This window comes from Coregonus clupeaformis, chromosome 11 (genome assembly GCF_020615455.1).
Source record: "Coregonus clupeaformis isolate EN_2021a chromosome 11, ASM2061545v1, whole genome shotgun sequence".
In the NCBI taxonomy this organism is placed as follows: domain Eukaryota; kingdom Metazoa; phylum Chordata; class Actinopteri; order Salmoniformes; family Salmonidae; genus Coregonus; species Coregonus clupeaformis.
Genome location: NC_059202.1, coordinates 8,715,174 through 8,787,262, shown reverse-complemented (window position 1 = coordinate 8,787,262; position 72,089 = coordinate 8,715,174). Strand labels below are relative to the sequence as shown.

The following is a 72,089-nucleotide window of genomic DNA, read 5'->3' as shown; positions in this document are numbered from 1 at the left end:
TTGTGCACCTACATTTTTCAACTTAAGCGCACTTGGGCTCCTAGTAATAAAATATCCTCTGCTGGTGATTTGCAGGAAGTGCAATGAAAAGGAGGGCTATGATTGCCTACTATACCAATTTCTCTACATAAAATGGGCCATAACTTTAAAACTATCACACTCTGGATAGGGTTTTTAACTACATCAATTTCTTCAGTTTAACAATCAACGTGTCTGTCCTCTGTCTGTCAGGTGTACGTGGCCCAGGTGCTGGAACTTATCGAGATGTCTCCGGTGAACTCTGACCTCCAGATGGCTGCCCTCCGGCTGCTGACCAACCTGTCTGTCACAGACGACCACCACCAGCTACTCAGGGGGTCCATCACCCTCCTCCTCTCTCTGCTCGTTGTTAGCAACCAAGTGTTACAGGTACAGTAGGAGCCATTTATGGAGTGTTGTATAGCTTGTGTATATTGGAACTCAACTCAAATGTGATTCAGTGTAAATCCCAGTTATGATTGAAGAATGTATTCCTACTTTTTCTTTACAGATCCAAGTTTTAAAAGTGCTTGTGAATTTATCCTCCAATCCTGATATGATGGATGACATAGTGCAAGCTCAAGTAAGACTGACATACATTTATAGCCAAATCAGCAAAACAGACACGCATGGTCATCAACTTTGATAGGGCCTCGTATTACTATGATTGTTAATTTAGCCTACATTTAAGCTTGAACTATCTAGTCCTGTTGGCTCAGTTCAGCACCTGGGTCTTTGGGTGTGAACATATTATACCTAGTTTCATAAGCCAGACTCATAGTCTTCCTTTAGTATTCCCCTGTGACATTATTTTTTAGAGCTCTAAACTTGACTTGAGCTGTGTTGTTGCTCTCTGTGTCCTTCCCAGGCTCCAGCCTCTGTGGTGTTACTGTTTGATGTGCGGACCAGCTCGGCAGTTCTCTTGCGGCTACTGATGTTTGCAGGGAACATGAAGGCCTGGAGGCCTTCTGCCCAGGTGGCGGAGGCCCTGAGGAGGAGACAGGATTGCCTGTACCGGGTCCTGCTGGACGAGTCCTCCCAGCTCCAAAGCAAATTGATCCAGCTGCTCTCTCATCCTGATGGGGAGGTCCAAGCCCAGGTGGCCCGTGTCCTCTTGTAGACCCCCATACCGAACCTCAAATCTCGACACAACCTCTCTTACCTACAATATTAATTTAACCTCCAACTCCAACCTAATTTTCCTAACCTCGACTCCTTTAACCTCCAGCTCCCCCAATCTTCCTAATCCCAAATCCTCCTTAATCATGCCACCAAACGTACATCCTACCTTCAAACCTCCAATGTAATGTACACCCCAACCAGACTTAATCAATCTGCCCAGGCCTGCCCGTGCCTTCAAACACCACCCAGCCCTTCATCCCTTCTGCCAATTACCACCCAATCTCTGTCCTACATCTCCACTCCAAACCTCAACCCAACCATCATAAACCTCCACCTCAGTAAAATCCCCTCCAGCCATTGGAAATCTATCCAATTCTCCATCGATCAGTGATCATAAAGGAAGGAGGCGAGGGGGAGAGGAAGCCATTTAATAGTATTGAGACTCGGCCCACCTCTCCCTCCCCTCCCACTCCTCCTTCACTCAGGCTGGAATTTTAGGCTGGATTTAAAGACGCAGTGCTCCACTTCCACAGTGTCTTTCTCTCTCATGAGAACATGTCCACTTTCTCTCAAGGCATCCTGTTCCAGGCGAAGCCCCTTAACCTAAACCCACTGCCAAAACCTTTCAATCAAAGAGACTGTGTCAGTAATATGCCCTCCAACACCTCACCCAACTACTAACTGCCCCTGCGTGGTGTACTGCGCATATGTAATGGGGTGGTTTGGTGAACCACACTCGCATGATGCGTAAACTTGCCTGAGAGCTGAAGACTTGCAATTGCTTCCCGACCTAATAACTAGGCTTTAGCAGAGTGGTCTAACACATCTTGTGGAGGAGACAAACTGGCTTGCCAATCGTTACTGTATGTTGAGGTTACACACAATTTGAATGCCTTGTTGACACCAGTACAGGGATACACAGCTCCAGTCTTTGAGTGTCACAGTGGGTTGGAAGTCTTGCCCTCTTAAACTGTCAATCAGTAACTGATTTACACCTGGGAATCAAAGGTCAAGTTAGGTATATCTGAAATGTGTGCACTAGCAGCTTAACGCTTTCAAGCGGAAGTGGTACTCCCTGCATACTGATTAAATAAATAATAGGCTGAAACATTTCCCGAATTGAATTGTTAGTTTAAAGCACTGAGATAAGAAAGATGACAACCAGCTCGTCTCAGGTTTCCTATAAAATCATGCAGCTGGCGAATTAGACTGAGCCAGGTCAGACCTGAGAGGACTGGAGTTATGGACCCCTGATGCTAGTGTGTCACACCGTAGATAGTTTACAGAGGAGCGAGGGAGACTACTGTCACTGATCTCCTGTTTGTATGACTCAATAAATGTCAATGGGGTTTTCCCTGATCCAACGACGTTCACATCATCCAAATGGGATTTTTAAGCATTGATCTCATAAGACATGAGCTGAGGCTGATTTGAAGTATAGGCTACACTGTACAAGGGTTCTCCAACTCCCAACACCTAATTCAGGTAACCGTGGCCAGATTGAAGACCATGATTGGTTCAGTGTTTCCCCTGCCCATTGTATTGACTGGGTGTGTCTCAACAATTGTAGTGCCACAAGGCCTGGATGTTGCTTTGGGGGCCTTTGCGCCCCACCTGGAAAGTAATCTAGGGGGAAGACTGGATAAATATATATTTTTTAGATAGGTGTGTAAGTGCTGGGCTGGAACAAAAGCCTGCACATCCAGAATCTCTCTGGGACTGGAGTTGGAGACCTCTCACTGGTCTGGTCTGTACAAATGCTGCGCAATTCTGATGTCGAGACTCCTTGTCAGACCCGAAACCATCTCTCCTCCCAGGCTTTTGTGTTTTAGAGCAGAGATGGGAAGATGGATGCGTATTATTAATCGGTACCAACGGTAGCATCCCCTTGTGTAAAGCTTATCTACTACAGTTATTCAGGAAATATTTATTTTTGATTATTAAATTGTTTGTCTTGCGTCAACCCAGTTTTGGGCTTCTCAATGTATAGATTTGTTTTGTTTGCTTTACATTTGTGAGTAAATATGTTTTGTTATTTTAAAGGTGACTCTCCAACTCTCCATGCCTCATTTGAGCTTGTTATAAATGAAAAGTTGAGGTTCCTCTATTATTTTGCAGTAAAATATGCTGTGCATTCTCCATGGGGGACTATGCCCTCTAGTGTTGAAGCTGGTAAATGGTTCAAAGCCAGCATATTATTATGGCCCTGCCTGGGTTTCTCTGACCAAGAGGGAGGGGAAAGGTTTGTGAATGTCCCCCAACAAAGCAAAAGTGTAGTCACGTTTTCATGCTAATAAAACTCTTTCGACAAACAAAAGCAGTGAGATCGCACATATTGATTGTATTGTCAAAGTCAGACCATGTAGACCAGGAGCATAACACAGTTGATTTAAGCAGAAAGACATGGGTCAATCACAGTGGAGGCTCCTCCGAGGAGGAAGGGGAGGACCATCCTCCTCAGTGAATTTAATAAAAATAGTAAGACATTAAAGTTATCTTTTTTAGATGAAACTAAATATAAATATATTGTCATTCAAATAATTGATTAAAACACTGTTTGCAATGAAGGTCTACAGTAGCCTCAACAGCACTCTGTAGGGTAGCACCATGGTGTAAATGGAGGACAACTAGTTTCCTTCCCCTTCTAGGTACATTGACTTCAATACAAAACCTAAGAGGCTAATGGTTCTCACCCCCTTCCATAGACTTACACAGTAATTATGAGAACTTCCGGAGGACACCCTCCAACCTATCAGAGCTCTTGCAGCATGAACTGACATGTTGTCCACCCAATCAAAGGATCAGAGAATTAATCTAGTACTGAAAGCATAAGCTACAGCTGGCTATCTAGCACTGCAGTGCATAAAATGTGGTGAGTAGTTGACTCAGAAAGACAATAGTAAAATAGTTTTGAACAACTTGATTTCTTTAAAAATGAAGGAGAAGCGAGAGAGAGAGCTAGCAATATCCCCCCCTTTCAATTAACTAGCGAATGCAGCTAGCTAGTTTAGCCTACTCAAACACCTGGCTAAAACAGAGAGGGATGCTAACTGCCTATGGCTATCCAACACTGGAACTCTTCCAAGTCAAGGTAAGCTTTTGGTTTTATTAATTTATTGCCACCGGGGCCTGCCGGTGTAACTGCTAAACTGCTTGCTGACTGTACACTGTACTGCATGCAGTGGTGGAAAACGTACCCAATTGTCATGCTTGAGTAAAAGTAAAGCTACCTTAATAGAAAATAACTCAAGTAAAAGTGAAAGTCACCTTGTAAAATACTACATTAGTAAAAGTCTAAAAGTATTGGTTTTAAATATACTTAAGTATCAAAAGTAAAAGTTTAAAACATTTCAAATTCCTTATTTTAAGCAAGCCAGACGGCACAATTTTCTTGTTTTTATTTATTTACGGATAGCCAGGGGCACACTCCAACACTCAGACATAATTTACAAATGAAGCATTTACTATATGTTTAGTGAGTCTGCCAGATCAAAGTGCGTGAATTTGACCATTTCCTGTCCTGCTCAGTATTCAAAACGTAACGAGTACTTTTGGGTGACTGGGAAAATGTATGGAGTAAAAAGTACATTATTTTCTTTAGGATTGTAGTGAAGTAAAAGTTGTAAAAAATATAAATAGTAAAGTACAGATACCTGAAAAAAAACTACTTAAGTAGTACTTTAAAGTATTTTTACTTAAGTACTTTACACCACTGACTGCATGATTGTAGCGGGTTTACTAACGTGTTAGGTGTAGTAACTATGTTGACTATGAAGTTAGCTAGTATGGTGACAACGATGTAGGCTTTGTGTAGCGGTTATGATATGAAGGTTTGGCTTGGAAAGGTTTTTTCACAGACAGCTGATGTGTTGTGCACTGAAGTCCACAAGCGAGAGACCGAACTAACACAACCCTCTTAGATCTATACATGTGCCTATAGGGGTTCTGAGGTGATTTGGGATTGGACTGCACTCATTACCCTCTCCTTCATGGGGGCCATAGATGTCGGATCCACAAAGGTGAACATCTTGAGGACGAAGCACTTGTAGTGGGAGAAGAAGCCTCCGGGAAGGATATAGGGGGTGTCCAAAGGGATGGGCACGGTCAAGTAACGGTCATCCTGGTAGGGACACCTGGGGAGAGATGAACACTGAGAGAGAGAGTCATGGTGAGGAGCACCAGAGACCAGCTAGGACAGAACCTGGGGGGAAATTGATTAATCAGAGTACCATATTGTTCACAATTGCTGAATTTAGAAGTTATTTCAAATACATGTTTTTAATTTTGAACATACACTCCCCTACGTATTTATTTGGACTGTGAAGCTAAAAGTTTAAATTTGGCTATATTGTCCAGCATTTTGGATTTGAGATCAAGTGTTTTATATGAGGCGACAGTACAGAACGTCACCTTTTATTTGAGGGTATTTCCATATCTGTTTTACCGTTTAGAAATGAATGCACTTTATGTATCTAGTCCTCCCATTTGAAGGTGTCATAAGTATTTGGACAAATTCACTTATAGTGTATTACATTTAGGCAAAAGTTTAGTATTTGGTCCCATATTCCTAGCACGCAATGTCTTGTGACTCTACAAACTTGTTGGATGCATTTGCAGTTTGTTTTGTCTGTGTTTCGGATTACGTATATCTTTCCTTGACCCGACAGCTTGGGTAATGGGATGGCTGGTTGAGTGGGGCCAACTCCTGAGGCACTCACATGGCCTTCACCGATATAAGAATGGCAAAGGATATGGCCATTTTGTGATACTTTGCTTGGCTGATGGATATTGGCGGTTTGTTCATTGTAGACTGTTAGAGTCATAACTGTTAGAGTCACCTCAATTAGCTCCAAAAGAGGAGTCAACATCATTAATGTCATTTCCAAAGCCACAGGGTTTGTAAGCCACATCTTTTGCCCCTTGTTTAACAGGGACTTTGACATGCTGCTCTGAGACAATGTTCAGGAATTTTTGCCCTTTAGATGGGATGGTGAGTGGGCTGATTCTCTTGAGTATTTACATAGCCTTCACTGCTCTGAGGAAAACCTCCAGTTGAGGTAAAGTCTTAGCCACTGGATACAGGGTGCTAGACACTGGGTCTGGAGGTCACATTTGGTTTCTTGCTGATGGAGACTTTCAACTATTGCGTAGAGAAGGGAGAAGTCTCCTTTGATCCAAGGGCTGGTTACTAGTGGGCTTGGGAAATAAGATGAATTGACTAGAGAAGCCTTGTCTATCTAGGCCAGAAGAGCTGGATGCGGCAGTTCTTGGTACACTGGAGACATAGACAGATTGTGTTGGTGGGCATTGGGGACTGTGTCATTACGGCATCAAAGCCAGTTTGAGACACTTTGAACGGCTGCTTGACGTTAGGGACTTGTTCACTCTGGGCCTCAAAGCTGCTATAAGCACCACCATCATTTCCAAAAGTTGAGCCATCATTAGAAGGACTTCCATAGCTCTTTGAAACAGATTCCCCCTGCAGGGACTTCATTAGAATGATATAAGGGAACAGAATCAGGGCTTTTACTGCCATAACCACTGGGAGAGGCTGAACCTTGGGTAGAGATGAGTCTATCAAGGACAGATGCACTGGGGCTTTGGAGAGGCTTATTGGGCTGTAGGTTGACGGTGGCAACCCATTCATTCTGGTTGTATCCAGTACTGACTGGATCTTTCAAACCCAGGGTTGAAATGTAGCTATTTTGGTCAGGCCTTTGCTCAATAGGGACATACAGTGCATTCGGAAAGTATTCAGACCCCTTGACTTTCTCCACATTTTGTGACGTTACAGCCTTATTCTAAAATTGATTAAAAAAAAAAATAATCCTCATCAATCTACACACAATACCCCATAATGACAAAGCAAAAACAGGTGTATACATTTTTTCAAAAAAAAAAAACTGAAATATCACATTTACATACAGTGAGGGAAAAAAGTATTTGATTCCCTGCTGATTTTGTATGTTTGCCCACTGACAAAGAAATTATCAGTCTATAATTTTAATGGTAGATTTGAACAATGAGAGACAGAATAACAACAAAAAAATACAGAAAAACGCATGTAAAAAATGTAATAAATTGATTTGCTTTTTAATGAGGGAAATAAGTATTTGAACCCCTCTCAATCAGAACGATTTCTGGCTCCCAGGTGTCTTTTATACAGGTAACGAGCTGAGATCAGGAGCACACTCTTAAAGGGAGTGCTCCTAATCTCAGCTTGTTACCTGTATAAAAGACACCTGTCCACAGAAGCAATCAATCAATCAGATTTCAAACTCTCCACCATGGCCAAGACCAAAGAGCTCTCCAAGGATGTCAGGGACAAGATTGTAGACCTACACAAGGCTGGAATGGGCTACAAGACCATCGCCAAGCAGCTTGGTGAGAAGGTGACAACAGTTGGTGCGATTATTTGCAAATGGTAGAAACACAAAATAACTGTCAATCTCCCTCGGCCTGGGGCTCCATGCAAGTTCTCACCTCGTGGAGTTGCAATGATCATGAGAACAGTGAGGAATCAGCCCAGAACTACACGGGAGGATCTTGTCAATGATCTCAAGGCAACTGGGACCATAGTCACCAAGAAAAAAATTGGTAACACACTACGCCGTGAAGGACTGAAATCCTGCAGCGCCTGCAAGGTCTCCCTGCTCAAGAAAGCACATATACAGGGCCGTCTGAAGTTTGCCAATGAACATCTGAATGATTCAGAGGAGAACTGGGTGAAAGTGTTGTGGTCAGATGAGACCAAAATGGAGCTCTTTGGCATCAACTCAACTCGCCGTGTTTGGAGGAGGAGGAATGCTGCCTATGACCCCAAGAACAACATCCCCACCGTCAAACTTTGGGGGTGTTTTTCTGCTAAGGGGACAGGACAACTTCACCGCATCAAAGGGACGATGGACGGGGCCGTGTACCGTCAAATCTTGGGTGAGAACCTCCTTCCCTCAGCCAAGGCATTGAAAATGGGTTGTGGATGGGTATTCCAGTATGACAATGACCCAAAACACACGGCCAAGGCAACAAAGGAGTGGCTCAAGAAGAAGCACATTAAGGTCCTGGAGTGGCCTAGCCAGTCTCCAGACATTAATCCCATAGAAAATCTGTGGAAGGAGCTGAAGGTTCGAGTTGCCAAATGTCAGCCCCAAAACCTTAATGACTTGGAGAAGATCTGCAAAGAGGAGATGTGTGCAAACCTGAGATGTGTGCAAACCTGGTGGCCAACTACAAGAAACGTCTGACCTCTGTGATTGCCAACAAGGGTTTTGCCACCAAGTACTAAGTCATGTTTTGCAGAGGGGTCAAATACTTATTTCCCTCATTAAAATGCAAATCAATTTATAACATTTTTGACATATGTTTTCCTGGATTTTTTTGTTGTTATTCTGTCTCTCACTGTTCAGATAGACCTACCTTTAAAATTATAGACTGATCATTTCTTTGTCAGTGGGAAAACGTACAAAATCAGCAGGGGATCAAATACTTTTTTCCCTCACTGTAATTATTCAGACCCTTTACTCAGTACTTTGTTGACACACCTTTGGCAGCGATTACAGACTCGAGTCTTCTTGGGTATGACACTACAAGCTTGGCACACCTGTATTTGGAGAGTTTCTCCCATTCTTCTCTGCAGATCCTCTCAAGCTCTGTCAGGTTGGATGGGGAGCGTTGCTGCACAGCTATTTTCAGGTCTCTCCAGAGCTGTTCGATCGGGTTCAAGTCCGCGCTCTGGCTGGGCCATTCAAGGACATTCAAAGACTTGTCCTGAAGCCACTTCTGCGCTGTCTTGGCTGTGTGCTTAGTTGTCCTGTTGGAAGGTGAACCTTCGCCCCAGTCTGAGGTCCTGCGCGCTCTGGAGCAGGTTTTCATCAAGGATCTCTCTGTACTGTTCATCTTTGCCTCGATCCTGACTAGTCTCCCAGTCCCTGCTGCTGAAAAACATCCCCACAGCATGATGCTGCCACCACCATGCTTCACTGTAGGGATGGTGGCAGGTTTCCTCCAGACGTGACGCTTGGCATTCAGGCCAAAGAGTTCAATCTTGGTTTCATCAGACCAGAGAATCTTACTTCTCATGGTCTGAGAGTCTTTGGGTGCCTTTTGGCAAACTCCAAGCTGGCTGTCACGTGCCTTTTAATGAGGAGTGGCTTCTGTCTGACCACTCTACCATAAAGGCCTGATTGGTGGAGTGCTGCAGAGATGGTTGTCCTTCTGGAATGTTTTCCCATCTCCACAGAGGAACTCTGGAGCTCTGTCAGAGTGACCATTGGGTTCTTGGTCACCTTCCTGACCAAGGCCCTTCTCCCCCGATTGCTCAGTTTGGCCGGGCAGCCAGCTCTAGGAAGAGTCTTGGTGGTTCCAAACTTCTTCCATTTAAGAATGATGGAGGCCACTGTGTTCTTGGTGACCTTCAATGCTGCAGATGTTTTTTGGTACCCTTCCCCAGATCTGTGCTTCGACACAATCCTGTCTTGGAGCTCTACAGACAACTCCTTCGACCTCATGGCTTGGTTTTTGCTCTGACATGCACGGTCAACTGTGGGACCTTATATAGACAGGTGTGTGCCTTTCCAAATCATGTCCAATCAATTGAACAGTGGTGGAAAAAGTACCCAATTGTCATACTTGAGTAAAAGTAAAGTTACCTTTAATAGAAAATGACTCAAGTAACCCAGTAAAATACTACTTGAGTAAAAGTCTAAAAGTATTTGGGTTTAAATATACTTAAGTATCAACTAAAAGTATAAATCATTTCAAATTCCTTATATTAAGCAAACCAGACGGCACCATTTTGTTATTTTTTTTAAATATACGAATAGCCAGGGGCACACAGCCAGGGGCACGCTGTTTAGTGAGTGCGCCAGATCAGAGGCATTAGGGATGACGAGGGATGTTCTCTTAATAAGTGTGTAAATTGGACCATTTTCCTGTCCTGCTAAGCATTCGAAATTTAACGAGTACTTTTGGGTGTCAGGGAAAACTTTATGGAGTAAAAAGTACATTGTTTTCTTCAGGAATGTAGTGAAGTAAAAGTTGTCAAATATAAATAGTAAAGTACAGATACCAAAAAAAACTACTGAAGCAGTACTTTAAAGTATTTTTACTTTACATTTACATCATTTAGCAGATGCTCTTATCCAGAGCGACTTACAAATTGGTGCATTCAACTTATGATAGCCAGTGGGACAACCACCTTCTTTTTTTTTTTATGGGGGGTGGGGGAAGAAGGATTACTTTATACTATTCCAGGTATTCCTTAAAGAGGTAGGGTTTCAAGTGTCTCCGGAAGGTGGTCAGTGACTCAGCTGTCCTGGCGTCGTGGGGGAGCTTGTTCCACCATTGGGTTGCCAGAACAGCGAATAGCTTTGACTGGGCTGAGCGGGAACTGTGCTTCCGTAGAGGTAGGGGAGTTAGCAGGCCAGAGGTGGATGAACGTAGTGCCCTCATTTGGGTGTAGGGTCTGATCAGAGCCTGAAGGTAAGGAGGTGCCGTTCCCCTCACAGCTCCGTAGGCAAGCACCATGGTCTTGTAGTAGATGTGAGCCTCAACTGGAAGCCAGTGGAATGTGCGGAGGAGCGGGGTGACATGAGAGAACTTGGGAAGGTTGAACACCAGATGGGCTGCATACGTTCTGGATAAGTTGAAAGGGTTTAATGGCACACGCAGGGAGCCCAGCCAACAGCGAGTTGCAGTAATCCAGACGGGGGATTACAAGTGCCTGGATTAGGACCAGTGCCGCTTTCTGTGTAAGGTAGGGTCGTACTCTGCGAATGTTGTAGAGCATGAACCTGCAGGATCGGGTCACCACTTTGATGTTAGCGGAGAACGACAGGGTGTTGTCCAGGGTCACGCCAAGGTTCTTTGCACTCTGGGAGGAGGACACAATGGAGTTGTCAACCGTGATGGCGAGATCATGGAGCGGGCAGTCCTTCCCCGGGAGGAAGAGCAGCTCCGTCTTGCCGAGGTTCAGCTTGAGGTGGTGATCCGACATCCACACTGATATGTCTGCCAGACACGCAGAGATGCGATTCGCCACCTGGTTATCAGAAGGGGGAAAGGAGAAAATTAATTGTGTGTCGTCTGTGTAGCAATGATAGGAGAGGCCATATGAGGATATGACAGAGCCAAGTGACTTGGTGTATAGAGAGAACAGGAGAGGGCCTAGAACTGAGCCCTGGGGTACACCAGTGGTAAGAGCACGTGGTGCAGAGACAGATTCTCGCCACGCCACCTGGTAGGAGCGACCTGTCAGGTAGGACGCAATCCAAGAGTGAGCAGCGCCAGAGATGCCCAACTCGGAGAGGGTGGAGAGGAGGATCTGATGGTTCACAGTATCAAAGGCAGCGGATAGGTCTAGAAGGATACACCACTGCAATTGAACAGGTGGACTCCAATCAAGTTGTAGAAACATCTCAAGGATGATCAATGGACACAGGATGCACCTGAGCTCAATTTCGAGTATCATAGAAAATGATCTGAATACTTATGTAAATAAGGTATTTCTGTTTTTTATTTCGAATACATTTGCAAAAATGTCAAAAAACCTGTTTTTGCTTTGTCATTATAGGGTATTGTGAGGGGGAAAATAATGTAATCAATTTTAGAATAAGGCTGTAACGTAACAAAGTGGAAAAAGTCAAGGGGTCTGAATACTTTATGAATGCACTGTAGGTGTGTCTGTGACGTCAATACAGCACGGCTTGGAACGCTGCTCATCCAATCAGCATCCAGGACCCAAACAACAAGTTTTATAATAGACCAATAAAAAAAAGAGTTCCAAACCTCTCTGCCAATAACAGCTAGTTTTCTGTTTTTCCCTCCCCACTCAGACCACTCCCAGACAGTCCTAGCAAAGTTCTTACTTGAGAAACACTCTTTGCTACGAAGCTTTTTTGTTTGTTTTTAATTAAAATGAATAAAATAATCACAGTAAGGTATTTAATTGTTACCCAGAAATGATTTGTTATTAAGATAAAAACGTCTGCATTGGACCTTTTAACCCTCATACTACCAACATATGTTACATACATGTATTACTAATGGATCATTTTGACGCCAAGAAAAAACAATTGGAAAAAGAAACAATCATAGCAAAATATCAACCGAATTCTTATCAAAACATCATTAGACATGTAAATAATGTTATCTGAAATAAAATATACAAACCCAAACAGACTGTTATTTTAACAAAATTCCACAATTTGCATATTCTGTCAAACGAAAATATGTATTTTTCCCTTAATGTGCATATTTTTCCCAAAGTACAATCCACATTTAGCACTAAAGCTGATTTACCATCATTTGATTGTAGTATCATTTAGTTTTTAGAATTTTGTTGTAAATATAAATGTTGGCATATTTATGTAGTAAAAGTGCCATTTAAAATGTGAAATATACTTTTATTGACAAAAAGTGATTCATCAATTTATCCTTAAAGACATTTACCAAAAATATGGCTTAGTTTTCTTTATTTACTTACCCCACAGCCAGCATTAGCACCGCTGCTAGTGAAACAATGGGAGTGGTAGGGCCTATGGCAGGATGCTTCAAAAAGCATGCTCCGGGTACCCTGTATAGGCCCGACGATGAGGTCGAGTACAAGGCCTCGGCCACCTTGCCTCGATTTGACCCTCTCTCTCCTATGCCTACGACTACACTTGCAGCTGGAGGCAGAAGAGAGAGCACAAATCCGAAAGGATGAGCTACATCTCAAAGTTGGAGATGCGCCGACTGGAGTTAGAAGCAGAAAAGGACATTAAGATAAGGCAGATGGACTTCGAAATGCGCAAATTGGAATTAGAGGCGGAGACTGCGAGGCTGGCCGCTGTCCCTGCCGTTCCCACTAGTGTGTTTTACACCCCAGGATCTGCCTCTACCTTTGACATTAGCTGGCATATTGCTTTAGTTCCACAATTCCGTGAGTCTGAGATTGACTCTTACTTTTGTGCCTTTGAACGCATAGCAGTGGCTTTGAATTGGCCTAGGGATGTGTGGCCACTGTTACTTCAGTGTAAATTGTCCGGTAAAGCGCAGGAGGTGATGGGTACTCTCTCTCTCGCTGATAGTCTTAATTAAGACATTGTTAAGGCTACTGTGCTCCGTGGGTATGAGATTGTGCCGGAGGCTTATAGACAAAAGTTTAGAAAGCACTCCAAATCCTCTATAAAAACTTTTGTCGAATTCACTAGAGAGAAGGAATCTCTCTTTGACAAATAGTGTTCAGCAAGTAAAATCAATGACTTTGAAGGTCTTCGTGAATTAATGTTATTGGAAGAATTTAAAAACAGCCTCCCAGAGCGGTTGGTTGTATACATTAACGAACAGAAAGTGTTAAAGTTATCTGAAGCCGCGGTGCTGGCAGATGAATTTGTGTTAACACATAAAACAGTGTTTCCCACACGCCGTAGTGAGAATAGACCGGTTGTATCCTCTCCTGTCTACACTTCCCACCGTTACTCAGGAAGTACCCGGCTGACTCCAAAGGAGGAACGCGCATGTTTTTACTGTCATAAAGTCGGACACGTAATTTTCGGGATGTATGTCTCTAAAACGCAAGTCACCAACTTCAACCCCTACACCCCATAAAGGTGTGGGTTTGATTAAGGTAAACTCTAAGAGCTCTGTAAAAGAGAGTCCTGGGGTTGTACTAAGTCGTCCCGATCCAACCAACAACCCGTTCATATTTAAAGGCTTTGTTTCACTGACAGGTGATTCTGGAGAACAAAAGCCAGTTTTGATATTGAGAGATACTGGTGCAGCTCAGTCTGTAATTCTCTCAAGTGTTCTGCCCTGGTCAGAGGAGTCTTATTGTGGCTCTAGTGTATTATTAAGGGGGATCGAAATGGGTTGTGTGCCTGTTCCGTTACATACTGTCCATTTGACTTCTGAGCTAGTGAGTGGATGTCTCAGAATTGGTGTACAGTCCGAGCTTCCCGTAAATGGGGTTGCTCTAATCATGGGTAACGATCTAGCAGGAGGCAAAGTTTTGCCTGTGTTAGAAGTATTAGACAAGCCTGATGCTCAGTCAAGTGCTGATGTTTTGGCCACTACGTTTCCCGAAGCATTTCCAGCGTGTGCCATTACGCATGCACAGTCGCGTCTCTTAGGTACCATGGTAGACTTAGCTGACTCTGTGCTCGCACCTATGTTGAATGGGGAAGATATCCAGTGTTCTACTCCTGTGTTCCCAGTGAGTTCTGATTATGATGATGGTAATAAAGACAAGACAATGGCTTCCTCAGTGGACTGTTTAAGGTTGCCAGTTACTCGGGAGAAGCTGATAGCTGCCCAGAAAGGATGTGGGCTTGGCCAAATGTTTTTCCTCCATGTTACCTTTGAGTGAGGCAAAAAGGAAAGGTGTGACGTATTTCCTTGAGAAGGGTCTTTTGATGAGAAAATGGACTCCCCGTGCTGACCTAGAAAATGATTGGAGTTCCGTTTTCCAGATTGTAGTTCCTGCCACATTTCAGACTAAGGTGTTGTCCCTAGCTCATGATATTCCCTGGTCTGGTCATCTAGGGGTGACTAAAACCTACGATCGAATCCTCCGTAATTTCTTCTGGCCGGGAATGAAACGGGATGTGGCTCGCTATTGCCGTACATGTAGTACGTGCCAAGTGGTGGGGAAGCCTAACCAGGTAATTTCCCCGGCTCCTCTCTGCCCGATTCCGGTCATGGGAGAGCCGTTTGAGAAAGTAATAATCGATTGTGTTGGTCCATTACCCAGGACTAAGTTGGGTAATCAATTCATGTTAACAATCATGTGCACTGCTACAAGGTACCCAGAGGCGATTCCTATGCGTAAAATCACAAGGCAATTGTGAAGGTGCTGATTATGTATTTCTCTACCTTTTTGGTTTTCCAAAAATCGTACAGATGGATCAAGGCACTAATTTTACATCGAGATTGTTTGGAAGTGTGTTGAAGTCCTTGTCAGTGTCCCATCAGATGTCTAGCGCTTACCCCCCGGAGAGTCAGGGTGTGCTGGAACGTTGGCATCAGACGCTAAAAGCCATGTTGCGTAAATAATGTATGGACACAGAAAAAGATTGGGATGAGGGGGTGCCGTACGTGCTGTTTGCTATTCGGGAGACCGTACAAGAGTCTCTTGGGTTTAGCCCAGCTGAGCTAATCTTTGGTCACACCTTGAGAGGGCCTCAAGGTACTGAAAGAACAAATTATGGCTGATGATTCTGTTGGGTCCTCTACTAATGTACTAGACTATGTTAGTCATGTCCGGGAGCGGTTGCATGACGCATGTGCTGTAGCCAGAGAAAATCTGTCTTCCACACAAAATAAAATGAAACGTCACTTTGATGTAAAAACTGTGTCTCATTCTTTTCAACCAGGTGACCAAGTCTTGGTGTTGTTGCCGGTATCCGGCTCGTGTCTCTCATCCAGTTTCTCTGGCCCATATGTGGTGGAGCGAAAACTCAGTGATACTGATTATGTTATCAAAACGCCAGACCGTAGACGCCCATTTCGGGTATGTCACATTAACATGATTAAAGCCTATCATGTTAGAGTTGGTATCGAATCCCCCATTACCAGTGAAAATCCTGTTGTGTCCTCTGTTGCTTCTGTGAGCATGGTTACTCACCCTGGAGTCAGCATAAATGATGAGGTCGGTTTGGTGATGCGGAATACTCCTGAGCAGTGTGCTCGTTTGTGTAATTCGGAGATGGTAGCGTCTCTCCCAACCCATTTGTTGCACTTGAATGATCAGCAGAGGGCTGATATTGAATTACTAATCACTGACTTTCCGAGTCTCTTTAAGGATGTTCCCAGTCGTACAAATGTGTTGAAACATGATATAAATGTAGGTGATGCCTCTCCAATCAAACAGCACCCTTATCGTGTGAATTCAACCAAGTGATGAAGAAAGAGGTAACTTATTTAGTGGAAAATGAGATGGCAATCCCCAGTGGCAGTCCTTGGAGTTCCCCCTGTCTGCTGATTCCAAAGCCTGATGGGACTCAGGTTTTGCACTGACTACAGAAAAGTGAATAATGTTACTATACCTGACTCATTCCCTTTACCTCGCATGGACGACTGTATAGACACCATTGGATCGGCTGCATATGTTACTAAGCTTGACTTGTTAAAAGGTTATTGGCAGGTGCCTTTAACCCCTCGTGCCTCTGAGGTGTCTGCTTTTGTAACCCCTGACAGTTTCTGCCAGTACACGGTAATGGCTTTTGGAATGAGGAACGCCCCAACCACGTTTCAACGTTTGGTAAATATTGTATTGGCTGATGTTCCTGATTGTACCGCATATCTTGATGACCTGGTTGTTCATTCGACTACCTGGCTTGATCACATGAGCACATTGAGGACTGTGTTTGCACGCTTGGCCAGCGCTTCTTTGACCCTTAACTTAGCCAAATGTGAGTTTGGAAAGGCTGCTGTTACATATTTGGGTAAAGAGGTGGGGCGGGGTCAGGTTCGTACAGTAACAGCTAAAGTGGACGCTATCACCCGGTTTCCTGCCCCTGCCACTCGACGGGAATTACGCAGATTCTTATGCATGACGGGTTATTATCGTACATTTTGTAGGAATTTCTCAACTGTTGTAGCCCCAATGACTAGGTTACTCAGTACTTCAGTGTCCTTTGAGTGGACTGCTGAATGTCAATCTGCTTTTGACTCTGTAAAAGCACTATTGTGTACTTCTCCTGTTCTTTCTGCCCCTGATTTCCAGAAACCATTTAAGTTGGAGGTGAATGCCAGTTCAGTGGGTGCAGGTGCTGTACTATTACAGGAACACGATGGTCTAGATCACCCAGTTTGTTACTTCTCTCACAAATTCAACAGCTGTCAGTCACGTTATTCCACTATCGAACAGAGACACTGGCGCTGTTGTTTGCCTTACAATTTTTTGAGGTTTATGTTGGCTCCAGTGTGTTGCCAGTTGTGGTATACACAGACTACAACCCTTTAACTTTTTTGAGCCGCATGTACAACCACAACCAACGTCTTATGCGTTATACAGGGTTATAATTTTAGAAATTCAGCATATAAAGGGTGCAGAAAACGTGGTTGGGGATGCTCTGTCCCGTGCCTAGTTCAGAGAAAAAAAGAAAATAATAGAATGGGGCCAACTGCCGATAAACCCCACCAAAGAAGTAATCACTCTCTTTCATTCAGCCCAGATGGAACCTCAGAGCTGTTACTGACATTACGCACAGGAGGTTGGTGGCACCTTAATTGGGGAGGACGGGCTCGTGGTAATGACTGGAGCGCAATGGGGGGGATGGTATCAAACACATGGTTTGATGCCATTCCATTCACTCCGTTCCAGCCATTATTATGATCTGTCTTCCCCTCAGCAGCCTCCACTTCATTACCATCATCTGTTACACTGTCTGAGGCCTACAAAGATCATCATTTATTCAATAGGGTATACCTTCTCCCTCATGTTCTTACAGACACTCCATTCCGGCAAATCCCATCTACCCACCTACAGACTTTAAGCAATTTTTTTTCAACATTTCGAAAAACGTAATTCCACTGACATTATTGTGAATTGTGTGTGTGTTGGCCAGTGGCCAAAACATTTAAATGTTCTCAATTTTTTAAATTCAGGCTTTAACACAACAAAATGTGGAAAAGGTCAAGGGGTGTGAATAGTTTCTGAAGGCACTGTAAAAATTTATTGACAAATGCAATGTTCCGGTCAAAATGATCTCTGATAAGCCTTTGACCAGAGTTGAAGGTCTTTGTGACCATAACATTGAATTTGTGCAGGACTACACTCAACAAGTTTTCAAAAAAATATAAAATAATAGACACGTATCTATATCATAGTCTATCTATTAATAATATAGCTATCAATATACAGTGCGGCCAAATACAGTGGGGAAAAAAGTATTTAGTCAGCCACCAATTGTGCAAGTTCTCCCACTTAAGATGAGAGAGGCCTGTAATTTTCATCATAGGTACACGTCAACTATGACAGACAAATTGAGAAAAAAATCCAGAAAATCACATTGTAGGATTTTTTAATGAATTTATTTGCAAATTATGGTGGAAAATAAGTATTTGGTCACCTACAAACAAGCAAGATTTCTGGCTCTCACAGACCTGTAACTTCTTCTTTAAGAGGCTCCTCTGTCCTCCACTCGTTACCTGTATTAATGGCACCTGTTTGAACTTGTTATCAGTATAAAAGACACCTGTCCACAACCTCAAACAGTCACACTCCAAACTCCACTATGGCCAAGACCAAAGGGCTGTCAAAGGACACCAGAAACAAAATTGTAGACCTGCACCAGGCTGGGAAGACTGAATGTGCAATAGGTAAGCAGCTTGGTTTGAAGAAATCAACTGTGGGAGCAATTATTAGGAAATGGAAGACATACAAGACCACTGATAATCTCCCTCGATCTGGGGCTCCATGCAAGATCTCACCCCGTGGGGTCAAAATGATCACAAGAACGGAGAGCAAAAATCCCAGAACCACACGGGGGGACCTAGTGAATGACCTGCAGAGAGCTGGGACCAAAGTAACAAAGCCTACCATCAGAAACACACTACGCCGCCAGGGACTCAAATCCTGCAGTGCCAGACGTGTCCCCCTGCTTAGGCCAGTACATGTCCAGGCCCGTCTGAAGTTTCCTAGAGTGCATTTGGATGATCCAGAAGAGGATTGGGAGAATGTCATATGGTCAGATGAAACCAAAATATAACTTTTTTGGTAAAAACTCAACTCGTCGTGTTTGGAGGACAAAGAATGCTGAGTTGCATCCAAAGAACACCACTGTGAAGCATGGGGGTGGAAACATCATGCTTTGGGGCTGTTTTTCTGCAAAGGGACCAGGGACGACTGATCTGTGTAAAGGAAAGAATGAATGGGGCCATGTATCGTGAGATATTTGAGTGAAAACCTCCTTCCATCAGCAAGGGCATTGAAGATGAAACGTGGCTGGGTCTTTCAGCATGACAATGATCCCAAACACACCGCCCGGGCAACGAAGGAGTGGCTTCGTAAGAAGCATTTCAAGGTCCTGGAGTGGCCTAGCCAGTCTCCAGATCTCAACCCCATAGAAAATCTTTGGAGGGAGTTGAAAGTCCGTGTTGCCCAGCGACAGCCCCAAAACATCACTGCTCTAGAGGAGATCTGCTTGGAGGAATGGGCCACAATACCAGCAACAGTGTGTGAAAATCTTGTGAAGACTTACAGAAAACGTTTGACCTGTGTCATTGCCAACAAAGGGTATATAACAAAGTATTGAGAAACTTTTGTTATTGACCAAATACTTATTTTCCACCATAATTTGCAAATAAATTCATTAAAAATCCTACAATGTGATTTTCTGGATTTTTTAAAATAATTTTGTCTGTCATAGTTGACGTGTACCTATGATGAAAATTACAGGCCTCTCTCATCTTTTTAAGTAGAGAACTTTCACAATTGGGGCGACTATTGAGTGGCGAGTGGTCTAAGGCACTGTCGGTGTGCTGTGACTAGAGATCCTGGTTCGAATAGCTCTGTCGGCCGGTGGGGAGACCCATGGGGCGGCGCGCAATTGGCCCAGCGTCGTCCAGGGTAGGAGGGAATGGCGGAGGGATGTAGCTGTTGATAGGCATGGTGAGTGGTGAACGGGGGATAAAAATGTAAGTCGCTCTGGATAAGAGCGTCTGTAAATAGAAATGTAAATGTAAATGACTAAATACTTTTTTCCCCCACTGTATATTGGCAGCCTTGCACCTTTCTTAAATAATTCCCTATTTCTTCTAGAATACGTGAAAAATAAATGAAATAAAAAGTTTAGTTTCTACGCGATTTTATTAGATTGTCAACATTGCAGAACCACCAGAAAATGCTTATTGTAGCCATCAATGAGCTTGCTGCACCTTTCTATTAGCAATTTGGCCAACTCTTCAGCTGCAAACTGCTCCAATTCTTCAATGTTTGAGTGGTGCCTTCCACCAACTGCTGTTTTCAGATCTCGCCATAGGTTTTTGTTGGGATTCAGATCTGGACTCATCGCTGGCTCTTCCAGGACAGTCCAGTGTTTATTCTTGAACCATTCCTGGTTGCTTTTTGTTGTGTGTTTAGGTTGTTGTCCTGCTGGAAGACCCACAACCTTTAACAGAGACCCAGTTTTGGGGCACTGGGTTGAATATTGCACTCCAAACACCTTGATAATCTTCTGATTTTATGATGTCTTGCACACGTTCAAGGCCCCCAGTAGGCCAGTACCAAAGGCAGCAAAACAACCCCACAGCATTATCAAACCTCCCCCATGTTTCCTTGTAGGGAGGGTGTTATTTTCTTTGAATGATTCATTTGGTCATCGGTAAACAGAGCTGATCTGTATTGCCAAAGAGGTCTAATTTTGTTTTATTGGTCCACATAACATTTTCCCAGGATTTAGGCTTGTTTAGTTGGGGTTTTGCAAAGTTCAATGGGGCTTTCCTGTGTCTCTTTCAGCAGTGTTGTTTACCAACAACCAAATGAAGCATTCATAGAAAATAACACCCTTCCTACAATAAAACATGGGGGAGGTACGATAATGCTGTGGGGTTGCTTTGCTGCCTCTTGTACTGGGGGCCTTGAAAGTGTGCAAGATTTACAATCCAATAACAATGTTGACAATCCAGTAACAATGTGTGGAATGTTTTTTTCCAATTTTAACTTATTTTGGAAGAAAAATGAAATTATTTAAGAAAATATATTTGGCAACCATGTCAATCTTAAATGCTCATAAGGGCTCTACAAGGTCACTCCATCCCTTCCTGTCTTGGGCTAAATTAAACACCTTTTTCTAGGTGATCCCTAGTCTGGTCTTGAACTGGTCTTGATGGTATGTGAGGGCAGGTACTGTAGTCATAATTGCTAGTCATAATTAGTTTTTACTGCCACACCTGTTTTCACTGTAACTATTGCTAGATATGTACAGTGATGATAAACTACGAAAAATTTAACAATATTTCACAGGCAAAATATTTTTATTTTTATTATTTCTCCAACCAAATTAACGTAATTATGAGACTCCTCCCTCCACCATGATATTTAGCAGGTGGTTCCACACTGATGCCATGCATTGTTTATGAATGCAATTAAGGCCTCCATTCAGCTACTGGCCTTTTTCCATGCTGGCATGGCAGTGTGCAGCAACTGCTATAGCCAACCAAATTCAAGAAAGTGTACAGTATTATATAGAGCCATTATTGCATGGAACTCTGTTCCATCTCATATTGCTCAAATGAACAGCAAACCTGGTTTAAAAAAACTGATAAAGCAACACCTCACGGCACAACGCCTCTCCCCTATTTGACCTAGATAGTTTGTGTGTATGTATTGATATGTAGGATTTATTTTTATGTAGTTCTGTCCTTGAGCTGTTCTTGTCTATTAATGTTCTGTATTATTTCATGTTTTGTGTGGACCCCAGGAAGAGTAGCTGCTGCTTTTGCAACAGTTAATGGGGATCCTAATAAAATACCTAATACAGTGGCTTGCGAAAGTATTCACCCCCCTTGGCATTTTTCCTATTTTGTTGCCTTTTTGGGGGGTTTGTATCATTTGATTTACACAACATGCCTACCACAAAAAAAACAGAACTAGAGCGTGCATAACTATTCACCCCCCCAAAGTCAATACTTTGTAGAGCCACCTTTTGCAGCAATTACAGCTGCAAGTCTCTTGGGGTATGTCTCTATAAGCTTGGCACATCTAGCCACTGGGATTTTTGCCCATTCTTCAAGGCAAAACTGCTCCAGCTCCTTCAAGTTGGATGGGTACTGCTGGTGTACAGCAATCTTTAAGTCATACCACGGATTCTCAACTGGATTGAGGTCTGGGCTTTGACTAGGCCATTCCAAGACATTTAAATGTTTCCCCTTAAACCACTCAAGTGTTTCTTTAGCAGTATGCTTAGGGTCATTGTCCTGCTGGAAGGTGAACCTTCGTCCCAGTCTCAAATCTCTGGAAGACTGAAACAGGTTACCCTCAAGAATTTCCCTGTATTTAGCGCCATCCATCATTCCTTCAATTCTGACCAATTTCCCAGTCCCTGCCGATGGAAAAACATCCCCACGAGCATGGATGCTGGGGCCACCAGCCATGCTTCACTGTGGGGATGGTGTTCTCGGGGTGATGAGAGGTGTTGGGTTTGCGCCAGACATAGCATTTTCCTTGAAGGCCAAAAAGCTACATTTTAGTCTCATCTGACCAGAGTACCTTCTTCCATATGTTTGGGGAGTCTCCCACATGGCTTTTGGCGAACACCAAACGTGTTTGCTTATTTTTTTCTTTAAGCAATGGCTTTTTTCTAGCCACTCTTCCGTAAAGCCCATCTCTGTGGAGTGTACGGCTTAAAGTGGTCCTATAGACAGATACTCCAATCTCCGCTGTGGAGCTTTGCAGCTCCTTCAGGGTTATCTTTGGTCTCTTTGTTGCCTCTCTGATTAATGCCCTCCTTGCCTGGTCTGTGAGTTTTGGTGGGCGGCCATATTCTTTCCATTTTTTAATAATGGATTTTAATGGTGCTCTGTGGGATGTTCAAAGTTGCAGATATTTTTTTTATGACCCAACCCTGATCTGTACTTCTCCACAACTTTGTCCCTGACCTGTTTGGAGAGCTCATTGGTCTTCATGGTGCCGCTTGCTTGGTGGTGCCCCTTGCTTAGTGGTGTTGCAGACTCTGGGGCCTTTCAGAACAGGTGTATATTTACTGAGATCATGTGACAGATCATGTGACACTTAAATAAAGTCCACCTGTGTGCAATCTAACAAAGTATGTGACTTCTGAAGGTAATTGGTTGCACCAGATCTTATTTAGGAGCTTCATAGCAAAGGTGGTGAATACATATGCACGCACCACTTCTCCATTATTACTTTTTTAGAATTTTTTGAAACAAGTAATTTTTTTCATTTCACTTCACCAATTTTGACAATTTTGTGTATGTCCATGACATGAAATCCAAATAAAAAGCATTTTAAATTACAGGTTGTAATGCAACAAAATAGGAAAAACACCAAGGGGGGTGAATACTTTCGCAAGCCACTGTAAGTTGCATGGACTCACTCTGTGTGCAATAAGTGTTTAACATTCTTTTTTTATGACTACCTCATTTCTGTACCCCACACATACAATTACCTGAAAGATCCCTTAGTCGAGCAGTGAATTTCCAACACAGATTCAACCACAAAGACCAGAGAGGTTTTCCAATGCCTCACAAAGGACACCTATTGGTAGATGGGTAAACATCAAAAAGTAGACATTGAATATCCCTTTGAGCATGGTGGTTATTAATTACACTTTGGATGGTGTATCAATACACCCAGTCACTACAAAGATACAGGTGTCCTTCCTAACTCAGTTGCCGGAGAGGAAGGAAACCGCTCAGGGATTTCACCATGAGGCCAATGGTGACTTTAAAACAGTTACAGAGTTTAATGGCTGTAATTGGAGAAAACTGAGGATGGATCAACAACATTGTAGTTACTCCACAATACTAACCTAATTGACAGAGTGAAAAGAAGGATGCCTGTACAGAATAAAACAATTCCAAAACATGCATCCTGTTTGCAACAAGGCCCTAAAGTAACACTGCAAAAAATGTCAAAGCAATTTACTTTTTGTCCTGAATACAAAGTGTTATGTTTGGGGCAAATACAATACAACACATTACTGAGTACCACTCTCCATTTTTTCAAGCATAGTGGTGGCTGCATCATGTTATGAGTATACTTGTAATCGTTAAGGACTGGGGAGTTTTTCAGGATAAATAATTAACGCAATGGAGCTAAGTATAGACAAAATCCTAGAGGAAAACCTGGTTCAGTCTGCTTTCCACCAGACACTGGGAGATTAATTCACCTAAACCAGCAGGACAAAAACATAACCATAAGGCCAAATCTACACTGGAGTTGCTTACCAAAAAGGTAGTGAATGTTACTGAGTGGCCGAGTTACAGTTTTGATTTAAATCTGCTTGAATATCTATGGCAAGTCCTGAAAATGATTGTCTAGCAATGATCAACAACCAATTTGATAGAGTTTAAATTTTGTTTTAAAGAATAATGGGCAAATGTTGCACAATCCAGGTGTGGAAAGTTCTTAGAGATTTACCTAGAAAGTCTCACAGCTGTAATTGCTGCCAAAGATGAGTCTGACATTTATTGACTCAGGGGGTTGACTTATGTACTAAAAAAATTAGTGTTGTATTTTTCATTAATATTGTACTAATGTTTGCAATTTAAAATCCATTTTAATCCCACTTTGTAACACAACAAAATGTGGAATAAGTAAAGGGGTGTGAATACTTTCTGAAGGCACTGTAAATGGATCAGAATCATAATTTAATGTAGTGTACATATCAAAGATAGATGGTTATTGTTGTGCGTCTCACTTGTCTCACAGTGCCAGACACCACACCATGACTAAACGGCTGGGCCTCTCACAGGCTGTCAAATGCATGCATAGGCTGTCTTTGAGACTTCCTCTGGTGAACGTTTTGGAGAAGTTTGCGGTCTCTGAGAGCACACTTGCACACAAACTCTCTCTCTCTCTCTATGATAATGTGATGCTCATCTTCAGTTCAGTATTCACACGTGAGTGGAGATTGCTGCACGTCTTCCTTTGTAAATTTGTAAAGGATGCACATGAATGCCCGATCGAGCGACCAAGAGGTAAGCATAGGCCCACTCAAACTGTATTAGAAGGAACGGAAAATTAATAGGAAACCCCCCCAGTTAATGGCTACATGCCTAGCCTACAACACAGCATACAGAGTGCAGCAATCACTACGCTTCCCACAATTCCATGTTGCCTAATCCGAACGCTCACAGAACTCTCGAGGGACCTTCACAGAATTCTCGAGCAGTCACACGACTAGGTTGAGCAAGAAGCGCGTGATGGAACCCATTACTATAACTGACTGAGACTGATCTGTCTCTCCAGCCCACACATGTCAATAGACACAGAGAGTCGACGGCGGAGATCAACCACCGACGGTCAAGGTGAGGGCGAGCCACATAGCCTATTATTGCTGTTGCTAGAGTTGTGCGATGCTAAACTTTTTTTAGGCTATGTACGCTAACACACCAGCCATATACTTAGTCTAGTCGATGTGCTTTAAAAAATATATATCAATGTCATATAATAAATAATCCTACTTCGAAATAATACCTACATGTTAATACATGCACATTAGGCTACAGTGTAATTTCAAGAAATTTAACAAAGAGAAAAGATAGGTGCATTGCCTATACTTTTTTGATAATGACTGTGTTACTACTGAATAAATCAATTATTGTCGTGGTTACTTAAATCAAAATCAGAGAATAAACCTGTGACGTATGATCACACGGAATAGGCTACAGGTTAGGCCAAATACGGCAGATGGGGTTATTGATCAGGGTTTCATTTTACCATCCAAAGGCATTGTATGCAGCCGGCAATACACTGGTATCCCCCGTGGACCGGTTCCTACCTACAACGTTCTCCATTATTTTATTTATTTTTGATTTCACCTTTATTTAACCAGGTAAACCAGTTGAGAACAAGTTCTCATTTACAACTGCGACCTGGCCAAGATAAAGCAAAGCAGTGCGATAAAAACAACAACACAGAGTTACATATGGAATAAACAAAAACAAAACGTACAGTCAATAACACAATAGAAAATCTATATACAGTGTGTGCAAATGTAGCAAGTTATGGAGATAAGGCAATAAATAGGCCATAGTGCAAAATAATTACAATTTAGTATTAACACTGGAGTGACAGATGTGCAGAAGATGATGTGCAAATAGAGATACTGGGGTGCAAATGAGCAATGTAAATAACAATATGGGGATGAGGTAGTTGGGTGGGCTAATTACAGATGGGCTGTGTACAGGTGCAGGGATCGGTAAGCTGCTCTGACAACTGATGCTTAAAGTTAGTGAGGGAGATAAGTCTCCAGCTTCAGAGATTTTTGCAGTTCGTTCCAGTCATTTGCACCACCATGCTAATGGTACTTCCTGATGTTGCGCCTAGTCCCCTGTAGCTCAATTGGTAGAGCATGGCGCTTGCAACGCCAGGGTTGTGGGTTCGTTCATCAAGAGCTGATGTTGGGCAATTAGGCCTGACTCACAGTCGGCGTTCCAATTCATCCCAAAGGTGTTCAATGGGGTTGAGATCAGGGTTCTGTGCAGGCCAGTCAAGTTCTTCCACACTGATCTCGACAAACCATTTCTTTATGGAACTCGCTTTGTGCAAGGGGGCATTGACATGCTGAAACAGGAAAGGGCCTTCCGCAAACTCTTGCCACAAAGTTGGAAGCACAGAATCGTCTAGAATGTCATTGTATGCTATAGTGTTAAGATTTCCCTTCACTGGAACTAAGGGGCCTAGCCCGAACCATGAAAAACAGCCCCAGACCATTATTTCTCCTCCACCAAACTTTACAGTTGGCACTATGCATTGGGGCAGGTAGCGTTCTCCTGGCATCCACCAAACCCAGATTCGTCTGTCGGACTGCCAGATGGTGAAGCATGATTCATCACTAAAGAGAACGCATTTCTACTGCTCCAGAGTCCAATGGTGGCGAGCTTTACACCACTCCAGCCGTGTGCGGCTGCTCATTCATGGAAACACATTTCATGAAGCTCCTGACAAACAGTTATTGTGCTGATGTTGCTTCCAGAGGCAGTTTAGAACTCGGTAGTGAGTGTTTCAACTGAGGACAGACGATTTTTACGCGCTTCAGCACTCGGCGGTCCCGTTCTGTGAGCTTGTTTGGCCTACCACTTCGCAGCTTAGCTCCTAAACGTTTCCACTTCATAATAACAGCACTTACAGTTGACTGGGGCAGCTCTAGCAGGGCAGACATTTTACAAACTGACTTGTTGGAAAGGTGGCATCCTATGACGGTGGCACGCTGAAAGTCATTGAGGTCTTCAGAAAGGCCATTCTACTGCCAGTGTTTGTCTATGGAGATTGCATGGCGGTGTGTTTGATTTTATACACCTGTCAGCAACTGGTGTGGCTGAAATAGCCTAATCCACTAATTTGAAGGGGTGTCCACATACTTTTGTGTATATATAGTGCATGTCATTGTGTGAACACACCTCAATGTACAATATGACCACACTGCTTCTTGCCTTTGTGGTGACATTTTTGGACAGATGCTATAAATTAGCCTTTAGTGTAACGTACCCTCTGCAGTGTTGCAAGATTCATTGTAAGTATTAGTCTCTCAACTAAGCTGATCTTTCCTCAGCAGGGTTCACAGCAGTAACTGTGGGACCAGGGTCTCATGTCTCTGCAGCCAAGCTACTGTAGCCTACACATTACAGGCCAGCTGACAATCACAGCACTAGCATCTGTCACTGTGTCAAGGGGCATGTATGCTGCCAGCCTCCTGTGGCAGGATTCTGTACTCTCCTATAAGAGAGACATGCTGTACACGGCTGGTAAACGAGACTAGTATGCTACAGACCTGCTTTAAACCAGAACAGGTACGACAGCAACCTGGTTAGGTTTTATTCAAGGTTACTACTCATTTTAGTCTAACACACATTGCTGTGTTTACGCAGTAGTTCTTTTTCCCCATGGACAAATAATGTCACTGAATGGTAGTGGGTACTGTAAGAACCTACTACCAGTAAGACACGTCTCACAGGTATGATCTTTCAGTGTTAAGGACAGGAAGTGCCCCTGTTTGTGGCGGGCGGCCTGCTAGTGTTAACATTGGATAACATCTGTCTGCCTCGTCTGTTTACAGGAATCAATGAATGTTTGTAACATGCAGTTGAAACTGTATGACCTTAAGGGGACATTGAGGACATTGTGGCAGAAAGATGGGGAAGTTCAAGAACATAGTCTGTTTTTGTACTGGTAAAGGGAAGTGAAACTAATCCTTCTGTATTTTACTCAAATCAAATCAAAGTTTATTGGTCACGTACACAGTTTAGCAGGTGTTACTGCATGCCTACTGTGACAATATGAGAAGCCTTGGTACAGAAGAACAAGTCAGGGGAACATTAGATCACACTTTGGCCTAAGTGCATTGCATGACTGCTTACTTGGATGAATAAAGGTTAAATAAATAAAGTGTAATGTATTGGGTCATAAAGTTTATTTGCCACCATCAAGCACATTCTGAAAATCCACGGTGGAGGGAATTGCTCATCATAACGGACCAGGCAGGCAGGCACGCCTGTGTTGTTTCCGGCAGAGTTTTGTCTCAGTGAACAAGCCCAGCTTTTGTCTGTCTGTGGCCGTCTGTCTGTGTCTGTCTGTGGGAGGAGGCAGTAATTAGAAACAACAGCTCTTGTTATGGTCAGTATACAGCGCAGACGTAGACAGAGACTTCAGACTTAGTTATGACCAGCACAAGTGTGTTATTACTGAAATCACATGCCTCTCCTCCTCTTCCAGACATGAAGTACAGGGTCATTGTCTCTGACCTCTGGTCTTAACATGTCTCTCTAGTTCCACCAGAACACCACACACTAGACCAGTGTTTATGAAACTCTTTGGGTCACGGCCAGAACCTCTTGTGCCAGTGCTTACATCTCCTCCCCTCGTCCACTCCCTGCAGATTCTCCATGGGACCGAGATCCCCAGGGGGGGCACCTCCACAGGCCACTGTGTGACCGGCTGTGTGTGGCCAGCCTGCACTCAGAGCTGAGGGATGCCTGCACCCCCTCGCCTTCCCCCTCCCTCCTCCCTGGACCAGGTGTATACACGCCAAAAAGACCATCCACACACACACGTGAGTACAAGGTCCCGTCCCATTTTGATACTATAGCACTAGGAGAAGAGAGGGCGCTAAGGGTTGAAATGGAACCGGGCCAGAGATTAACTTTTGGTTGTTATTATTAACCTCAATAGAGTTGGATTGTAACATGATTGAATAAATCTCTCCCTTCAGAACTCAGCGCCCATGCCTCTGATGATGTATGGGAGGATGCCACCAACAAGACCACTATCAGAGCAGAGAATGAAGTGGAGGCCAACAAACTAGCCAACAACTACAGGGTATAGTACAGTATAGTATATGAAGCAGAATAAACAAAATTGCAGATTAATTAAAGATTGTGATCCATCCCAGTTGTGTTTATTTAAATGTATTTATTTAAATGTATTTAAACAGGGAAATCCCATTGAGACCAAGGCCTCTTTAACAAGGGAGCCCTGTACACAATCATACAAATTCACAATATTTACAATTTCAACACAATAAAAACATACAATATTTACAAGCAATTTAAGAAAAGTAAATTACAAAACATGATCCTGAAAAACAAACACATTCCTCAGTAAAAAAGTAATCAACCAACCATCTGAACTGCCCTAGCGGCACCAAAACATCCAACTTTATAGAATTCTGGAGATCATTCCACAAGTAAGGTGCAAAATAAACTAAACGCAGATCTACCTAACTCAATGGAGACCAAAAGGATCTCCAGAGTTGGCCATTCCTGTGATCTGGTCTGGTGACTCGTATGTCTGTAATTTAACAATGAAGTAAGGTATAGCAGAAGTTTGCTCAAGAGGGCTTTATAAACAAAAAGAGAGCAGTGCATTGATCTACAAGATTTAAGAGAATGCATACAGGATGCAGTGTACTGAACCTATCGCTGGTAATAAAGTGTTGTGCACTATAATAAACTGTGTCCAATGGCTTCAATACAGTGGCAGCTGCATTCATATAGACGATATCACCACAGTCTAAAGCCGAAATGAATGTCGACAGAATTATTTGTTTTCTGCTATTTAATGAAAGGCATGCTCTATGCCAATAAAGGAAGCCCATTTTAATTCTTAACTTAACTAACTCATCAAAATGCTTTTTGAAAGGTATCTGGATTGATGAAACGCTATTTATAAGAAGGGGCATGATCAATGTGGGCACCATCCAATGAACATATGCATAAATCATCAGATACATTTTCAGGCTTTTTGGAAATAAATAACATATACTTATTTTTACCTGCATTAAGTACCCATTTCAGTTCAACAAAGGCTTTCTGCAAAGCAAAAAATATAGATTGTAGTTCTGAAAGTGCCTTGTCAACAGAAGAGGCAACAATACACAACAGTATCGTACGCATACAAGTGGAAGTTACAATTTCTTACAGACAAATCAATATTGTTTTATATAAATAGTAAAAATTACAGGGCCCAAAATCTACCCTTGGGGACACCTTTAGTAATATTACATTTTTTTACATTTTTTGTCATTTAGCAGACGCTCTTATCCAGAGCGACTTACAGTTAGTGAGTGCATACATTTTTCATACTGGCCCCCCGTGGGAATCGAACCCACAACCCTGGCGTTGCAAACGCCATGCTCTACCGAGCTACACGGAAACGTGACATAACACCATCAGAAGAAACACATTGTGTCCTGTCTGTCTGGTCGTTTTCAAACCAAATGCAGGCTGCCTAACGCAGGCCAATTTCAGACAGTCTACGAATGAATAATGAATGGTCAACAGTGTCAAAAGCCTTAGACAGGTCTATAAAAAGGGCATTTACCACCAAAGAAGCAGCAGATATAGTGCTGTGACCTAGCCTGAAACCAGACTAATGGACACTTAGAATACATTTTGAAGCCAGAAAAGATCTAAGATGAGTGTTGATTAAAGATTATAAAATGTTCACGAGGCAAGACAGTTTAGAGATCAGGCGATAATTATTCATGTCAGAGGGGTCACTACCTTTTGTGGAGAGGGATCATATGGGCAGCCTTCCAGACCCTAGGGATAGCACCCAAGATAATTGCCAGGTTAAAATGTGTCAATGATTCTACAATTAGGGGAGCAGAAAGTTGCAGCAAGAAAGCATCAAGCAAATCAGGGCAATTTACATCCATTTCTGGACTTATAAATTAATGATATGTACCCATTGATCTTGAAGAATATAACTTAAAAATGCCTCATGAATTTAGGTCAACTGTCATACCCCATCAGAACCCAAAATATGAGCTTGTTTTACTCCAGTGTTTGTAAACAAAGCAAATGTAAACGAACACTGTATAGCCCCTTTCCTGCAGTCAAATGACAAAATCGCCCTCTAGTGGCCTCATAGATTGAATGTTATTGATATTTTTCATAATTTAATAATTAATCAACATTATTTTTAAAAAACAACGCCGAAATATGGTGTTTCTATGTCAAACAGTTTTGTTATATTTCAGTCTTCTGTGATGTCCAGTGCATTCGGAAAGTATTCAGAACCCTTTACTTTTTCAGTATTTTGTTACATAACAGCCTTATTCTAAAATGGATTAAATAAATACAAAATTGCATCAATCTACATACAATACCCCATACAGACAAAGCGAAAACAGGTTTTTAGACATTTTTGCACATTTATAAAAAATTAAACAGAAATACCTTATTTACATAAGTGTTGTGACCCTTTGCTATGAGACTCGAAATTGAGCTCAGGTGCATACTGTTTCCATTGATCATCCTTGAGATGTTTCTACAACTTGATTGGAGTCCACCTGTGGTAAATTAAATTGATTGGGCATTATTTTGAAAGGCACACACCTGTCGATATGAAGTCCCACAGTTGACAGTGCATGTAAGAGGAAAAACCAAGCCATGAGGTTGAAGGAATTGTCCGTAGAGCTCCGAGACAGGATTGTGTCGAGGGACAGATCTGGGAAGGGTACCAAAACATTTCTGCAGCATTGAAGGTCCCCAAGAACACAGTGGCCTCCATCATTCTTAAATGGAAGAAGTTTGGAACCACCAAGACTCTTCCTAGAGCTGGCCACCCGGCCAAACTGAGCAAACGGTGGAAGAAGGGCCTTGGTCAGGGAGGTGACCAAGAACCCGATGGTCACTCTGACAGAGCTCCAGAGTTCCTCTGTGGAGATGGGAGAACCTTCCAGAAGGACAATCATCTCTGCAGCACTCCACCAATCAGGCCTTTATGGTAGAGTGGCCAAACGGAAGCCACTCCTCACAGCCCACTTGGAGTTTGCCAAAAGGCCTTTCAGACAATGAGAAACAAGATTCTCTGGTCTGATGAAACCAAGATTGAACTATTTGGCCTGAATGGCAAGCGTCACATCTGGAGGAAACCTGGCACCATCCCTACGGTGAAGCATTGTGGTGGCAGGATCATGCTGTGGGGATGTTTTTCAGCTGCAAGGACTGGGAGACTAGTCAGGATCGAGGGAAAGATGAACGGAGCAAAGTGCAGAAAGATCCTTGATGAAAACCTGCTCCAGAGCACTCAGGACCTCAGACTGGGGTGAAGGTTCACCTTCCAACAGGACAACGACCCTAAGCACACAGCCAAGACAATGCAGGAGAGGCTTCGTGGACAAGTCTTTGAATGTCCTTGAGTGGCCCAGCCAGAGCCCGGACTAGAACCTGATCAAACATCTCTGGTGAGACCTGAAAATAGTTGTGCAGCGACGCTCCCCATCCAACCTGACAGAGCTTGAGAGGATCTGCAGAGAAGAATAAGAGAAATTCCCCAAATACAGGTGTGCCAAGCTTGTACGTCATACCGAAGAAGACTCGAGGCTGTAATTGCTGCCAAAGGTGCTTCAATAAAGTACTGAGTAAAAGGTCTGAATACTTATGAAAATGTGATATTTAAGTTTGATATTTATTATACATTTGCAAACATTTCTAAAAACCTGTTTTTGCTTTGTCATTATGGGGTATTGTGTGTAGATTGATGAGGAGAAAAAAACAATTTAATCCATTTTAGAATAAGTCTGTAATGTAACAAAATGTGGAAGAAGTCAAGGGGTCTGAATACTTTCCGAATGCACTGTATATAAAGTGTAACTTTGGGATGCAAACTCAAAATGGAATACATTTCAACTCTATATCTGACATGGTACAGGTGTCTTATTTTCTTTAAGCCCATAACCATGTGTGTGAGGTGTATGCTTTTGTTTCAAAGTAGATTTGTTTAAGACTACCAAGAAACACTCTGTGACCCTGATTCAGCCCACTGCAGTAAAAGGTTAAAAACAAGGTTAAAACTATAATTTTGATATCATGGATGGTCAGTCCTTGCATCCATAGCGGTCTTTAAATTTGAGAGTTGTTACATTTCTCCAGCCTTATCCCCCCCGCTTTTTACTGAAACAGTGGTGGAGAGAACTCTTTGTTACTGTTTTAACTGCTGATTGCCACTAAGCAGGGTGTCTAGCACATCACAAGTAGAGAGGGGTTGAAATTAAAACAAATATTCACTAAAAGTTGAAGTTAGAAAGTATGTTTTGTACAGTGCAGGTTCAAGTGAACTGTCTAAATCATGTGTGCACATTTACTCTCTCTGTGCATGTGTGTGTGCGCGCACATGAACGTGCATGTGTGTTTCAGTTTGGATTTAGGAAGTGGAAGAGTCATGTGACGGAGCGTCCCTTTGAGGACAGGTCAGATGTGGTCAAGGAGCTCTACTCAGAGCTCAACATCATCAAACCACACACCGGTGAGTGTATGTATTTGTGCTTGTACTTCTAAGGAGGAAAAGTAGTCAACTGTATAGACGTCACTGATCCTCAGTACAAATCCTGAAGTCCTCAATCATGGCTTGTTGTGTATAGGACTTCATGGCATCATCACTAATTTCTCTGTTGTCTGTGTCTCTATGTGGTGTTAGGTCATCTGATCACCTGTGGGAATGTGATGTATGTGTTGTTGTTTGGCTGGTGGGTGTCTCTGATCTACCTCCTGGTCAGCATACTGATGTTCATCACCATCATTGGAGTACCATACGGTATGGATATCCATTAGTAGTACTGTTTTTCCTTTTATTACAACCATTTTACCGTTTTTACTGAGATGAAACCTTTGTATCTTGTGGAGGGTGGGATTATCACGTACTGCCATCCTAACATATGATTCCTTTAGATATGATTGATTCTCCCTCGCTCTCTCTCCTCGCTCTTTCTCTCTCGATCTGTCTCCCTTTTAGGGAAAATGTGCTGGAAGTTGTCTTGGTATTTCTTATGGCCATTTGGGAAGTCCATACAGGAGGTACAGTAATAAGTGTTGTGTCCATCAGATTGCTTCCACTGGAAAATATCTGTTTAGAGGAAGTCAGCTAAAACTGTTAAGACACACATCCTCAGTTTCAGCTCCTGTCTTCACTCTGTCTGTCTGTGGTGGCTGTGTAGTAGAAGTCCATGTTTCCTGTCCCCACCACAAGCCATTCACCTCATAACACCCACTTAATCTGACTGGTCATTAAAGGCAAATGTCCACAACAATCATGTAGACTTAAAGGTCTATGTTATCGAAGCATGTAACATAGCTAGAATATGCAGTGGGGAGAACAAGTATTTGATACACTGCCAATTTTGCAGGTTTTCCTACTTACAAAGCATGTAGAGGTCTGTAATTTTTATCATAGGTACACTTCAACTGTGAAAGACGGAATCTAAAACACAAATCCAGAAAATCACATTGTATGATTTTTAAGTAATTAATTTGCATTTTATTGCATGACATAAGTATTTGATACATCAGAAAAGCAGAACTTAATATTTGGTACAGAAACCTGTTTGCAATTACAGAGATCATACGTTTCCTGTAGGTCTTGACCAGGTTTGCACACACTGCAGCAGGGATTTTGGCCCACTCCTCCATACAGACTTTCTCCAGATCCTTCAGGTTTCGGGGCTGTCGCTGGGCAATACAGACTTTCAGCTCCCTCCAAAGATTTTCTATTGGGTTCAGGTCTGGAGACTGGCTAGGCCACTCCAGGACCTTGAGATGCTTCTTACGGAGCCACTCCTTAGTTGCCCTGGCTGTGTGTTTCGGGTCGTTGTCATGCTGGAAGACCCAGCCACGACCCATCTTCAATGCTCTTACTGAGGGAAGGAGGTTGTTGGCCAAGATCTCGCGATACATGGCCCCATCCATCCTCCCCTCAATACGGTGCAGTCGTTTTGTCCCCTTTGCAGAAAAGCATCCCCAAAGAATGATCTTTCCACCTCCATGCTTCACGGTTGGGATGGTGTTCTTGAGGTTGTACTCATCCTTCTTCTTCCTCCAAACACGGCGAGTGGAGTTTAGACCAAAAAGCTCTATTTTTGTCTCATCAGACCACATGACCTTCTCCCATTCCTCCTCTGGATCATCCAGATGGTCATTGGCAAATTTCAGACGGGCCTGGACATGTGCTGGCTTGAGCAGGGGGACCTTGCGTGCGCTGCAGGATTTTAATCCATGACGGCGTAGTGTGTTACTAATGGTTTTCTTTGAGACTGTGGTCCCAGCTCTCTTCAGGTCATTGACCAGGTCCTGCCGTGTTGTTCTGGGCTGATCCCTCACCTTCCTCATGATCATTGATGCCCCACAAGGTGAGATCTTGCATGGCGCCCCAGACCGAGGGTGATCTGGTCTTGACCATTGTGGAGAGGTTGGCGTCTGTTTGATTGAGTGTGTGGACAGGTGTCTTTTATACAGGTAACGAGTTCAAACAGGTGCAGTTAATACAGGCAATGAGTGGATAACAGGAGGGCTTCTTAAAGAAAAACGAACAGGTCTGTGAGAGCTGGAATTCTTACTGGTTGGTAGGTGATCAAATACTTATGTCATGCAATAAAATCCAAATTAATTACTTAAAAATCATACAATGTGATTTTCTGGATTTGTGTTTTAGATTCCGTCTCTCACAGTTGAAGTGTACCTATGATAAAAATTACAGACCTCTACATGCTTTGTAAGTAGGAAAACCTGCAAAATCGGCAGTGTATCAAATACTTGTTCTCCCCACTGTAGCTAGATTGTTGAACATTGTTGAACATGTGATGATTTATAGGGCATAGATTAGACAGACAGACATTGTCCACAAAGAGAATGAATGTTGTATCTGGGCTAAACTCTCCTGTGTTCCCCCTCTAGTTGGGAGGAGGTGTGGGGAGGTGCTGTGGGAGGTTCCCCCACTGTGAGGCCATCCCAGAGGATGTGGAGGACAACGAGGACGCTTCTCCCATCCTCCTGCCATCTCCCACTGAGGAGCCCATCCCAGACCTGCTACAGGGGCCACTGCAGCACAAGCCCTACTGGGTAAGAGTGTGTGGATGAATCCAAAAGGTTTTATAGTGTGATTTGGGGGTTTATATACATTTGCGGACAAATATATTGACACCCTTGCACTTTTCTTAAATAATTACCAATTTCTTCCAAAATAAAACAAACTTTTGGTCACCACCCCTTGTTATTGGATTTTCAACATTGCAGAACCAATTTTATTTTCGTAAACTTAAGTTTACACATTTAATTTAGAAAATAACGACAAATGGCATGGACAATATTATTGGCAGTCCAGAGCTAGTACTTGGTTGCACAGCCTTTGGCCAAGATAACTGCAGACCAACGCTTCTTGTAGCCGTCGATGAGCTTGCTGTACCTTTCTACTAACCTTTGATGTTTATTTACTTTTTCTTTACGCACACATTTTTGTGGTCACCCTCCCTTCACATTTCTCACTGTCAATCGTGAATGATCATTTTTCAAGTTTTACTGGTGAAACGTCCATGCAGCACCTGCATACAGTAGCATAGCCTACCTGTGCTTAGTTTCAATCAAAGCACATATTTTGCCTAGTGGCACACACTGTTGAGTTTTGGCGACATGAGGAAAATTCGACCCTTCGCACAATCATCCTAAAATCTCATAAGAATTGAGGTGGTGTTTTTTGTCTTAGAGTAACTTTATACTATGCTATTATATTCGGTTCTGTTATGTAGAATACTATCATTATGTGATATTGCAGACATTGATTCAGCTTTGATCTAACTTTATTAAACGAGCACCATTTCCCAGAGTAGCCTGTTATCTACGAGTAGAGCAGAGACTGTGCGTAAAGTAGAGTATCCTGCACATGCGCAGAAGTTTCAAGTCTTAGCTGTCGGGAAGAGGGGTCCAGAAAAGTCAGATCCGCAGCCACTCCGTATAATGTATACCTATTATCTGTCTCCTCTATCCTGTGTAGCATCGTGTGAGCACATATGTGTGGCTGCTGTTGGGATATCCTTTGCTGGCTGTGGTTCACTTCCTGGCCTGCCTGCTCTCCTGGCTGCTGGTGTTCACCATTCCCGTGGCCAAGATGAACGCCCGGACCCTGGCCTCCATCCTCCTCATGCCCCCCGAGAACCTCTCTATCTCCACCTGCTCAAGGAGGAAGGTAGGGGCAGGCAAGGCGGACAGGGCGCTGATCATTTAAGCATTCAAGCTATGCAGGCTTTTGTTCCAACCCTGCTGTAACACACGTGATTTAGCAAATCTAAGGCCTTGGTGAGCAGCTGATAAAATGAATCATATTTTCTAGATTAGGGCTCAGTAAAGAAGCCATGTATTATTACTAACTGTAATACCCTGTATGACTTCCAGCCTCAAGGTTGTGAGACTCGAGCGCTGCTGTGCTGCTACCACGCGGTCAACTGGTACTACTACAAATACACTGTGGATGGGATCAATGTGTTCGCTGTCAGTATCCTTTCTCACAAGGCCTATTGTGTTGGGGAAAAAGGACTAGGCTGGGGTTCTTTTTGGACCAGTCATTTGATTTACATTGAGTTTACTTGTTGATTTTCTTAACCCCTTCATCAGACCTCCTTCCCCTGGTGATAGTGTCCCTGGTGATTGGTTATGTAGATAAAGGAAACCAGTTTGCCAGCTCTGAGGTCAAGTTTGCCACAGCAGTCGGCTCCATCATTCCTCTGTCCTACTACATCGGCATGGGCATCGCCAGGTCAGCACAAGCACTCACACACACACAAATACTGTAGGGGAGAGTGGGGTATGTTGAGCCAACCTTGTTGGTCAAATTAACAATTTGACCAAATATTTAGGAAGAGGTCATCAATTCATGGAGTCTGCGAAGGAAGAAACCACATGGAAAAAGTGGTAAACAAGTTAGGTCCAAAAAACTGATTTTCACCAAGTCAAATTAATTTATTGTGTTAGAGGTTTCATGATGCTTGTATCTAAACCAAAGTAGAGATTTTTCTATACATCAGTTGGGGTCTCTATAAGCTTCAATATGAGGTCCTTAACCTATCATGAAAGTGCATCCTTGTAGCTGTGTGGGCTAATATAGTCAAAATGCTTGCCTTGGGTTAAGTTTAGCCAATGGCCATGGGGTAAGTTGAGCCAAAGGCAAGTTGAGCAAGTGTTTTCTTCCCAGGCGTAATGCAAGTCATTACCGCTGGGATATGAGGTAACAACAGGGCCTGGCCTATGTTAAGTGTACAAAAAAGTGTTTGTTAGGTGTTAATGTGTTAAAAGATTCTTAACCCTATCAGTCCCGAGGCCCCAGCAAAAATCGTATTTTCATTTATCGGACTTTATTTTAGCTGTATGTCCAGCCCTTATATTTAGCCTCACAATGAAGTGTTTTACCATTTTCAGGACATCCAGGGCTACACGTAGAACACAAAACAATTTGACATAAACAGTTGCATTCATGAGTTTTATTGACAAACCTGATAAAAAATGAATTTATATGAATGATGTAAGTACAGAAATGATTTGCTCATTGGGAAATGCATATAGAACTAGTCAGTGACAACTGTGTGGAGTTTGTGACAGCAACTATGTGAGCTTATTACAGTATTATATGTCCTGGGATTTCCTATGATCTTCTATGTAGAAGAACCGCTTACCTTCGAACGACTTGAGTGTAGCTTGTGAGCGTCATAGAGCAAAACATGTTACCTGTTACGTGTGAGTCTCAGCTTTTCATGGTTAGCTTTTAATAGTTTTTAGCTCAGACCATTCAGACTCTACAGAGGTTTTTGTAAAAAGACCCGGCCCCGGGCCGCTTCGGGATATGTCGTTGTCTCACAAACACCGCTCTAGCTCAGCCCCCGTTAATGGTTGGTATCTACAGATGCAGAAGAAATGGACAAATCCAATGGTACAACCCAGAAGTATGTATGTAGCTCATACACACTATGTTTAAAAGGGTTTAGAAGTCCAAAACTGCGTAACGGTGGGACTCATTGGGTTGCCTCATTGGGTTAAAATGATTCAAAGACAAAAAAGCGATTTTGGTTGTGTTGAATTGTGTTTTGGAAATAAGGATAGACATGGTTTTAAAAAGGCAGTGATAATATTTCATTAAGTACAGAAATGTGCAGGCAGCTTAAGTTACCCCATACCCAGGAAAAGTTGTGCCAAGAGACTACTTTTTTTGGACAAGCTATTTTTTCAAAACTGTAATGTTTACATTAATTCTGATTTATTTCCAGGGATACACAACATCCTGAAATATATGTAGATATCTTTGTTAGAAAGGATACACTATTTCCCTTGACAGAGTGATGCTGAATGAAAAAAATGGCTCAACTTACCCCACTCTGCCCTACATATTCTCATAAACAAACATGCATACGGTACATGTATACTTGAGAAGAGCAAACATGACTAGAATACTCTTATTACCCTTCCTTATTTTAAAGCTGAATAAAAACAATTGGTCACAACAAAGAGTTATATGAACAATGCCCCCTATCCCTTCTGCAGTATCTCTGCCCAGAGTAACTTTGCGGTGGGGGCAGTGGTGAACGCGACCTTTGGCTCCATCACAGAGATGACCTTCTATATCACGGCCCTGCTGAGGGGTCACCGCGCTGGTAATGCCTGTCTGCAGGAGATAGTTAAATCTGCCCTCACCGGCACACTGCTGGGCTGCATCCTCTTCATCCCTGTGAGTCACACACACACACACACACACACACACATAAACACACACACACACCTAAACACACACACACTGAAATGTCTCTTTTTCCTTCTTCCTCTCTTTTTTCCTTACTCCTCCCCCCTACCACCCACTCTCGCTCACGCTTTCTTCTCTAGGGGATCTGTATGATCATAGGAGGGCTGAGACACAGGGAGCAGAGGTTTAACAGTCGTTCAGCTGGGGTCAGTTCTGCCTTGCTCTTCATCTCTGTGGGAGGTGAGACCAGACCTCCTCACCACCAACCCCTCACTCCGTCCTCACTCCTCACCCTGTACCCAAGACCTTCAACTCTAAACCACAACTCACCTCCTCCAACCCCTCACTCCGTTCTCACCCCGTACCCAAGACCTCAACTCTAAACCTAATCCCCACATATTCTCAAAAAGGTTTTATTCCCCTGGCTCACCCTCTTCTCATCCTGTCTCTGTAGGTGTGTTTGCCCCCACGCTGTTCTCTAAGGCATATGGGAACCTGGTGTGTGACAACTGCACCAACTCCACGGGGGGCAACGCCACCAGCAACACCAGCGGGCCCTTCGTCTGCCGCAACTGTCACTACGACCTGGTCAGTAACACTTAGTCACGCTCACACACAGCACTGGATACAATCAAACTGTAACACTCTTAGTCATCAACGGACACATTGTCAAACTGTAATTTCGCAAAGTAACAGAAACACTCTTCTGTATAGTACTGTAGCAGACAGTCGTCTGGCACTGAATATTTGACCTGACGATATATTTCCGTCTTCCCAACAGAGTGAGAACAACTACACCTTGTTCCACAGCCACATCGAGTGAGTGTTGAGAGAGGTTCTGCTCCAAATTATTCATACTTTTTTGTAACTCAATGATCTGAGAGTGCTGAATTTTTTTTTTTTTAAAGAGTATACTTCTGTAAAAGATTTTAATACACATCTTTATCCCCTTGTGTATGTTTGTGTATCTCAGGCCACTGGTGTACACAGTCTCCTTCCTTCTGCCTGTTGCTTACATCATTGGTTTAATCTTCACACTGAAGACACACTCACACATCTACGACATTCACGTTGGCGAGGGACAGGGTAAGGGTAAAATACACACACACGCACGCACAGTTATAAACTGTATAAGTAACAGCCATCCATAACTCTGTCTGCAGTGGCCGGTCACCATGGTGCAGTTGTCCACTGGTCTCGGTGGAGAGCTCTGGCCATCCTCATCATAGCCACTCTACTGATGTCAGCCTGCGCTGACGTTACCACTGAACACATCCAGCCCATACTGAGTCAGCCCAATATCTCCCAGGTACTGTACACAAACACACACACAATTGTCTTGTGATCTTGCTCTCCCTATTTCTCCTCTCGACCCTCACTCTCCCTCTCGTTGTTCATCAGTACTTCATAGGAGTGACGGTGCTGGCCATGGTACCTGAGATCCCAGAGATTGTCAACGGGATCCAGTTTGCCCTTCAGAACAACATCAGTCTGAGGTGGGTCCTCACTAAAAGAGGTCTCAAACAGTTGTGATGCTAGTGCCCTGAGTTTTTCCTAACCACATGGTCTGACCAGGGAAAAACTGCAAATGGTGACTGTCATAAGAGTAACCAGTTGGTTAGCAGGAATTCTGACCGAAGCGAGTGTTTGTGACGAGGAGTGACTGACTGCTCCTCTGTTGTTTTGTTTCTCCCAGCCTGGAGGTGGGCAGCTGCATCGCTGTACAGGTCTGCATGCTCCAGATCCCCCTGCTAGTTTTATTCAACGCCTTCTACGTAAGACACTACCCCTTGACTGTACCTATCACTAAATAACTAATCAATAATATAAGTCCAGTTCAGAAAGGAAACACCATGCAGTAGCAGCAAGCTGCAGCAGGATGTGTGAGCAGAACCTGGTCAGCTTAAATGGTGCACCAACTAAGGTAGGCGTGATTGTTACTAAAGTAGCATCTAGTTGGTGCAATCTCAGCTGAGGCGGACACTCAGATTCCCTTTCTGAATTGGCTTCGCTTAATTTATCATGGATGGATGAAGTTTTTTCATTTGTCAACTCACCCAAAGACCATAGTCATACCATAGGAGACTATAGAAAATACATATGTAAACAGACAAGTAATTTCCTGTATGTGTTACTACAGGATGTGGGCTTCGTGCTAATATTCTGTGACCTGCACCTGTGGGCCAGCATCTTCAGCGTGGTCCTCGTCAACTACATCTTTATGGATGGCAAATCGGACTACTTCCAGGGTAAGGGGTGACTGGAGGGTTTGCCTCAGAGCGCGCCATCCCAACCTGTATGCCTGACTGTTTCTGCATCAGCCGACATGACATTGCAAACAAGTGTTGTTCAATGCAGAAACTGTCAGGTACACAGACTAGGGTAATACATTAACACGTTGAAATTATCATTGATCAAGTCAAATCATCCTTGTCCATCTGTTGCCTGACATCATAGGATATTGATTATTTGCGCATGATAGAGAACTCCCCTCTAGTGGATTGTTATTTAGAAAACAAAGTGTGTAATTGGACTGTGTTTTCCTCTCAGGCACTGCTCTGGTAGTGGTTTACCTCATCCTACTGGCATCGTACTTCTTTGCTCCGTCGCCAGCCGGCTGCTGAGAGACTCATCTGCACATCAGCTTGTTACCTTTTACATCAGACTGAGTTACATTCAAGATTATTATACATTTTCTTTTTTACATTTCTTAGTTAAGTTACTTATGGAATTTAATATGGTGCTAGACAACATTTTGAAATTTCTCTGGACTGCGGTTCCAAAAAAATTCAAACAGTGGGTGAAGCATTTCAGTCTTGAACACTATAGTGTCGCTGTAGTGGTGGCAGTAACTCCAGCTAACAACATCTGTACTGGAATCCTCCTGTTGCACTCTACATTTAGTCACTCATTGGTTTCTGTAAAATCGGAATCTACATATTTTCTTAGAACACTTTGCTTATCTGAATTGACTGGTTTTACGCACCAACCAAACGTTAGAGTACTGTACTCCCACAAGTACATCCTTTGCTGTTTCATATTATTATTGTTGCATTTAAAACCATCACTGAGAATAGAAGCTATGCAAACTGGAGGACAACATTCAACTGTCAAAGAGCTTTGATTAATCGGTGTAAGGTTTGGTAAACTTCACACTGGACCTCGCTCCCCGGCTTTGGTTTGTTTTTGTTTTTGTACTTGTTTGAAAACCACTTGGGTGTTTTCACCAGCGTCTGTAAAGAAGGTATTTTTGTACATTTTAAAAGTGTTCATAAAGTCGAGCTTATTTTGTCAATTAATTCAAAGGAATAAATACATTTAATAGCCAAATGTGTGGGTGTTTAACGAGCCACAGTTGATTTGATAAATCATTCTGAAAGACCTTAAGGATTTGAAAATGCCACTAAAGGGCCTATCCAGACTTCAAGATCACTATGGTTAAGGGAACCTTTTTGAAATGTCAGCCACTTCACTTGCCAAAGTATGTCATCCACCTGACCCAATCATGACAATCATCCAAGTTGGACTTTTTCCTGCATTAAATTATTTTTTGCAATCAGATTAGATTAAAAGCGTTCTGAAAACTATACTGAACAAAAAAAAGATGCAACAATTAACAATTTTACTGAGTTACAGTTCATATAAGGAAATCAATCAATTTAAATAAAATCATTAGGCCCTAATCTATGGATTTAACATGACTGGGCAGGGGTGCAGCCATGGGTGGGCATTGGTCAGGCCCAGCCACTCCAATTGAGTTTTTCCCCACAAAAGGACTTTATTATTACAGACAGAAATACTCCTTAATTTCATCAGCTGTCCGGGTGGCTGGTCTCAGACGATCCCGCAGGTGAAGAAGACGGATGTGGAAGTCCTGGGCTGACGTGGTTACACGTGGACTGTGGTTGTGAGGCCGGTTGGATGTACTGCCAAATTCTCTAAAAATGACATTGGATGCGGCTTATGGTAGAGAAATTAACATTCAATTCTCTGGCAACAGCTCTGGTGGACATTCCTGCAGTCAGCATGCCAATTGCACACTCCCTCAAAACTTGAGACATCTGTGGCATTGTGTTGTGAGTGACCTTATACTGTCCCCAGCACAAGGTGCACCTGTGTAATGATCATGCCGTTCAATCAACTTCTTGATACGCCACACCTGTCAGGTGGATGATTATCTTGGCAAAGGAGAAATGCTCACTAACAGGAATGTACCAAATGAGAGAAATAAGCTTTTTGTGCATATGGAACATTTCTGGGATCTTTTATTTCAGCTCATGAAACATGGGACCAACACTTCACATTTTTGTTCAGTATAATACAATGCCGAAAGGGAGTCAGTTAAATCATAGATACATAGTACCTGGATTTTCAGGCCAAATAATACACCCGTCAAACAAGGTTAAAAAAAGTGCTTACAGTACATTTATTGATTCAAACAATTACATTACAAAACCTAATGGAGAGTCATGACAGCTTCATCACGATTGCCTTTAATTGTGCAGAGTCAGGTTCAGTTTCTCCATCCACATTCATTACAGCATGTGTAAAGTGACTTAATTCACAGGTTGACATGCAGAGTTCCAAAATCTATTACTTCCATAGATTTCCAACAAAACAATCCAGACCAGTGGGTGCAGTGTTTCATACAGAACCCCACAGTTTCCCAAAACGTATAATTATAGCAAAGGCACATTTCCCAAACCAACCCTTAGCCACACCCCTTGACACTTCTCGTGATCCTAAAAGATTTGAGTGGGTGTAAGAAACATGGAAGCCAAACCTAGTCTTCCAGATCTACAAGAAGTAGCCAGGGGCTAGAGGATTGGCCTGGATTTCAGACTGAGCACCAGTGTTCTGTGCAGAAACTATAGGATAAAAGAGAACCAGAGGTGACACGTGAGTTACATTCTAACTGACAGGGAACATGAGTGTGGGATATTAAATAAAGAGATTAAACCCAACATTGTTGAAAAGTGAAAAGGCAGAGTAGTGTTTTCATTGGTTTTTGCACCAGATAAATCTTCAGTTTGGTTTGTTAAAATGACCTGATGACACTGGTGAACATCTTTAAAAGCAAAAAATGGATTTTTGTTTAAAAAAATTACAGTGCCCAAATGCAGAAACCCAATATGGCGACCGGAGTATGGGCGTGTCAAAAGCAAAGTAGTGGGCGTGTTAAAAGGAAATTAGTGCTCTGCTATCGGTTACACCAGAGTTCCTTGGGGACCCCCAAGGGGTGCACGTTTCAGTTTTTGCCCTAGCACTACACAGCAGATTCAAATAAATCAACGCCTGATGAGTTGGTTATTTGTATCAGCCGTGTAGTGCTAGGGCAATACAACACCGGGTGCACTAGTCATTCGCTCCGGCATAAACTTGTCGTGTAGCCCAATCTGACATACAAAACGTCTTGAGTGGCAACAAATCTGCCCAATTAGCCGATTCGCTTACCATACACCCACTCCTTTCGACACACCCACACTCCGGTCACCATATTGGGCTGCACCATACTTGTCCAAATTAGTCTATAAAAATAGATTTAAAAAGTCTGTCCAACCAAATTCACAAGTTAAGGCTTCACTGTGCGTGATAGACACTCAAGGAGACCTGTGATGGACAGAATGGTTTGACCAAAAGGTCAGTAAACAATGTGGAAGGAGGATAACATTAAAAGATGAGCTAGTCAATGGCTCATATTAGTAAAGCATGGGGAACATAGAGACTGGTGGAGGCTATATGGACATTTCCATATTTTCAGGGACAAAAAAGCATGGTAAAAAGGAGAGAACTCTGTACAACCAATAGTTCAAAATAATCTGAAAAGGCACTAAATGAAATAAAATGGCATGCTCTTGGTTTCACTTTGGAGCTACAGTACAGTTTCACACAGCTCCCTCTGTGTGTGTGATCAGTGCGTCTAAGACTGGAAGTTGTAAGACTCGTACAAAGGCTCTAGAGAATCACAGTGATGTCACAGAGGGTTCACGTAGTCACACTGGCTCAAGAGGTGAACTATACAGATCAAGATTTGCCCTGCCTGTCCTAAATCAATGCCTTGCCCCACCAGCCTGCTAAATGAGACCTATTAGTATTAGACCTGTCAGTGGACATAGCAGCAGCTGTCTGTACGTGTTGTAGATGTTTCTTTACCAGTGGGCTTCCTTACAGAAAACAATAAGACACCATGTCTATTGGCATCATGTACCCGGTTGGTCTCCCTCAGCATCCTATACATCACAGTAACAGAGACAAAAAACTTAAACGACCCTTTAGCCATTAAGGAAACAAACCACCACTTGATTTTAAGTTTCCGCTATTTCCCTTTTGAACAGCATGTGTGTGGTGGGTGTGCACGTGTATACATCCCTGTAAAGAGTGTGTGTGTGTGTGTGTGTGTGTGGGGGGGGAATTAATAAGTAGAGTTAAGGGCTCTCCACAGTGGTTTCACAGTCTACTCAAACGAAGCTCCAAAAATACATAGAACTACGTAGAGCGCTACGCAAACTAACCTCCATCGGCTCCTTTGCGTAGACTGTAAAGCCCTTTGGAGTGCCTTGAAACACTACTGAAGATAATGGGTATGATGAATGTTGTCAGCTGCATGCAAACATGCAGTTGTCCTCTGTAGCTCAATTGGTAGAGCATGGCGCTTGTAATGCCAGGGTAGTGGGTTCGATCCCCGGGACCACCCATACGTAAAGATGTATGCGCACATGACTAAGTCACTTTGGATAAAAGCGTCTGCTAAATGGCATATTATTATTAAACATATAAAAGGATGAAATAAGCAGCATTCAGTGAACTCCAATTCCTACTAAATCTCCACTGTCTCCTAGTCAAGCCATGGCTGCTGAAATATGAAGGCAAACCCACCCTGAAATACACCAGGTCCCAGGGACTCAACACAAATGTCAAACATTCCACTTGGGATTTCAAACTCAGTCAAAGTGCACACATTAAAAACATCCACAAAAAAAAAATAGGCATCCAATATTTTTGTTTTTGAGGATGACCTGACGTTATGTCCACAATGTACATCAGTTCCCTCAGTCCATTCCCAGACATGCCAACACACCTCTGCATTGTTCCGTTGGCCTTTCAGTCGCTCTGCTCATTGGTGGCAGGAAGTCAACTCAGTTCCATCCACAATCCATTGCCCTTCACCGCTGTCCTTGCTTTGACCTTTTCCCACGTCAGCCATGGTGGTCTACTTGAGGCGCTGGATGAGGGTGTGTGTGAGGCCCAGGCTGAGTAGCTGCAGGGAGGAGAGCTGGGCCAGGCGAGGGAAGGCCTTGAGCAGCCTCTCCCAGGTCAGTTCCAGCAGGCTGGGCACCACCAGCCACACCTTGTACAGAGACCCAGTCCTCCTGTTCTCTGACATGTTCACCACCCCACCATGCACATACATACAGCCAGCCTGGGAGAGGAGAGAGAGATCCAAGATGGCGTAGCAGTGCGGTCATGTTCTTTGTTGTGTGTCCGTGTAAATAGCCTGTTTTTTGTATTTTTCGTTCATATTTCCCCATCACACTTTTCATCCTTCTACTAAATATACTTTCCTGCAACCCGCCTCACTCAATGTGGAACGGATTCTATTATTTACTCACCTTTATCTAGAATCTCCAGTTTAAACTAGCTAGCCAGCTAACTAGCTACTTGCTATTAGCCACCGTTAGCGGTTTTCACCCAGAACATCGGATTTTCTGCCGGAATAACTGAATCACTGGACACTAACACCAGATCGCAACTAGCTAGCCGCAACCGAATGGATGTTGCTGTAGGCTAATCACCACTACCCCCGAAGCAAGCACCAGTTAGCCTTGAGCTAGCCTCGAGCCAGGCCCATATCCCGGCTATCTACCACTCTGTCTACCGGACGGGAGTAGCCAGCTAACTAGCTACTTGCTATTAGCCACCGTTAGCGGTTTTTCACCATTGTCTGTGGCCTGCACTACCTACCAGCCAGCTCTAGCCTGGACTATTATCGGCCAGTCTGCACAGCGCGTTATCGACCCAGAACATATCAGATTTTCAGCCTGAATCACTAAATCACTGGACCTTTAACACCGGATCATCGCAACTAGCTAGCTGCAACCAAATGGATGTTGTTGGCTAATCAGCCTTGAGCTATCCTCGAGTCAGGCACATCTCCCAGCTATCTACCTCTCTGTCAACCGGACAGGACCTCCTAGAGTCGACACGGAGCCCCGCCGATCCATCACGACTGGTCTGCCGACGTAATCGTCTGTGGTTTCAACAGGCTTCCCGTTACGACGAACACAAAGCTCCATCTGCTAGCCCCGGCCCGCTAGCACACGCAAACAACAGCCATGCTTCCTGCTCGCTGTGCTGTAGCACCAATTCGAACTGCTCTCGGACTCACATATTGCTGTTCACTGGACCTTATGATCACTCAGCTGCACAGCTGATGCCTGCTGGACTGTTCCTTTACACGGTACCCTGTCCTGTTTATCTGTTTAGCCTCAGTCCAAACTTTCATCGCCATTACCAGTTGTTGTCTTCGCTCTCTCTAATAACACCTGTGATTGCTTTATTCCTCTCTCCCATGTCAATATGCCTTGCCTATTGCTGTTCCAGTTAGTTATTATTATAGAATTTCACTGTAGAACCCCAAGTCCCTCTCAAACTGCCTCTAATAGCTCCTTTGTTCCACCCCCCATACACGCCGAGACCGGCTCAATCGGTGCCTCCAGTGATGCTCTCTCTTTCATTGTTACCCAACGCTTAGGTTTACCTCCACTGTACTCATATCCTTCCATATCCTTGGCTGTACATAATGCCCTGAATCTATTCTACAACGCCCGGAAATCTGCCCCCTTTATTCTCTGTACCCAACGCACTAGAAGACCAGTTCTTAAAGCCTTTAGCCGTATCCTTATTCTAGTCCTCCTCTGTTCCTCTGGTGATGTAGAGGCTAACCCAGACCCTGCAGCCCCCAGTATCATGCCTACTCCCCAGGAGCTATCATTTGTTGACTTCTGTAACCGTAAAAGCCTTGGTTTTCTGCACGTTAACATCAGAAGCCTCCTTCCTAAATTTGAGTTATTCACTTCCTTAGCACACTCCGCCAACCCGGATGTTCTAGCAGTGTCTGAATCCTGGCTTAGGAAGGCCACCAAACATTCAGAAATGTCCATCCCCAACTACAACATTTTCCGTCTAGATAGAACTGCCAAAGGGGGTGGAGTTGCAATCTACTGTAGAGAGAGCCTGCAGAGCTCTATCATACTATCCAGGTCTGTGCCCAAACAGTTTGAGCTCCTACTTCTAAAAATCCACCTTTCCAGAAATAAGTCTCTCACTGTTGCCGCTTGCTACAGACCCCCCCTCAGCCCCCAGCTGTGCCCTGGACACCATATGTGAATTGATTGCCCTCCATCTATCCTCAGAGTTCATACTGCTTGGTGACCTAAACTGGGATATGCTTAACACCCCGGCCATCCTACAATCCAAACGAGATGCCCTCAATCTCACACAAATTATCAAGGAACCTACCAGGTACAACCCTAAATCCATAAACATGGGCACCCTCATAGATATCATCCTGACTAACTTACCCTCTAAATACACCTCCGCATCATGTGGTGTACTGCATTAGCAACTTTTCAGGGAAGTTAGGAACCAATATACACAAGCAGTTAGGAAAGCAAAGGCTAGCTTTTTCAAACAGAAATGCATGCTCTTCAATCGAACGCTGCTGGCACCCGCCCACCCGACTATAATCACTACTCTCGACGGGTCTGACCTAGGGTATGTGGACAACTACAAATACCTAGGTGTCTGGTTAGACTGTAAACTCTCCTTCCAGACTCACATTAAGCATCTCCAATCCAAAGTTAAATCTAGAATCGGCTTCCTATTTAGCAATAAAGCCTCCTTCACTCATGCTGCCAAACATGCCCTCGTAAAACTGACTATCCTACCGATCCGTGACTTCGGCGATGTCATTTACAAAATAGCCTCCAACACTCTGCTCAGCAAATTGGATGTAGTCTATCACAGTGCCATCCGTTTTGTCACCAAAGCCCCATATACTACCCACCACTGTGATCTGTACGCTCTTGTTGGCTGGTCCTCACTACATATTCGTCGCCAAACCCACTGGCTCCAGGCCATCTATAAATCACTGCTAGGCAAATCTCTGCCTTATCTTAGCTCATTGGTCACCATAGCAACACCCAACCGTAGAATGCGCTCCAGCAGGTATATCTCACTGGTCATCCCCAAAGCCAACACCTCCTTTGGCCGCCATTCCTTCCAGTTCTCTGCTGCCAATGACTGGAACGAACTGCAAAAATCTCTGAAGCTGGAGACTCTTACCTCTCTCACTAACTTAAAGCATCAGTTGTCAGAGCACCTTACCGATCACTGCACCTGTACACAGCCCATCTGAAATTAGCCCACTCAACTACCTCATCCCCATATTGTTATTTATTTTGCTCATTTGCACCCCAGTATCTCCATTTGCACATCATCTCTTGCACATCTATCATTCCAGTGTTAATACTAATTGTAATTATTTTGCACTATGGCCTATTTATTGCCTTACCTCCATAACTTGCTACATTTAATCGCACTGCTTTGCTTTATCTTGGCCAGGTCGCAGTTGTAAATGAGAACTTGTTCTCAACTGGCTTACCTGGTTAAATAAAGGTGAAATAAAAAAATAAAAAAGATGTGATCGAAAATCGTACATCCAGAAAAGTGTGTGTGTTGTACTGACCGGTGTGACTGCAGCACAGTGGAAGTAAGCAGGCTCAGGCATGATCGTGGGTAGCTTGGTCCACTGGAAGGTCTGCAGGTTGATCTTCCACAGGTCAGCTAGGATCAGCTCCCCGTTGTAACCCCCACATAGAAACACCTCTGGGGGAGAGAGAAAGAGGGATGAACACTGACTCCCAGTCCATAGCCTAGGTATGTTATTGGTAACTTTCAAAGTTTACTAGTAAACTACCAGAACTTTGGTAATTTAAGGATTTTATCACATGGGTACTTCAGATTATCACAGGTTTATGTAATTATCTCTGGCCCTCTGTGTGGCCTTATCACATGTAAAATACACTGAGTGTACAAAACATTAAGGACATCTGCTCCATCATGACAGACTGACCAGGTGAAAGCTATGATCTCTTATTGATGTTACTTGTTGATCCACTTCAAATCAGTGTAGATGAAGAGGAGACAGGTTAAAGAAGGATTTTTAAGCCTTGAGACATGGATTGTGTATGTGCCATTCAGAGGGTGAATGGGCAAGACAAAAGATTGAAGTGCCTTTGAACAGGGTATGGTAGTAGGTGTCAGGCGCACCAGTTTGTGTGAAGAACTGCAACACTGCTGGGTTTTTCACACTCAAGTTTCCAGTGTGTATGTATCAAGAATGGCCCACCACCCAAAGGACATCCAGTCAACTTGACAACTGTGGGAAGCATTGCAGTCAACATGGGCCAGCATTCTTGTGGAACGCTTGACACCTTGTAGAGTCCATGCCCCGATGAATAGAGGCTGTTCTGAGAGCAAAAGGGGAGGGGTTGCAACTCAATATTAGGAAGGTGTTCATAATGTTTGGTATACTCAGTGTATATCAAATAAGAGGATTTTATTTTTATAGAATGACAAAGCTGTAAAACATTCTAAATATAAACCATCAACTTAGTGAATACCATTGGTGTTTAATATGAGGGTTTGATTTGATGCTTTTTTCCCATTAGCCTATTTTCTTGTGAACCATGGTCTATCCACTAGAAACTAATGCACAATATATACTATATCGTGCCTTTAGGAAGTATTCATACCCCTTGACTTAGACATTTTGTTGTGGCACAGCCTGAATTCAAAATGGATTAAATAGATTCTCACCCATCTACACACACACACTACCCCATAATGACAACGTGAAAACATGTTTTTAGAAATGTTTACAAATGTATTAAATCAAGAAACATCATTTAGTATTCACACCCAAGTTAATACATGTTAGAATCATCTGGGTAAGTCTAAGCGCTTTACACACCTGGACTGTGAAATATTTGCACATTCTTTTTTAAATTCTTCAAGCTATGTCAAGTTGGTTGTTGATCATTGCCAGACAGCAATTGTCAAGTCTTGCCATAGATTTCCAAACAATTTCAGTAAAAACTCTAACTAGGCCACTTAGGAACATTCAATGTCGTCTTGGTAAGCAACTAAATTTGGCCTTATGTTTTAGGTTACTGTCCTGCTGAAAGCTGAATTTGTCTCCCAGTGTCTGTTGGAAAGCAGAGAAACAGGTTGTCCTCCACAATTTTGCATGTGCTTAGCGCTATTCCGTTTATTTTAATCCAAAAAAACACTCTTGTCCTTGCCGATGACAAGCATACCCATAACATGATGCAGCCACCACCATGCTTGAAAATATGAAGAGTGGTACTCAGTGGTGTTGTGTTTTTTATTCTGCACAGGCTTCCTTCTTTTCACTCTGTCATTTAGGTAAGTATTGTGGAGTAACTACAACGTTGTTGATCCATCCTCAGTTACCTCCCATCACAGCCATTAAACTAACTGTTTTAAAGTCACCATTGGCCTCATGGTGAAATCCCTGAGCAGTTTCCTTCCTCTCCAGCAACTGAGTTAGGAAGGACGCCTGTATCTTTGTAGAGACAGGGTGTATTGATACATCATCCAAAGTGTAATAACTTCACCATGCTCAAAAGGATATTCAATGTCTGCTTTTAATTTTTTAAATAATAATAATAATAATATAATAATAATCTACCAATAGGTGCCGTTCTTTGCGAGGCACTGGAAAACCTCCCTGGTCTTGTGGTTGAATCTGTGTTTGAAATTCATTGCTCGACTGAGGGACCTTACAGATATATGCACGTATGGGGTAGTCATTCAAAAATCATGTTACACACTATTATTGCACACAGAGTGAGTGCAACCTATTATGTGATTTACTAAGCACATTTTCACTCCTGAACTTATTTAGGCTTTCCATAACAAAGGAGTTGAATACTTATTGACTAAAGACATTTTAGCTTTTAATTGTTAATTAATTTGTAAAATTTCTAAACACGAAATTCCACTTTGATATTATGGGGTATGGTGTGTAGGCCAGTGACAAATTTAAATTCAGGCTGTAACAACAAAATGTGGAAAAAGGTCAAGGGGTGGGAATAGTTTCTCAAGGCACTGTATATATATATATATATATATATATATATATATATATATATATATATATATATATATATATATATATATATATATATACACACTTTATTTTTTTATGATTGTAAAAAGATTTGCAAGTTATTCAAGTCTAAATTACCAAAAGTTACCATAAATTACCTGTTATTTACCAATATTACTGAAAATTCTGGTAACCCTAGCCTGGACACACACAGAGCTGATTCCTATTAAAACAGATGTAAAGTTCTTACCCTGCCTGACCTGGACACAACTGTGACACCGTCGTGCTGCAGGATACCCTGACAACGACAACAGGACACGCATCAGTTTACTGATCTGTGTACGCGTGCACAGTAATGTGTATACGAAAAACATAGACCCTTATGCAACCAACCTATTTTTTCATGAGGTTTAGTGATGATCTCCTCCCAGGAGTTAGTCTCTAAGTTGTAGGCGTGTATCTGAGGGGGGAACAGAACGTAAATCCCCATGTTAAAAGTATGTCAGTAAAACAACCATCATACATACAGCGTTCCATCCTCCTGTACTGTACTTTGTCTAGAGGATATGATGTCCAGGAAGTCCCGCCTCCTAGGATGTATATTCTCTGTCCATCATGGGCTACCTCATGTCTGTACCTGAAAGAGGGAGAAAGAGAGGGATTAAGATGTGTGTGTGTGTGTAACTAGATGATGAGGTATAGGGGGTGACTGACCTCTCCTCAGGCAGGTCTGTAGGGGGGTTGTTGGGCTTGAGGTGGGTCCACTCCCTGGTAGTCAGGTCCAGCCTGTGCAGGTCTGTGCTGTAAACGTAGCCTGTCGTCCCTCCAAACACATACAGATAGCCATTAATGATGGCCATGGCCTGGAAGGAGGGAGGTATGAGAGGGAGAGAGAACATGGTTGTGAGGGGAGTTTCCTAACTGTCAAGCCAAGGGATTCAGAATTAGGCGATTCGTTATAGTAGGTTAGACTAACAAAGAAAATAATTATGTCAGTTATTTACTTTGACCGAGCCAATCTTTTCAGATCAGAGGTCAGGAAAGAGACAGGGAAAGGAAGTCATATACAGTGCATTCGGAAAGTATTCAGACCCCTTAACTTTTTCCACATTTTGTTACGTTACAGCCTTATTCTAAAATGGATTAAATAAATACAAATCCTCAATCTACACACAATACCCCATAATGACAAAGCGAAATTTTTTACACATTTATTAAAATAAAAACAGAAATATCTTATTTACATAAGTATTCAGACCCTTTGCTATGAGACTCGAAATTGAGCTCAGGTGCATCCTGTTTCCATTGATCATCCTTGAGATGCTTCTACAACTTCATTGGAGTCCACCTGTGGTAAATTCAATTGATTGGACTGGATTTGGAAAGGCACACCTGTCTATATAAAAGGTCCCATAGTTGACAGTGCATGTCAGATCAAAAACCAAGCCATGAGGTCAAAGGAATTGTGCTTAGAGCTCTGAGATAGGATTGTGTCGAGGCACAGATCTGGGGAAGGGTACCCAAAAAAAATTCTGCAGCATTGAAGGTACAAAGAACACAGTGGCCTCCATCATTCTTAAATGGAAGAAGTTTGGAACCACCAAGACTCTTCCTAGAGCTGGCTGCCCGGCCAAACTGAGCAATCGGGGGAACAGGGCCTTGGTTAGGGACCAAGAACCTGATGGTCACTCTGACAGAGCTCCAGAGTTCCTCTGTGGAGATGGGAGAACTTTCCAGAAGGACAAGCATCTCTGCAGCACTCCACCAATCAGGCCTTTATGGTAGAGTGGCCAGACGGAAGCCACTCCTCAGTAAAAAGGCACATGAAAGTCCTCTTGGAGTTTAACAAAAGGTACCTAAAGACTCCCAGACCATGAGAAGCAAGATTGAACTCTTTGTTCTGAATGCCAAGCGTCACGTCTGGAGGAAACATGGCACCATCCCTACAGTGAAGCATGTTGGTGGCAGCATCATGCTGTGGTGATGTTTTTCAGCGGCAAGGACTGGGAGACTAGTCAGGATCGAGGCAAAGTACAGAGAGATCCTTGATGAAGACCTGCTCCAGAGTGCTCAGGACCTCAGACTGGGGTGAAGGTTCACCTTCCAACAGGACAACAACCCTAAGCACACAGCCAAGAGAACGCAGGAGTGGCTTCGGGACAAGTCTCTGAATGTCCTTGAGTAGCCCAGCAAGAGCCCGGACTTGAACCCGATCTAACATCTCTGGAGAGACCTGAAAATAGCTGTGCAGCGACACTCCCCATCCAACCTGACAGAGCTTGAGAGGATCTGCAGAGGAGAATGAGAGACACTCCCCAAATACAGGTGTGCCAAGCTTTTAGCGTTATACCAAAGAAGACTTGAGGCTGTAATCGCTGCCAAAGGTGCTTCAACAAAGTACAGAATAAAGGGTCTGAATACTTATGTAAATGTAATATTTCCATTTTGTATTTTTTATAAAATTTGCTAAAATTTATACAAACCTGTTTTTGCTTTGTCATTATGGGGTATTGTGTGTAGATTGATGAGGGGGAAAAAACTATTTGATCAATTTTAGAATAAGGCAACAAAATGTGGAAAAAGTCAAGGTGTCTGAATACTTTCTGAATGCACTGTAGGAGTATTGGAAGATGCCATAGCCCAGGTTTGAAGCTAACCGCTAACTCTCCACAGACCACACAATGTGTCAGTGGGACAGCTCAGGTGGTGAGAGCAGATAAGAGCTCTTTACCTGCCCGTAGATTCGGTTGGGTTTCTTCCCTCTGCAGTGGAGCAGTTTCCAGCGTTTGTAGTGAACGTTGCAGACATGGACGTCATTCCCGTTGCTTTCTCCAAAAGGAATCCCAGTGCCCCCAAACACCAATAGATTGTTGCCGTGTAAGACAGCTGAGACACACAGAGAAAAACACAAAACAAACTGTCCAACTGTCTGTTCTTAGTCTAACCAGGAACGGATAATAATGGTTAAGCAAGTTAATTTTGCAATGGATGGGTACATAAAGGACAGATCATCTTCAACTCTTCCCCTTACCAGACATGGAGGCCAGCTCGGTGGGCATGTAGCCCTCTGTGTGGACCTGTTGCCAGGTAGCCGTGGCAAAGTGGAACCTCCACAGCTCCCTGAATAGAGGGTAATCCTCGTTCTCCGAGCCACCTGCCTCCTCAAAGTCAGGGTTGTACCCTCCAAACACATACAGGTTGGCACTGTCTGCCACACACCGGTGTCCGCTGCGGGCCGGGGGGGCACAGTGACCTGAGGGGGGAGGTGAGTAAAGAGCGGGGTTACATGGATGGAAGAGGGAGCAAGGGTGGGGGAAGGAGGGGACTTTTTCCCCCCTTCCTCTTGCACTCCTTTACTGCCCTTTGTGGATCTGAGATAACTTTGTAAGCAATAGCGCCACCTAGTTTCTTTCTGCCATATTGTTTTCACCTATTTAGTCCAGACAGATTCATGAGGGGGAGTGAGGGCAGGAACAACAGAGCGGAAGGGACCATTATTTGGAATGGAATGCAGCCTGAAACATCATCTAGATTCCAATCTAAAAACGTGATTTGCATGGGCTGAAGAGCCATAGATGTGTAGGCCTAGTCTCTGTCATTTCCCAGCTGTGTGTCATAGACGACAGATCTAGAGACATAAATGTGTATTATAAACTGCAGTGAAGTAATCCAGCGGGTTTCCATCAGATTTCAACCCAGAGCCATTACCCCTCTAGTAATTATTTCATCTGCTGCTCAGATTACCAACAACATGTCTGCACTGTGTATGCCTATACAAGCAGACAGCTTTCAACATGCAAATGCTAAAACATTTCTGATGATTTAAGAATCTAGATAAATAGGCCTAGCCATCACAATAGCAAGCATGTGGTTAAAGTACTCCCTATATGACAAGCTTTGGAGAAAGTCAGCATGTTAAATGAATAATTAACCATATCTTATTGACATACTTTGTAACATTTTCACTGTGAAGGTGGTCGAGTTCACTATGTGTAATGATTAACTGTCCATCCCATAATTTCAGTATGATGAGTTTGTGTAAACAACAGAGGACCAAACAATAGCCCTATGGAATCATTGATCCTCAAGAAGAAGAAAAAACATTGACAAGACCAGAGGAATGCTTTTAGTGGAATAACCGATCAAATAGTCAAATGTATCTACTTTCAGACACTGAGGAAAATAGGAGGTACAGGTCCAGGTCTCTACGCTGACTTAAAAAAAAAAAAACATATATACAAGGAGCAGGTGTGAGCCTAAGTTGAAAAATTTAGGAGCACAAAGACATTAAGGAGCACAATGAAAAATATTTGAGGTAACAAGCTGTTTTCTTTGTGGTAATGGTGCAAGCATGCCTGTCATGAATCTGCGCTCGGTGTATTCTCCATGGCACTCAGGGGCAGCTCGGTGTATTCTCCATGGCACTCAGGGGCTGCGGTACAGTGAAGTAATCATTGCAACCACTTTCATTTGGGTGATTTTTTTCTAGGCGCACTGAGGTCTATTGCCTTTATAACAATTATGACAATCGTTATAGGAGCAACAACATGACAGACTCACAGAGAGAAAAATAGAACAGAGAGACCTCAGAAAACTCCATGACAAACGTACTTCCAAACCCAGAGAGACACTGAGGGAGAGCAAGCCCCTGGGTCCAATAGAGAAAACTGAAGAGGATGAGTGAGAAGAGGAGGAACCATGGCCAATCAGAGTAAGAGACAGACTCTTGCTAGGAGGGATGATTTGAAGTGCAAGTGATAAAAGAGAACAGGAAGGAAGAGAAGAGGTGGAGTGGACCGAGAACCATTACAAGGGAGAGGGAAAGGAGGCTGTTTAGATAGGAAGAGAGGAGGAAACAGTAATGGAAAACAATAGGAGGAAGAAGAGAAGCACTGCAGACTGGACGAGGGAGTGCGAGAGGAGGTGAAAGGGCAGAGAGGAGGACATTAGTGCTTCACCAACTGTAGGAGAGAGTTGCCATTGAAGGGATTCCATTAATGCCCCGTTCTGGCCGACAGCGAAGTCGGCTCAAAACAAAAGTGACGTGCAGTAGGTGAAGCACGTGGAGTAATATGTAGGATTGTGTTTTTCTATGCAAAAGTGATTGCGTTTAATAAAAATGCTTTATCTGCATTCTCAATTAAACCTAGTTTGAAAATTCAAACATATTTCATGGAAAAGATATGTATGTTTCTGAACGATGCTTCATGATGCCTTATTGACAAGATGGCCAAGTGGCGCAGATTACTGTTCAGTTTTAGCAGGGCGCACCCTCCCTCACTGGCTTCGCCCGGTCACGTGACGGGCCATATCCCGGTTCAACCCGGGCCAGCTTAAATTGAATCCCTCATTCTTTAGCGGAGTCTGAGGGCACTAGAGTTGCGTTAGTATTGGTCGGTGAAGAGAGAGGACGTCTTGGCTGCAGTCTAGAGGTGTTACAGTTACCCACCTTCTCCCAGAAACCTATTAGGGATGCGGAAGTTGGGGCACGAAGGGGAGAAGATCCGCCGAGCCTGAAGCCATCTTATTCTCTTCTTAGAGCCTGCCAGTCATCACCAACCACAAACACCAGCCATGATACAGACATGTGCACACACAGACAATTAGCAGAGAGAACAAAACCCCAAAAACATTACAAAAACAGACAGACCGACACTCCACATAGGCTTTTGGTGGAGTTCAGTTCAAGCCTGTTTAGTGTCTAACCAAATAGGCTAGACAAGTGGCTTGTCCATTGAGTATTGTTGTTTTGACAAACACACATACAGCTACCCAGAGAGAGAGAGAAAAACACAGCCTAGGTGGTGCAGCTACCGCATAAGTGGCTGTCACACTACCCAACCCCTCAGAACCTGGAGTATCTTTGACTCGAGTCAAAGATACTTTTCCCATCTTTCATCTGTGCATGAGTTGTTTCAAAACTGTGGTTGCCACTTATTTGTCATTACTTCAGTATTGCCTATGGAAACAGATCTACTCAGCAAATTTAGTAGTACAAATACAAATCACTGGCAATGTATAGAGAAAATGCATGCTTCCCACCATTAGTTAGTCTTGTTTGCATGACAGTTGACAGCTTGCTTCCGTATCAAGCAAGCTAGTTAGTTCGCTGGAGAGAATACTTGGTTACAGCTAAAGTTCATCATCTGTCTCTAATATTGTAATTCGAAGATCTACCTTCCTAAACAATTACGCTATCTAGCTGTTTAGATTGCTCGCCAGTTAGTTACTGTAGCTAGCTAAATCCAGCTAGGTACTTTTACATGGATAGCCGCTAACGTTAGCTAGAATAATAACTACAGTTTAGCTAGCTACAAACCTGAGTCTCTGATGGGAGGCCTCCCCGACAGTTTCTCGAATTTGTTGAGCTGATCCAAGCCGCGACTACATTCACCTTCTTCAACAGAGGACATTTTGAAAAGGTAGCTAACAGTAAATAAAAACTTTCATCAATTGAAATGATGCTGAAACAAACTTCGATAAGAAGGACCAAAAAAACGAAACTAGACATGCATCCACGTCAACTTGAAGCGTCGTTCACGCCAGCTGAAACGCTCCAGCCAATCAGATAATCGGGAAGGCATTCAAGAGTCACAGCATTCTGAAACGTTGGAAAATGTGTTAAAATGTTTGCGAACAAACTTCCAGACAGATGGGTGGTAAATGTAGTCAGGGTTAACAGAGTAGACGTTTCGAGGGAAGTTACTTTATAACGGATAGCCAAAGAGGTATGAAGACATAGAATTAGGAATTATAATTGATTTGAAATATTAGGATCCCCATTAGCCATGCCAATGGCGACAGCTAGTCTTACTGAGGTCTGACCAGTGGCGGTCGGTGCCGTTTATGATGAGGGAGGACAAAATTTTTTTCCCTGAGCATGGCCTTATTTCTGTTACAGCATATTGGATGACTGTCATTCATATTCCATTCACCCAGTTCAATGTAACATAGATAGGTTTAGGCTACTACATGATACTCTAATTTTCCCTGTACCCATCATGAGGTTGCTAAAACCTAGCCTATCAATGAACGTCTACAGCGTAGGTGCACACAGGTTGAGAGAAAATGTTGAGGTGACAGATAGTGATCTAGGGTGAAAAAGGTATTTAATCAGGTCAACACCCTCAAGGCCACAGGGCCCGACGGAATTCCAGGGTGCATCCTCAGAGCATGCGCAGTGTGGTGCCAGAACAACAACCTCTCCCTTAACGTCAGTAAGTCAAAGGAGAAGATCGTGGACTACAGGAAATGGGGGGGCGAGCACGCCCCCATCCACATCGACGAGGCCGCTGTGGAGCAGGCCGAGAGCTTCAAGTGTCCTCAGTGTCCAAATCACAAAATACTTAAAATGGTCCAAACACACATGCACAGTTGTGAAGAAGGCACGATAGCGCCTTTTCCCCCTCAGGAGGATGAAAAAGTTTGGCATGGGCCCTCAAATCCTCCAAAAGTTATACAGCTGTGGCGCTACAGAGGGTGATGCAGACAGTCCAGTACATCACTGGGGCCGAGCTCCCTGCCTTCCAGGACATCTACAGTGCATTCGGAAAGTTTTCAGACCACTTCCCTGAACCTCTCATTTTTAGAGTGTAGCTAACAAAATAGCTACACAGAATATCTGAGTTAACCTTGTATCCTTATTTACCTTTAATTTTAACTTTTGTCTCTATGCACACTTACAGGGCCCTACACACTCAAACACACACACTCACTCCATCATCTGCTCACTCACACATAACATACACGTACAGTTATACTGACTCAACACACAAGCACACCCATTCACATACAAGCTGCTGCTACTCTGTTTATCTTACATCCTGATGCCTAGTCACCTTACCCCTAAACAGTACCAGTCAAAAGTTTGGACACACCTACTCATTCAAGGGTTTTTCTTTAGTTTTTTACTATTTTCTACATTGTAGAATAATAGTGAAGACATCAAAACTATGAAACAACACATATGAAATCATGTAGTAACCAAAAAAGTGTTAAACAAATTAAATTATATTTGAGATTTGAGATTCTTCAAATAGCCACCCTTTGCCTTGATGACAGCTTTGCACACTCTTGGCATTCTCTCAAACAGGTTCACCTGGAATGCTTTTCCAACAGTCTTGACGGAGTTCCCACATATGCTGAGCACTTGTTGGCTGCTTTTCCTTCACTCTGCGGTCCGACTCATCCCAAACCATCTCATTTGGGTTGAGGTCGGGGGATTGAGGAGGCCAGGTCATCTGATGCAGCACTCCATCACTCTCCTTCTTGGTAAAATAGCCCTTACACAGCCTGGAGGTGTGTTGGGTCAATGTCCTGTTGAAAAACTAATTATAGTCCCACAGACAGTGTCACCAGCAAAGCACCCCCACACCATAACACCTCCTCCTCCATGCTTTACGGTGGGAAATACACATTTACATTACATTTACGTCATTTAGCAGACGCTCTTATCCAGAGCGACTTACAAATTGGTGCATTCACCTTATAGCCAGTGGGATAACCACTTTACAATATGTTTTTGTTGGGGGGGTGGGGGTAAGGGAGGGGTAGAAGGATTACTTTATCCTATCCCAGGTATTCCTTAAAGAGGTGGGGTTTCAAATGTCTCCGGAAGGTGGTGAGTGACTCCGCTGTCCTGGCGTCGTGAGGGAGCTTGTTCCACCATTGGGGTGCCAGAGCAGCGAACAGTTTTGACTGGGCTGAGCGGGAACTATGCTTCCGCAGAGGAAGGGGAGCCAGCAGGCCAGAGGTGGATGAACGCAATGCCCTCGTTTGGGTGTAGGGACTGATCAGAGCCTGAAGGTACGGAGGTGCCGTTCCCCTCACAGCTCCATAGGCAAGCACCATGGTCTTGTAACAGATGCGGAGATCATCCGTTCACCCTCACAGCGTCTCACAAAGACACGGTGGTTGGAACCAAAAATCTCAAATTTGGACTCCAGACCAAAGGACACATTTCCACTAGTCTATTGTCCATTGCTTGAGTTTCTTGGCCCAAGCAGGTCTCTTCTTCTTATTGGTGTCCTTTAGTAGTGGTTTCTTTGCAGCAATTCGATCATGAAGGCTTGATTCACACAGTCCCCTCTGAACAGTTGATGTTGAGATGTGTCTGTTACTTGAACTCTGTGAAGCATTTATTTGGGCTGCAATTTCTGAGGCTGGTAACTCTAATGAACTTATCCTCTGCAGCAGAGGTAACTCTGGGTCTTCCTTTCCTGTGCCGGTCCTAATGAGAGGCAGTTTCATCATACCGCTTGATGGTTTTTGAAACTGCATTTGAAGAAACTTTAAAAGTTCTTGTAATGTTCCATATTGACTGACCTTCATGTCTTAAAGTAATGATGGACTGTCATTTCTCTTTGCTTATTTGAGCTGTTCTTGCCATAATATGGACTTGGTCTTTTACCAAATAGGGCTATCTTCTGTATACCACCCCTACCTTGTCACAACACAACTGATTGGCTCAAACGCATTAAGAAGGCACACCTGTTAATTGAAATGCATTCCAGGTGACTACCTCATGAAGCTGGTTGAGAGAATGCCAAGAGTGGCTATTTCAAGAATCTCAAATATAAAATATACTTTTTTGGTTACTACATGATTCCGTATGTGTTATTTCATAGTTTTGATGTCGTCACTATTATTCTACAATGTAAAAAATAGTAAAAATAATGAAAAACCCTTGAATGAGTAGGTGTGTCCAAACTTTTGACTGGTACTGTACATATCTACCTCCATCACTCCAGTATCCTTGCACATTGTAAATATGGTATTGGAACTGACCCTTTATATAGTATGCCTACTTAGTTATTGTGTTTTTCATATTTCTTCTTATTTCTCAAGTGTTTTTTTTCTAGTATTACATTGTTATTGATTATTGCATTGTTGGGTTTTGAGTTTGCAAGAAAGGCATTTCACTGTACTTGTGCATGTGACATTAAAACTTTAAACTGTTAGAAGCAGTAAAGACCGCTTTACCACTCATGGGTAGTGGAATGACTTTGGCTTTCCTCCAGGCCTGAGGACAAAGACTTTCCTCTAGGCTCAGATTAAAGATATGAAAGATAGGAGTTGCAATAGAGTCAGCTACCATCCTTAGTAGCTTTTCATCTGTTGTCAATGCCAGGTTTGTCATTATTGATTGTTAACTATAATTTGTCCACCTCTCCCACACTAACTGTTCTAGAATGGGCATTATCCTTTTTATGATGGATCAAGGCAGCCGTTTTGGTCAGGGAGTTGGTCAACCATGGTTTGTTTGCCAGTCCTGTGATAAGATATTGTGTAAAATTTGAATTTGAAGAATTTATCTGCACTGTATGTTTGTTAGCTAGCTAGCCAGCCAGCCAGTTTGAGGAATGATTCCATAAATGTTTCAAATTAACTGCCAATATGCCAACATTCCATTCAAAGAATACAGTCAATCCACAGCCATACATTGGCTGAAATCAGTTGATGATAGAACTTAGACAAGTTATAAATGCAACAAATACTGATATTGTATCATATAATAGCACTCACAGCTTTCCAAAAAAACAAAAATGTAGACATTTATGATCTGTTTACATATATTTTAGAGGCTATACAGAAAATGTGTATAAAACCTGTATAAACTGTATTTATAATTATATGACAATATTTTAGGTTGACAATAATTATTTTACACAATGTCTGATATATCATATGCCTTACTTTTATTTGCCTACATAAATACAATCGGGATTATGCCTCTACTGCCGTTCATTACAATTAAACTGGCTTGGATTTCTCCCTGACCAATATGGCTGCCATTTTCAACACATTCTGGAATATTGAGGGTAAATTCGCTCTTGCTATCTACTCCGATTTCAGATTAATTTACGAACGCTCAACAACAGTTGAATATGGCCGGTATCAGTAAACGTTGGCAAAAAGCGTAATTAAAACAACCTAACCAGCTCTGCTAGGGCGAGTAAAATGGTCAGAGTGAGGTGTTCTCTCATTTGTCTGGAAGTAGCTAGCGAACTAGCCAACTTTAGCCAGTTAGCTTGGGTGCTTGACTGCCATTGTGAGGGCAGAACGCTCAGATCAACCCTACTCCTCGGCCAGAGCGTCCAGTGTGCGCTCTGAACGATCCAAGCGCGAAACGCTCCGAATTTACGAACGCCCAGAGCACACTCGGAGAGCTTGCGGAGCGCGATCTGGCACTCCAGATTGAATTTACGAACACACCCATAGTCCCTCTAGTAATTTAAAAGGATCTCTATGTATGAGGAATCCAACATAGCTGTGACTGGTTTACAAGCAAGCCTACTGTAACACCTTCTACCTGCTCACTGGTTTGGAATCAAATCATTAGAATTACCCTTTTGAGTCAACATTATCAACGGCCAACCCTTCCCCTACATCCCGAGTAGCTGAATGGGCCAGGATGATAGGCTGAATTAAGCGAGCAAACAGATCAATTGTTTAAACATATGGTGTTGTTATGTACATACTGTAGTTTATTATAACATATACAGTGCATTTGGAAAGTATTCAGACCACTTGACTTTTTCCACGTTTTGTTAGGTTACAGCCTTATTCTAAAATTGATTAAATTGTTTTTTCCCCTCATCAATCTACACACAATACCCCATAATGACAAAGCAAAAACAGGTTTCTAGAAATTTTTGCAAATGTATTACAAATAAAAGACTGAAATATTACATTTACATAAGTATTCAGACCCTTTACTCAGTACTTTGTTGAAGCACCTTTGGCAGCGATTACAGCCTCGAGTCTTCTTGGGTATGACGATACAAGCTTGGCACACCTGTATTTGGGGAGTTTCCCTCATTCTTCTCTGCGGATCCTCTCAAACTCTGTCAGGTTGGATGGGGAGCGTCTCTGCACAGCTATTTTCAGGTCTCTCCAGAGATGTTCGATCGGGTTCAACTACGGGCTCTGGCTGGGCCACTCAAGGACATTCAGAGACTTGTCCCGAAGCCAATCCTGCATTGTCTTGGATGTGTGCATAGGGTCGTTGTCCTGTTGGAAGGTGAACCTTCGCCCCAGTCTGAAGTCCTGATCGTTCTGGAGCAGGTCTTCATCAAGGATCTCTCTATACTTTTCTCTGTTCATCTTTCCCTCGATCCTGACTAGTCTCCCAGTCCCTGCAGCTGAAAAACATCCCCACAGCATGATGCTGCCACCACCATGCATCACCGTAGGGATGGTGCCAGGTTTCCTCCAGACGTGACGGTTGGCAGTCAGGCCAAAGAGTTACATCTTGGTTTCATCAGACCAGAGAATCTTGTTTCTCATGGTCTGAGAATCATTTAGGTGCCTTTTGGCAAACTCCAAGTGGGCTGTCATGTGCCTTTTACTGAGGAGTGGCTTCCGTCTGGCCACTCAACCATAAAGGCCTGATTGGTGGAGTGCTGCAGAGATGGTTGTCCTTCTGGAAGGTTCTCTGTTCTCCACAGAGGAACTATTGAGCACTGTCAGAGTGACCATCGGGTTCTTGGTCACCTCCCTGACGAAGGCCCTTCTCCCCCGATTGCTCAGTTTGGCTGGGCGGCCAGCTCTATGAAGAGTCTTGGTGACTCCAAACTTCTTCCATTTAAGAATGATGGAGGCCACTGTGTTCTTGGGGACCTTCAATGCTGCAGAAATGTTTTGGTACCCTTCCCCAGATCTGTGCCTCGACACAATCCTATCTCAGAGCTCTACGGACAATTCCTTCGACCTCATGGCTTGGTTTTTGCTCTGACATGCACTGTCAACTGTGGGACTTTATATAGACAGTTGTGTGCCTTTCCAAATCATGTCCAATCAATTGAATTTACCACAGGTGGACTCCAATCAAGTTGTAGAAACATCTCAAGGATGATCAATGGAAACAGGATGCACCTGAGCTCAATTTCAAGTCTCATAGCAAAGGGTCTGAATACTTATGTAAATAAGATATTTCTGTTTTTTTATTTTAATAAATGTGCAAAAATTTCGAAAAACCTGTTTTCGCTTTGTCATTATGGGGTATTGTGTGTAGATTGAGGATTTGTATTTATTTAATCCATTTTAGAATAAGGCTGTAACGTAACAAAATGTGGAAAAAGTTAAGGGGTCTGAATACTTTCTGAATGCACTGTAGATGCATGGGGTTCCCAACTGTTAATGGTTATAGCAGTGGTAAAATCTTTCAGCAATGATGCTGTGGTGGGAGAGAGGTGATCCAATACAGATCTACATTTCATGTTTTGTATATAGACCCTATAGTAATGTCAATAAATCAATCATTAAAACAGAAAGACATTCAACTGGATGCTGGATGATTATTTAAACAGTTAAAGAATGTTGTTTTGTCTTACCCCTGAAACCTCTGGAAGCTGATTTTGATTGAATATAGCTCATTGTGTGTCTATCCACAGTACTCTGCTTTGACTAATTAGGCTAAAAAGACATCCTTGACCTTGTCGCAAATCATGTTAGTCAACTGGGACTGGACATTATTTATTTTACACTTATTTTACCAGGTTAGTTGACTGAGAACACATTCTCATTTACAGTAACAACCTGGGGAATAGTTACAGGGGAGATGAATGAGCCAATTGGAAGCTGGGGATGATTAGGTGGCCATGATGGTATGAGGGCCAGATTGGGAATTTAGCCAGGACACCGGGTTTAACACCCCTACTCTTACACTAAATGCTATGGGCTCTTTAGTGACCACAGAGAGTCAGTCCACCTGTTTAACATCCCATCTTAAAGACGGCACCTTGAACAGGGCAATGTCCTGGGGCATTGGGATTTTTTTTTTACTAAAGGAAAGGGTGCCTCCTACTGGCCCTCCAACACCACTTCCAGCAGCACCTGGTCTCCCATCCAGGGACCAACCCCGCTTAGATTCAATGGCAAGCCAGTAGTGGGATGCAGGGTGGCATGCTGCTGGCATTCGAAGGAACTCCTGTTGATGTCTGTGCATAGGTCTCTTAGCAAAGTTAACAAAAGAAGCATGCATTTGAAAGAGGGGAAAGGGTGACACATGGGCTACATCCAAAAAACCTTATGGTATCTCAGTGCTGTTAGTGAAGTTCACTGTTTTCCAGAACCCCACATTGTGATCAGTATTATCTGTATAGCTCTCGTTTTTTGGGCCAACACTTCTCTGTTAGTACCATTATTTTTCAACAGAAGGCTTGTGGAAGAGTAGCCATAGCTGTCATGCACATTGAAAATGAAAAGGCATCTGGCCCCTTACTTCATTTTGGAAACACATAAAGTATAGCATCTTTAACCTTCATTATACCATCTTTTATCAGGTGAGGATATAGCCTGTAGCTCCCCAGGGTCCCTGGGTCACTCTTTATCTATTATTAATGTTATAAATAACCTTAACCCTAACCTTAACCACACTGCTAACCTGATTTTGTGGCTATAGGAAACCCCATTTAAAGAGCTTGCAGTAGGCCAACAAACAGCCAGCTACAGCAGAGTTAATGAGTGTTTTGTTTTATGATGTGTTTTCTTCCGGTGCTGTGGTTCATAAGCATTATTTATCATAGGCATGTTCATTCGCTGTGTGTGGAAATACATTTGTTTCTCTGTGGGAAGAAAACAACGCCGATGCTTGTCCTGTCTATCAAGTATTTTTGTATGTTCCAATGCCGCTTTCAGGCACTAGTTGGAACTAGGAAACTCGGAAATAGCTAACTGTTTGTAGTTATACACGTGCCGCATTCTAAACTCAGCAAAAAAATAAATGTCCTCTCACTGTCAACTGCGTTTATTTTCAGCAAACTTAACATGTGTAAATATTTGTATGAACATAACAAGATTCAACAACTGAGACATAAACTGAACAAGTTCCACAGACATGTGATTAACAGAAATGGAATAATGTGTCCCTGAACAAAGGGGGGGTCAAAATCAAAAGTAACAGTCAGTATCTGGTGTGGCCACCAGCTGCATTAAGTACTGCAGTGCATCTCCTCCTCATGGACTGCACCAGATTTGCCAGTTCTTGCTGTGAGATGTTACCCCACTCTTCCACCAAGGCACCTGCAAGTTCCCGGACATTTCTGGGGGGGAATGGCCCTAGCCCTCACCCTCCGATCCAACAGGTCCCAGACGTGCTCAATGGGATTGAGATCCGGGCTCTTCTCTGGCCATGGCAGAACACTGACATTCCTGTCTTGCAGGAAATCACGCACAGAACGAGCAGTATGGCTGGTGGTATTGTCATGCTGGAGGGTCATGTCAGGATGAGCCTGCAGGAAGGGTACCACATGAGAGAGGAGGATGTCTTCCCTATAACGCACAGCGTTGAGATTGCCTGCAATGACAACAAGCTCAGTCCGATGATGCTGTGACACACCGTCCCAGACCATGACAGACACTCCACCTCCAAATCGATCCCGCTCCAGAGTACAGGCCTCGGTGTAATGCTCATTCCTTTGACAATAAACGTGAATCCGACCATCACCCCTGGTGAGACAAAACCGCGACTCGTCAGTGAAGAGCACTTTTTGCCAGTCCTGTCTGGTCCAGCGACGGTGGGTTTGTATCCATAGGCGACATTGTTGCTGGTGATGTCTGGTGAGGACCTGCCTTACAACAGGCCTACAAGCCCTCAGTCCAGCCTCTCTCAGCCTATTGCAGACAGTCTGAACACTGATGGAGGGATTGTGCGTTCCTGGTGTAACTTGGGCAGTTGTTGTTGCCTTTTAATTAACACTGTCTGCATGTATGTATTACAATTATACACTTCAACAGTGTTTACCAATCCTGGTCCTGGGACATCAATGGTTACACATTGTAACTATGCAATAGACTACAAACATTATTTAACTAGTTAAAGGCTGATTTGTATTCATTTATACAGAAACAGAATTTAAAAAACAGTACACTACACTTCCTATGCATCATGTAAATACTCTAAAACCGGTTCATCTCACTATATAATTTCCTTCATTTGCATTGATCTGAGGACACAGGATAGGTGTAGTATTTCATCAAATGAGAGACTTAATTTCAACCAGTAGAGAATGTGAACCAACTCCGGTAGAGAATGTGAAAAGCTTTATTGAAAGAAGTTAATTATCCAAGTGTTATAAATACATAATACATGCATTATAAATATTATAATTGTAATATTATATTCTAAATACAAGTTCAATCTGTACTTCAATGCACATCTGGTGTGCATTATAAAAACAGAGGAAGAAAGAGGAGGTGGGTAGAGAGGTGTAAGAAAGAGTGTAAAAGACAGAAGGGGAAAGAGGTAAGAACAGTGGAGCAGGGAAGAGAGCATATGATTAATGAATTACAATGCTACCCTAATATTCTCTCAGTTCATCACAATTTCATAATAGTGTCTCTAGCGGTGTCTCCTAACAGCCTTGGGTCCCCAGTTGGCCCGAAGGTTATTTTAAAAGCGGGGAGATGGTGATGACGGGACTGGGGGTTGGCACTCTCTCTCACATCAAAACATACCTGCAGATGAGAGACAGATGGCGAGAGAGCGCATGATTAAGCCTTGTTTTTTTTTGTCTAACACTGTCAGTCATCAATCATCAGTAGGTGAAATGCAAAACTGACCTTGTATCATTCACTCTGGGACTACTACATCTCTCTGTATTTCAATGTAAATCATCTCTTTAATAATACTTCCTGTTGACCCGACCAAGTGACCTCTCACCTCTGATCATGCTGTGCCCCCTGTGTCAGCCAGTTCAGATGCGGGAGGGGTTCACCGACAGAGCTGATATAACCTAGAGGATTTAGGGAGAAGGGGGGAGAGGGATGAAGTGAAGGAGAGAGACTGTTATTGAGAAAATAAAGTAGTTAAAAAGAGACAATGTTTTACAGGAATCTGTGTGTGTGGTCTCACCTGGTGTCCACACTAAGTGGCTGCAGAGTACTTTATACTGAAAAACATGCACAGACACGAGGACAAACAATAATATAGCTCATTGCGAGCTCACAGAACAGAGCTCCGGGCAGCCGAGCGGAAAAATTGAGGAAAACTAGACTCCCTCCTCTCTACATTTTCTTCATCTGTTTCTGCTCCTAAAGCCACTTTCTACCACTCTAAATTCCAAGCATCTGCCTCTAACCCTAGGAAGCTCTTTGCCACGTTCTCATCCCTGCTGAATCCCCCCCCCCCCTCTCTGTGGATGACTTCGTCAACCATTTTGAAAAGAAGGTTGACGACATCCGATCCTTGTTTGTTAAGTCAAATGATACTGCTGGTCCTGCTCACACTGCCCTACCCTATGCTTTGACTTCTTTCTCCCCTCTCTCTCCAGATAAAATCTTGCGACTTGTGACGGCCGGCCGCCCAACAACCTGCCCGCTTGACCCTATCCCCTCCTCTCCAGACCATATCCAGTGACCTTCTCCCTTACCTCACCTCGCTCATCAACTCATCCTTGACCGCTGGCTATGTCCCTTCCGTCTTCAAGAGAGCGAGAGTTGCACCCCTTCTCAAAAAACCAACACTCGATCCCTCTGATGTCAACAACTACAGACCAGTATCCCTTCTTTCTTTTCTCTCCAAAACTCTTGAGCATGCCGTCTTTAGCCAACTCTCTTGCTATCTCTCTCAGAATGACCTTCTTGATCCAAACCAGTCAGGTTTCAAGACTGGTCATTCAACTGAGACTGCTCCTCTCTGTGTCTCCGCACTGCTAAAGCTAACTCTCTCTCCTCTGCTCTTGTCCTTCTAGACCTGTCTGCTGCCTTTGATACTGTGAACCATCAGATCCTCCTCTCCACCCTCTCCGAGCAGGGCATCTCCGGCGCGGCTCACTCTTGGATTGCGTCCTACCTGACCGGTCGCTTCTACCAAGTGGCGTGGCGAGAATCTGTCTCCGCACCACGTGCTCTCATCACTGGTGTCCCCCAGGGCTCAGTTCTAGGCCCTCTCCTATTCTCGGTATACACCAAGTCACTTGGCTCTGTCATATCCTCACATGGCCTCTCCTATCATTGCTACGCTGACGACACACAACTAATCTTCTCCTTTCCCCCTTCTGATAACCAGGTGGCGAATCGCATCTCTGCATGTCTGGCAGACATATCAGTGTGGATGACGGATCACCACCTCAAGCTGAACCTCGGCAAGACAGAGCTGCTCTTCCTCCCGGGGAAGGACTGCCCGTTCCATGATCTCGCCATCACGGTTGACAACTCTGTTGTGTCCTCCTCCCAGAGTGCGAAGAGCCTTGGCGTGACCCTGGACAACACCCTGTCGTTCTCCGCTAACATCAAGGCGGTGACCCGATCCTGTAGGTTCATGCTCTACAACATTCGGAGAGTACGACCCTGCCTTACACAGGAAGCGGCACAGGTCCTAATCCAGGTACTTGTCATCTCCCGTCTGGATTACTGCAACTCGCTGTTGGCTGGGCTCCCTGCCTGTGCCATTAAACCCCTACAACTCATCCAGAATGCCGCAGCCCGTCTGGTGTTCAACCTTCCCAAGTTCTCTCACATCACCCCGCTCCTCCGCACACTCCACTGGCTTCCAGTTGAAGCTCGCATCTGCTACAAGACCATGGTGCTTGCCTACGGAGCTGTGAGGGGAACGGCACCTCTGTACCTTCAGGCTCTGATCAGTCCCTACACCCAAACGAGGGCATTGCGTTCATCCACCTCTGGCCTGCTGGCCCCCCTACCTCTGCGGAAGCACAGTTCCTACTCAGCCCAGTCAAAACTGTTCGCTGCTCTGGCACCCCAATGGTGGAACAAGCTCCCTCACGACGCCAGGACAGCGGAGTCACTCACCACCTTCCGGAGACACTTGAAACCCCACCTCTTTAAGGAATACCTGGGATAGGATAAAGTAATCATTCTACCCCCCCCCCCCCCACCCAAAAAAAATAATAATATTGTAAAGTGGTTATCCCACTGGCTATAAGGTGAATGCACCAATTTGTAAGTCGCTCTGGATAAGAGCGTCTGCTAAATGACGTAAATGTAAATGTATTCTCCATGGTTGGTCCTCTTGCCTATTCTTTGAAGGTGGAAGGAGCCACTGCACAACACAATCCATCAATCAGATTGATACACAAGTGTAGGTGTGGGTTAAAGGGTGTCTAATTGTTTTCAATATGGGTGACTCTTAAA

The 72,089-nt window shown here is 43.4% G+C and overlaps 3 protein-coding genes across 4 annotated transcripts in view; 2 read left to right on the top strand and 1 right to left on the bottom strand.

Annotated features, from left to right (window-relative positions):
• The window catches only part of armc10 (armadillo repeat containing 10), a 7,272-nt gene extending 3,815 nt beyond the window's left edge, over positions 1–3,457 (top strand). The window contains exons 4-6 of the mRNA XM_041889469.2: positions 232–408; positions 530–601; positions 887–3,457. Coding sequence (XP_041745403.1) covers positions 232–408; positions 530–601; positions 887–1,138 — 501 coding nt within the window. The 3' untranslated portion in view covers positions 1,139–3,457. The remainder of the gene's footprint in view (positions 1–231; positions 409–529; positions 602–886) is intronic.
• A 21,475-nt stretch (positions 3,458–24,932) lies between these two features.
• Positions 24,933–43,129, top strand: cax2 (cation/H+ exchanger protein 2). Its single transcript, XM_041889468.2, has 20 exons — positions 24,933–25,113; positions 28,683–28,856; positions 29,016–29,122; positions 33,448–33,556; positions 33,728–33,844; positions 34,043–34,104; positions 35,977–36,141; positions 37,070–37,261; positions 37,468–37,567; positions 37,687–37,828; positions 39,604–39,787; positions 39,940–40,039; positions 40,254–40,387; positions 40,581–40,618; positions 40,773–40,885; positions 40,963–41,108; positions 41,201–41,295; positions 41,496–41,574; positions 41,940–42,048; positions 42,350–43,129. The coding sequence occupies exons 1-20, from the start codon at positions 25,062–25,064 to the stop codon at positions 42,421–42,423; spliced, it is 2,292 nt and encodes a 763-aa protein (XP_041745402.1). The 5' UTR covers positions 24,933–25,061; the 3' UTR covers positions 42,424–43,129.
• A 3,367-nt stretch (positions 43,130–46,496) lies between these two features.
• On the bottom strand, positions 46,497–59,524 carry LOC121576377 (kelch domain-containing protein 10). Of its 2 annotated transcripts, XM_041889466.2 has the most exons (10): positions 59,314–59,524; positions 58,444–58,536; positions 56,026–56,247; positions 55,726–55,880; positions 53,709–53,857; positions 53,547–53,631; positions 53,388–53,454; positions 53,245–53,292; positions 50,547–50,686; positions 46,497–47,219 (listed from the first exon to the last, which is right to left on the bottom strand). In XM_041889466.2, exons 1-10 carry the CDS (start codon positions 59,405–59,407, stop codon positions 47,010–47,012), a joined length of 1,263 nt encoding a protein of 420 aa, XP_041745400.2. In that variant the 5' UTR covers positions 59,408–59,524; the 3' UTR covers positions 46,497–47,009. The 2 variants fall into 2 exon arrangements, with proteins under 2 accessions (XP_041745400.2, XP_041745401.2); XM_041889467.2 differs by lacking the exon at positions 58,444–58,536.
• Positions 59,525–72,089: the final 12,565 nt, after the last annotated feature.

What these genes read in the sequence shown, in the direction of transcription:
- LOC121576377 (XM_041889466.2), bottom strand. Translation starts at nt 59,407, where the DNA reads ATGTCCTCTGTTGAAGAAGGTGAATGTAGTCGCGGCTTGGATCAGCTC. An exon ending in CGAGCTGGCCTCCATGTCTG is followed by an intron (nt 55,881 to 56,025) that starts GTAAGGGGAAGA and finishes TGTGTGTCTCAG; the next exon opens with CTGTCTTACACGGCAACAAT. An exon ending in CATCATATCCTCTAGACAAA is followed by an intron (nt 53,455 to 53,546) that starts GTACAGTACAGG and finishes TTCCCCCCTCAG; the next exon opens with ATACACGCCTACAACTTAGA.
- cax2 (XM_041889468.2), top strand. Translation starts at nt 25,062, where the DNA reads ATGTCAATAGACACAGAGAGTCGACGGCGGAGATCAACCACCGACGGT. An exon ending in GCAACTGTCACTACGACCTG is followed by an intron (nt 40,388 to 40,580) that starts GTCAGTAACACT and finishes TCTTCCCAACAG; the next exon opens with AGTGAGAACAACTACACCTT. An exon ending in TTTTATTCAACGCCTTCTAC is followed by an intron (nt 41,575 to 41,939) that starts GTAAGACACTAC and finishes GTGTTACTACAG; the next exon opens with GATGTGGGCTTCGTGCTAAT.